Source organism: Lygodium microphyllum, chromosome 8, assembly GCF_053477565.2.
Source record: "Lygodium microphyllum isolate KBCC chromosome 8, Lygodium_microphyllum_v1.1.10, whole genome shotgun sequence".
Classification (NCBI taxonomy): Eukaryota; Viridiplantae; Streptophyta; class Polypodiopsida; order Schizaeales; family Lygodiaceae; genus Lygodium; species Lygodium microphyllum.
Window position 1 is genome coordinate 45,214,709 of NC_141142.1, and position 72,089 is coordinate 45,286,797.

Here is a 72,089-nt window from a genome sequence, read left to right on the forward strand (position 1 = left end):
CAGTGCTTGACTCATCAATTACTAATAGTGTTAGCTTCCGTCAAGTAAGGGTGAACAACACAATCAGCATGAAGTCGAGATGATACCTGGTTGATTCTTGTTATATCATCCTCTTCAGATATTTGGAATGCTATCTAAAAACAAACAAGGCTAGTGCTCAATTGCTAGTAGCGCACCTAAGGCAAAACCCACAATTATACTACTAACAATGTCGACATATCCTAGTTTCCAAAGCTTGAAAGGTTTCTTCCCTTCGCACAATGGACATGAAATCGATGACTTCATGACCCCCATATTCTTGTCTTCTGATCATATTGATCATGAAGGAGGACATTGGTTCTAGTGGAACATTAGATGATGACACTACTTCCTTGAAAGAGTCTGACCTCTATCCAAAAGCCATCATTACTCGTTGGAAGGTGATAGGAGCATTACAGAGCCCAAATGGCATCACTCTATAAGCATAGGTCCCCCATTCTATGGTGGAGGTTATTTTGGATTGGCCATCTTCTATGATTTGGACTTGGTTATATCCGATGAATCCATCCAAGAGGGAATACAGAATTGAGCTTTTGAAAGTCTACACATATTCGAAGTTTCTTGTTCTTCTTAGGTACTACCATGATGGGCGAAGCCCATTCACTGTTAGCCACAAGATAAATGAACTCGGCTTCAAGAAGTTTCAATAATTTAGCCTTCACCAAAGCAGAATAATTAGGATTCATACGCCTTTGTCTTTGCCTTACAGGTTTGGCATCAGGCTCTAGGTCAATGTGATGTTGGCATACTGTGAGATCAATCCCCTTTAGGTATTTGTACGACCAAGCAAAGACGTCTAAGTTCTCCTTTAATAGATCTCATAGGACCACTAGTTCTTATTTTGGAAGATTGAGACCCACTTTTAGATGACGTTCAGTACTGTCAGTATCCAAGAACACTACTTGTCTTTTACCTTCCACTTCGCAGATAAATGTCCCACGGATTGCCTCTAGATAGAGGTCTGACTCTTTCAAGGGAGTAGCGTCCTCGTCTGATGTTCCACTAGAACCAGTGTCCTCCTTCTGAACAGATGACTCATTTGTCTGTTGAGATTACTAGAAAGGTATCAGAGATTTGCTTGCTTCTGTGTGAGTGGTGATTTCTTCAGGACTGAGGGATTCATCTTCAGAGGATGCATCTAGGAATGTCACATAGCACGGACCTTCTAGAAGTCCTGGCTTTGATAGCTTTGGCTTCTGTTGACATGGGGCATCATCATCATCTTTTCTCTAGAATGAATGGTCAGGGCGACAAGAGCCACTGGTGAACTTAATTTTTATGCCTTTGATCCATTGCTTATGTAGATTTTCCATACTTTGTGGTCCATTGGTTAATCCAAATGGAATCATGGTCATTCCCTCCAACACCTCGAGATCTTTGGCCTCTGAGGTCTCTGTAGGAACATCAACAAGATCATCCACTATCAGAGGATCTTCTTCAATGGAACTTTCATAACCTGCTTCATTCTCTTCCTCATCATTTTCATCCTCTTCCTCTTGAGGCTCTATCTCTGCTTCTGTAGAGGCTCCGTAGGAGAAGAACAGATATTCTACCTCCTCTATGTCTGTTTCTGCTTCTATGGAGCCCCAAGTGGAACACCAAGGAAAAGGGAATTCTATTGCAAGAAAATCTATCTTGTAGCATCAACAAGCTTTTATTTCATTATTTTGATCATCAAAACAAAGAAAACAACAATTCTTCACGCAGCATCATAGTAGATATCTCCCACGGATTTAATAGACTCAACCATATTCTCCAACATCTTCACAAAATCCATCAATAGAACAAAGAACACAAAGGAATACACCATCTTTGAATGGAAATCAATCACATATTATTCATCTTCAATGTCTTCATAGTTCTCTCTCTCCATCTCTCACATACAATCACACTGTTTTGATAGAATTGACTATCTCTAACTCTCTCTCTCTCTCTCCATCAATAATACATTATATCCTCACTACAATGCTAAATAATCATCCTCAATAATCCTTCTTAGGTCGTGGACGCACCTCCCAAGAGGTATGTCTGATATGAAGAGGCACCAGAGCCATTACAGTGACTCTTCATAGCTCACCACTATCACTTCACTCCAGTCTTTACTTAAGTCTTCAGTAGCTACTTCTTTGACTTCTTTTAGCTCTTGTGCACTTGTATTCACCTCTTTCCAAGGCTAGAAAACTTTCCCAAGCTACACTCTCATCCAACAGAACACATACAGAGGCATACAGAAGGTCTACAGAGGCTCACAGAAGCTCAACAGAGAGTTACAGAAGGTCAACAGAAAGTATAAGAACCACATAACTCATACCAAAACCATTCCAAACCATCCAAAATCACTCAATAATATTCCAAACAATATCAAACCCTATCAATCAATACTCCATCCTTCCATACAGAGAGAAAACATAACAAAACAGAAGCTCAACAGAAGCTATCAGAACCAAATAGAATATATCAAAACATCAACAGAACTTCACATCTCTACTAATAAACATCATGAGCTTAATAAAACCATTCCAACCTATCCAAAACACTCTCAAACCACTTCCAAACCAATCAATCATTTTATAAAATCAACCATTCAACTCTCAAAAACAACAAAAATCAGCCAAAAAATAGGTCATTTCAACACTCAACATATCCCCACACTTAATAAGGAAGCGTCCTCATGACCCAGGAAAAAGGGAATACAAGTTGATTCAATAGCTCAACTTTGATCTTCAATAAATCTTCAAAAACAGTCCATCCAACCACGACCCCAACTTATAACCTGTATCTGATATAAAGAATACAACGAAAGGAAAACCCTTTATACATAAACACTTCTTATCAAACTGGAAATCACAACAAACTTGTAAAGGATATAAGAGGTTTCTTCTTTTGCATCAGCATCTTCACCTATCCAACCAGCAACACCATCACTGCAATTCTCCAAAAATGTAGCTCGCACAAAAGCAAATCGAATAGGCAACCACCATGATCTTATCACATAAATTAACCCACAATACAAACACTACACACAACACAACCATCTGAATGACTCCTCCAAAAAGAGAGATTTATCATTAAAAATCATCCACAATACATGGCAAAGGTATCAATGAAGATGATCCCTTTTGAAAGCTTGGTGATTTCGAAAACGATCCATGGACAAAGATTCATATACAAATGTCTTGGGAGGATTCTGAAAAAATTGAAGGCAACATATCCTTTCCAACAGGACAAGGTATCTGCTAGGCAAACAGAGGGCATGAAAGTACAAGACATCCAGTTGCTAGGAATCAATGCTCACATTGACATTCATGCACAACTTTGGAATAGGTTTTGAATCATTATGAGAATGCCTATGTATATACACCAGGTACCAAGTAAAATGAGCAGTTAAGCACACAGAAGGATCTGCAGACTGAGAATACTGCTGAGCAAAATGTAGATAATTCTGATAAGCCTGACTAGCACTTATCCATTCTCCTGGGATCAATGGCCAATTGATTTGAGGTCTAGTAAGGGAATCATTTGAACTCCAGCCTCTTCTTCGAAGAATCTTCTGATCAAAACCTGGATACCCACTAACCTACTGAGGAGGATTAGGAATAGAAGTGTTAGGAGACCGAAGAGGGACTAATGAAAGAGGATGAAGCGATGGATAGACAAAATCATAAAATGAAGAATGGATTAAAGATGGATTTGCTGAAAATTGAGGAGATTCGGTTAAGAAAGGCGATAAAAGATAAGCAGGAAAAATTGATAGAATGTTAGGGGATGGGGAAGGACAAGGATCAGGAGGTAGAAAAACTCGATCTTCAATAAAAGAAGAATGGGTAAATATAGGAATTTGAGGAGATCCTTGAGGTTGGAAAAGAAGGGGTAAAATGACCTTTGGGTTAGATTGAAAAAGGAAAATATAAGCATCATACCTATGAGCCATTTGTTGAGAATGAGTTAGGCATGGTAAGGATGGACCTAAAGCTGATCTATGATGATAGGCTTCAAAGAAAGAAGTATCAAATGGGGGTTGATTGGAGAGATATGCTAAAAGATCCACCCTCAGTTGGTAAATGTTCTGGGCATGAGCTGAAGCTTTGACCTGACGGTGATTCAAAATGACAGCATCAACCATAGTGTGCCATGAAAACTCAAGACACTCAGCCACCTTTGAAGAATACCCCTGGAACATCTCATCAATCCTCAACTCCAAATGTCAGACATACAAAGAAGCTTGCAATACCACATCTCCGACATACCAAGCCAGATCTTCATCATCTGGAATCAGTAAATCACCCCTCAAATACATATAGGATAGAAGCATCGTATCTGGAGTGACAGAGTCTTCAAAAACCATCCTCACTACTTCTATCAGCAAATCAGATGACCAAGCCCTACTCCATCCATCCTCTAGAATAGGTAAATCCATCGTGGAAAGTTTTATATAGAAGGCTAACTTCTGTTGTTGATAATGGACAAAAAAGGAATGATCTGGTGGAACATATTCTTGATAGTGCTCAAAAGAAGACCATAAAAAATCCATGCGAGATTGCAATCTTTCCACCTTGGCCTGAAATAAGGGACATAATGTAGCTTGTCTCTGAAGAGCTACCAAGTCTGCAGGGGATAAAAGAGAAACTGGTTGCACAGGACTCTGTGTATTAGACCAAGACTGAGCCAACTGATCTTTGAGTTGCTGGATTTGAGCATTGCTCTGGTCTAAGATAGCTGTGGTGGATTTAAACTTCTCTGCTTGGGCACCTATCACCTCCTTCATCTCTTGACTCTCCTGTAGTAACTTATCCCTCTCCTCTGTTACAGCAACCACTTGAGACCTAGCTTCTGCCAACTCAGCTTTCAACTTAGGGATTTCAGCTTTCTGAGTATCCATGAGCTTAGTCTGCTGCTCCATTTGCATACAAAGGTTAGAGAATTTCTCCTGAGCAGAGGCTAACTCAGTATTGGTCTTATTCAGTTCCTCCTTAGACTACTGAACTTCATCATAAAATGAAGAATATAATTGCTAGATACAGGCAGTCATCAAAAGTTCAATAGAACTCTGGATATCCTTGCACAGGAACGGAATAGCATCTCCTATTACCAGGTGGTGAACAGAAGGAATAGTAAGTTCTAGCATCCCGTCTCTATGGGCTCTGAAAAGATTTGGCGTCTGAAGGAATGCAGGCAAGGTGCTGCAAGACTGGGTAGGAACTGTTATTGGAACTGGAGGAAGAGGAATAGGCACTGACTGAGCCACCCTCTTGAGGTGTTTTCTTTGAATGACAAGGGGAGGAGGAGAATCATCATCCTCAATTATCACATCATCATCTTCATTATGAGGCGGAGGAGGAACTTCTGGAGGATCAATTGGAGGTAAAGGCACTTCCTTTGCTGGGGCAGCATGTAACAAGAAGACATAGAGGAAGGACCCAAATGTAACATTAGTCACATTTCCTCAAGTAGTTAGGATAAAGTGGTGATCCATCTTGGAGAGGAGGTAGGTACTCCAATCAATAGTTATGCCTTTCAAAATCATTCGTGAAGCTGTAAACAACTCCTTGGAAAGATAATGAGATGGGGATTTTGCAGGCATGAACCTGTCGTGAAGGAATTGGCATAGTTGTTTCCATAGGGGATTGGAAATCATGGAGACACCGACTCCTGACGTGGTAATGACCTTCTTTGGATCAAGAACATCTTGAGTTTGCTTCTGCAACAGCTTCAAAATATCGTCATTGGCGAATAATTGTCTGGCAGCAAGGACAGACTCCCCACGATATGGCAGACCAAGAGGCTTGCCTAGACTCTTCACTGTCAGAAGAACAATAGTGCCACGGATTGGACCAGACCTCTTACTGTAAGAGGTTAAAAACTCATCACAAATGGTAGGATCATCTGGAACCAGTGGGAAAGAAAGACTCACGAACTTGGACAAGCCCGCTTTAGTGACAACGTCCGAATCCAGTAACAAAGAATAATCATGTAAAGCCAAAGAAACATACTGGATCGGGGGATGAGTACGAGAGGGCGCCATTCAGATGGTTACACACACACACCACAAACACAGAAAAACAAAGAGAATGCCTGCAAAGCAACAGCCGAAAACCAAGGATAAGATATCAACCAATGTGGTAAAACGTGACTTGACCAACTATCCCCAAGCAAACCACAGCCTAGAAAAAATTCGACATGACCTCTACACATATGCGACTGAAAGCTTCATGCTATACAACATGCAAACACCCAAATCCCCGTATCAGGCAATAAAGAGAAAAAACTACACACGGTACCCTTAACCGTAACTCATGGACAAATCAGACTACAAAAAAAAACGGTCATCAAGACTGGACCATAACTTGACCATCAGTGTCAACTAGAGACTTGTACGCGCCCATCCCATAAAGCGAGTTCATTAAAAAGGGGAAATAAGTGCAGTGAGGGGGAATTAATTTAATGAAGGGTTCATTGGAATAAATTATTAACAATGGGTGACATTTTATTAAGTGATAAACCTTAACAAGAAAATGACGGTTCCTTCTTAAAATCTTAATTACAAATTATTAGGTTGGAGCGGTGCTTTAACGCAACTCGGACTTCGATACCAGACTGAGGTCTCTAAATGCAAATTCATTTATTAAAAATTAAGGTGATGTGGAGCGCTTTTTTGCCAGCGCGTGCTCTTGTGACGGCTGATTTATTGTTATTAAAAATATTAAGGTACCTCTGAAACGCACATAGCGCGTGCTAAGTGAACGGCGGGTTGATTTTAATTAGAAAAATGTGTGTTTGGCGCAAGCGCGCATGCCATGGTGGTGCTTAGGATTCATGTTAAAAATTAAGCATGAATTTTGGGGTAGCAGAAAAAATAAAAAATATAAAAGGAAAAATACATGGAAGTAGGTGTATGTATATGCAATGAATGTGCACGTCTCAATCCCCAAAATGTAGGTCAGCAATCCAAAAAGAAAAACCACGGTCTGAAAATAATTGGACACACGACATAGCAAGATTAGTGTATATGAGTTTGTTTGGATGATTGATGGCTTATATGTTGTTCTTTTCCTTTCTTTTTTTGTTAAATGTTGTGTATTGTTGATTGTGTATTTTGGTTTTTATGTGTTTTTGTTTGTTGTAATGTTTTACTTTCATGTTGTTGTTGATCTTTGTGGCAAAATTTTGACAATGAAACACATATAAAAATGTTGAAGATTTTTAGCATCAATCCACCACCTGTGACCAAGGTATCTGGATTTTTTCAGATTTTTCAGCTTGTGTTTGGAATTAAAGAGGATTTTTCATGAATTTAGGCATTTAATGAAGCATTTTTACCATAAAATAATAATAGAATAAATTGACACAGAATTTTCAACTTAGAAAACATTCCAAAAATAAGTAAAGAAGTTGATGAAATTTTTAGGAATTTTTTTGCAATTAAATTGGTATTTTTACCAATTTTAATGAATTTTTTCTCATTTTGTATGTATTTTTAAAAGAATTTTTACTTTTAGAATTTACTGAAACTTTTTTCTAAGATTTTCAGTTTGGAAAAATATTTCAATTGACTGCAAAAATATTGGGAATTTTTTAAATATTTTTCTGTAATTTTTTGAATTTTAATTGTTTTTAAATGAATTTTTGAATTTTTAAATGTATTTTTTAAGGTTTTTCGGGTTTGAAAATTAAAAATTCGGGAATATATACCCGGGAATGGATTGCATGTCAACTGCATGTGAACAGTTGGCTGGTGCACACCACCGTACGGACAAGCGAACGCGCGTCCCCGCGCGTGAACAGCCGCTAACGGACTCCCGCACGAACAACGCACATACGACTTCGCGCGCACACACCTCGTGTGTGACAGGGAGCTGAGAAGGGTTTCTGCAGGTTTCTTTGGGTTTCTACGGGTTTCGTCTTGTTGCGGTTTGGAGGTCTTCGGCGGGTACGGGGCGTAAGAGGGACTGGGGGGAACAGGGGCCTGTGGGGGGTTGTGGGGTGGGTGGTAACTAGGGTGTGAAGGGGGGCTTATGGGGGGCTGGGACGTGGGATGGGATTGGTGCGAATTGGGGCTTGTGGGGGGGGTGGTGGGTGGGAGGTGAATTGGTGGGAATCAGGGGGGGGGGGGGGGGGGGCATGGGGGCGGAGGCGGGCGTGAAGGAGGCCCAGGAGGGCTGGGGAGGAAGGCAACAGGAGCGCCAGTGAGGCGGGAGAGGGCGTGAAGGAGCGCCAGCCAGGCGGGGGAGGGCGTGAAGGAGCACCAGCGGCGGGCTGGGGAGGCAGGCAACACTGCGACCAAGGAGCAGGCATTGGAGCAGCTGACGGAGCAGCGGGCGGGGGGTAACGTGCTAGGTGGCAGCGACTGGCGGCAGCGTTCGGGGTGGGGGGCCCTGGCGGGAGGAGATGAGGGAGGGAGGTGAAGAGGAGGAGGAGGGAGGAGATGAGAAGGAGGGAGGAGATGAGGAGGAAGGGAGAGGGAGGGAGAAGGGGACGCAGGGGGGGAATGGGGGGAAAGGGTGGTTGGGGGGGAGGGTGTCGGGGAGAGAGAAAGGGGGTGGGGGGGATAGGGGAGGGTGCCCATGGGGGGAGGGAGATAATAAATAGTTTTTTTCTTAATAATAATAAATAAAAATGGTTTCGTTTGGGAAAATAAGAAAGAAATTAAATAAAAGAAACGCGTGCCCCGTCCCGCGCGCGTGCGCGGGACGAGGTAAAAAAATTTGCCGTGACGGGATCGGACTGGCGTCGGGACGTCGATACAGGGCACACGGACGCGACCGGGGCGTGTGAAGATGCGTAAAATCGAAAACAGGCACGTTCAGGCGCGGGACGAGTCGCGTGAAACACGTATAAACAAGGAAAAATTAATATCTCACAATCCGGGCATCGAAGTGAAATGCCGTAAAAACAAAAATTGTGCAAGACGGCAGGGGGAAAACAGGAGAAATGTGCAATGGGGGTTCTGGGGGGTGAAAGGGCGTTCACATGCAAAAAACGCAAAAAACGGGTCCAAAAACGCAAACGAAAATTAATATCGGAAGATCCATGCATCGGAACGAAGTGCAGGAGGAAGAAAAAATGTGCAGAAAGACGGGCCCGACAATCCTATCATGTTAAAACATGGTTCCGACTGAGATAAGACACGTTCACATCGGAAAAACCCAAAAAACAGACCCGAAAATGGAATCGAAAATTAATATTGGACGAACCGCTGCCTGGAATGACATGCAGTAAAAAGGAAAAATGTCCGCAGGAAGGGGTGGCACAGGGTTGTCATGTTAGAATGCAGTTCCGGCGGAAGTAGGAGGGGTTCACATGCGAAAAACACAAAAAATACACCCGAAATCACATTTAAGACTAATAATTAAAAATCCAGAAGTCGAAAGAGGGTGGAGGAAAAAGAAAAAAGGTGGGGGAAGGCGCGAGGGACAAGATTGTGAAATCAAATTGGAATTTCAATGCAAACAGGGTAGGTTCACATGGAAAAATATAAAAAAGATGGATGAAAAAATCTCGAGAAATCACAAAAATTAATATTGTACAAACCGTGCATCAAAATGACATGGAGTAAAAAGAAAAAATGTCAAGGGGAAGTGGTTGTCAGGGATATAATGTCAGATCACGGTTCTGAAGCAAGCAAAGCACGGTCACATGGAAAACCGACTAATGTGTGCAAAATGCTTCAAAAATTAATAACTCGAGAATCGTGCACCGGAACAGGGGTGGGTAAAAAGAAAAATTGGACAGTTCAAAGGGATGAATAGGGCTATAAGGTTGGATGTGGATGTCGGTGAACGTAGGGTACGGGCACATTGCAGGACATCAAAATCAAGAAATGAAGGAAAACTGCAAGGGAACAGCCCCGAGGGTGGGTGAAAAGGGAATGGGTGGGTGGGGAAGGGACCTCATCAAGGTAAAAGAAAATCATGGCATAGAGGCATTAGCAGGTTGAGGCATATGCAGAGGGGTATGCAATGTAGACGCGTAGGGACGCGTCCCCACACTTAAGACCTTAATGGACAGGGTTAACCGAGCAACAGGGACCTAGGACCACTCAAAAGACCATCCACGAATGTCCCCACACTTAAAACATGAACACCACTAACAAAATAAGGTGTAGGGTTAGAAAAACTTGGCCCATATTGTTGAGAATCAAGGTTGATTGTCGATGGCACGTCCACTGTCGTTGTCAGCTGACTGCAAGAGGTACCAAGGCATCTTCATAGCACACGTCCTTCGTGGCAGGGACCACGCAGCAGCACCCGGGGAGATAGCTGGTTGAAGGAATCGCAGGAAATTCATCGATGGCGAGGGATATTACACTCAACTCACAATCACTCAAATGGAATGAAAGAACTCTCACTCACCCATTACTACTATCACTCGAGAAATAATGATTGAAACCCATATCTCACACCCGGTTTAGGAAAGCGATAAGGGAATGGTGCAGAGGGAGTACGCCAGGGTACACAGTTGATGGTGCATTAGTGCGTCCAACCCGTCTGGCATAGGTGCAAGGAGGAAGGCAAGGGAGTCTTACAGTACAGTGTACAGAACAGGGTGACGTGTCCTGTGATGACGGTAGAGACCCACCCCATGGATGCATAAGGAAACGAGAACGTACTTGACTCCAAGTGTCGTAACATCCCTCAATCTCACCTCTCAATAAGTGATTGAGGAAACACCAGTCACACTCATCCCACCCTCTGTCTCATGCTCTGTTGATAGATACAGAGGGCATCCCATTCTTGAAACCCATTGATGTAATCCTCTCGGTCACTTGTGCAAAGGTTGTATGCCTTGTGCGCATTTGATGGTGCAACTCTGCATCCTGCCTTGTGCCGGCATACGGTGCAAGAAGGAAGGCCAGGGAGCCTTATGGTGCAGTGCACAAAAACAAATCGTGCTTTGTGCATAGAGAGGCCTATCCCGTGCGTGCAACACTTCATTCGCACTTCTCACCTCTCATTTGATTTGAAAGGAAAAAAACTGGTCTCTCGCCCCACCCTCTGTCTCGCTCTCTGTTGATAATTACAAAGGGCAACCCATACGCACTTCCCCATCCGGTTAGGATGAAAGCTTGCGTCACTCAATTGTTTGTCGATGAAGATCGCGTCGTCAGTTGTTGAAGAGGTGTACCCAGGGAGGTAGCCATTAGATCGAGCGTTGTGTTAGATAGGAACATGGCGTCTGCTATACTGTCAAACGCTCTGCAGAAAGGCACAGGACACAACGTACCAAGGGAGACAGCTTCGGAACTGGTTCTTGGGGATGTCAATTGATAAATCCACTTTCTGGACTGCTGGGTGTTGCCACCTTTTCCATAGCCAACTTCCCGCCCAAGGGTGTTAAACACCTTTTCTTGGAACGAGGCCTGCTATGACAGGGAATTTCTTCCTTTTCTCCCATAGTAGTTTTGTTTTTCTGGTTTTATTTTTTGTTTTCTCTTTTTTTTAAAAAAAATTCCCCTATTCTCGAGGGCGTCTCTACCTTTTCTCGAAGAATAGGTCAGCATGACAGGGACCGAAGTCCTTTTCTCCCATGACCGATATGTATATATATATATATATTTTTCCAAAATTTAAGCAAGAGAATGGTCGAAATACCATTTTTCAGAACCCACCTCACCATTGTCGCTGGTGGAAAATAGAGAAGAAGAGATTAGGGCTGGAAAGTGGGGTTGAGGAGACAGAGGGTTGCGTCCACCTCATCAGGAGTGGCTGAAGAATGGCTATCAGAAGTAGCATCATAAGAGTGACAGTGCCACGCCAACGGGGAAAAGGATCAGGTGACCGTGATTGTCAAGATCCCCAAGGACTGAAGTACTTCTTCAAGTGATATACATTGATCAGGAAGGGATCATCAGAGGCATCAAGGGTCTGCACTTGGACAGAGCCATTAGGGTTGATAGCAAGTACCTTTATGGGCCCATCCACTGCTGTTGAAGCTTGCCAGGAAACTTGCCAAATCGTGAATCATAGGCTACGACCAAATCACCTTCTTTGAACTCCTTGTGCTTGATGAAGCTGTCATGGTAAGCCTTACGTCGAGCTTGCGTGGCTTCCATGCACTGTAGAGCCATCCTGTGAGTTTTTTCCAAACATTCTAGGTGAAGAAGACGGCGTTGCAGTGAATCATCATCCCCCAAACGCTCTTTGATAGCCACTCGCAAAGAGGGCAATTCCAATTCAACAAGGAAAACAGCTTCTGTACCATACACCAGCTAAAAGGGTGTCTGTCCAATTCCTGCTTTATGGGAGGTTATGTACGCCCCGAGGGCCTCTATAAGTCGATCATCCCAATCACAACAACATGCAGCAATTGTTCTTGTCAGAATCGAGTAGAGGATGCGATTCGTGACTTCGACTTGGCCATTGGCTCTAGGGGTAATAAGGAGTGGACTTGCGATGGCGGATCTTATACAAGTCTGTCAACTCTTTCATGACTTTATTAATGAAATGAGTACCTCTGTCACTTACCAGCTCTAGGGGACTGGCAAAATGGGTGATGATATTCTCGTACATGAACAGGGCCATGCTGTTACCATCGTCGCGCTTTAGAGCTTTAGCTTCACACCACTTTGTGACATAATCCGTACATACCAGGATGTATCTGTTATGTTTCCTTCTGGTGGGAGGATTGATTGGGCCAACAAAGTCGATGCCCCACTTCTCAAACGGCTTCAAAGGAAGGATAGGTTGCAATGGCATGGCACTTGTTTTGGTGGGTTTCCCCATTCGCTGACAAGGATCACATCGCTTGTAGTAATCATAGGCATCCTTGTGGAGGGTCAGCCACCAGTAATCTACTAACAGAGCTTTCTTGGTTGTGGCTTCTCCTGCAAAGTGGCCTCCACACGGCTCGTCATGTCAAGCCTTCATAACAATCTAGATCTCATCTCCTGCAACACATCTTTTGAGCACTTCATCTTTGCCTTTCTTGTATAATGCACCACCTAGTAGGGTGTAAGGGGCTGATTCTAACATAAGCTTCTTCCTTTCCTGACTAGAAATGCCAGGAGGATACTGTTGGGTTGCCAGCAGATTGGCAATGTCGGCATACCAAGGGGTTACAGTTTCTACCAGGAATAGGGAAGCATCAGGGAGGTCTGGATCATCCTACTCTCCTCGTATGCAGTCTGTGGGATACGCGACAGATAATCAGCCAGAACATGGGAACGACCAGGTTTGGTAATTACCTCAAAGTCAAACTCCTGGAATAAGAGCAACCATCTCATCAGTCGTCCTTTCACGTCTGCTTTGTTCATCAGGAAGAACAGGGCCTCATGATCCACATAAAATTTAAAGTGGGTAGACAGTAGATAGTGGCGAAACTTCTCTAGGGCAAACACCATTGCCAAGCACTCCAACTCTGTCACTATATAGTTTTGTTCCCTATTAGTGAATTTTTGGCTTGCATAATAGATCGGTTGATCTAATTTGGAGGGGCCCTTTTGACATAGGACAACACCTAGCCCTTCAACTGATGCATCAGTGTGTACATGAAACTCCTTCGTCCAATCAGGAGGCTGCAGAATGGGTGCCTCAATCAGACATTGCTTTAGAGTATTGAAGGCTGTGTCACATTCTTCCGTCCAAATAAACTCTGCATCTTTCCTCAGAAGCTTGTGCAAGGAGGTTGCCTTTATTGCAAAATGAGCTATGAACCTTCTGTGGTAACCCACATGGCCTAGGAATCCCCTCAACTATTTGAGGTTGGTGGGTGCTGTCAAAGCTGCAATCTTTTCGATCTTTGCAGGGTCTATTGATATCCCTTGTGCAGAGACAATGTGGCCCAACAGAACTTCAGAAGAGACCCTAAAGATGCATTTGTCGGGGTTGAGGGAAATCCCATACTCCCAGCATTAGTCAAAGAATTCTTCCAAATGTCCCTAGTGTTCACGGATCAAACTATAGACAAAGAAGTCATCCAAATATACCTCAATAAAGTCATGCAGATGATTTTGGAATGCAGCCATCATGACTCGTTGGAAGGTAGCAGGGGCATTGCAGAGCCCAAACGGCATCACTCGGTAAGCGTAGGTCCCTCATTCTGTGGTGGTAAAGGTTTTTTTGGATTGGTCTTCTTCTGCTATCTGCACTTGGTTATATCCACTGAATCCATCTAGAAGGGAATAAAGCTCATGTCCTGTCACTGTGTCCAACAGTTGGTCTGTGAAAGGGATAGGAAAGTGATCCTTCTTCGTCTTGGAATTCAACTTGCGAAAATTCACACATATACGAAGCTTGTTATTCTTCTTGGGTACAACCACGATGGGTGGGACCCATTCACTATTTGCCACTGGATAGATGAACTCGGCTTCCAGAAGCTTCAACAGCTCTACTTTCACCAATGTGGAATAATTTTGGCTCATTCGCCTCTGTCGTTGCCGTACTGACTTGGCATCAGGCTCCAAGTCAATATGATGCTAAGATATTGTGGGATCAATCCCCTTTAGGTCTTTGTAGGACCAAGCAAACATGTCCAGATTCTCTTTCAACAAGTTGTACAAGGTTGACAACTCCTCTTCTGGTAGGCTGTTACCCACCTTCAAGTGGTGTTCAGTGCCATCTGCATCCACAAAAGTTAACTGCCTTTCACCTTCTACTTCACGGATGAAGGTCCCACGGACTGCTTCTGGGTACAGATCCGACTCCTTCAAGGGGGTGGTGTCCTCTTCTGATGTCCCACTAAAACCAACTTCTTCTTTTACTGGAGACTTAGGTTGCTCCTTGAGATGTTGAAATGGGATTAGAGCCGTTTCGGGTTTGATTTCAAGATTAGTTACCTCTTCGCTTGAAGACTCATCTTCTGATGACGAGTCCAGGAACATCACATAACATGGACCCTCTGATGCCTGTTGGAATTGTGAGACTGGTGCTTGTTGGCACAGTGCATCATCATCATCTTTTCTTGGCAAAGGTGGGTGAGGGCAGCATGAGCCACTGATGAAAGACAGCTTGGTCTTCTTTAACCATTTCTTATAAAGATTTTGCATGTGAGAAGATCCATTTACTAGACCAAATGGTACCATCACCATTCTGTCCCACATCATGAGTTTGTCTGCTTCTGATGCTTCTGGAACTTCTTCTTCATATATATCCTCTTCAGGTGGGATAGACTCTTCCATCTCGCTTTCATAACCTTCTTCTTCAATATCATCTTTGTCCTCTCCGGTCTCTGTCTCTGTCTTTGTAGGAGCTCTATAAGAGAAGAACAAGTTCTCTGTTTCATCTTCTACCTCTGTCTTTTGCTCTGCTCTGGCCATGTAATAGGGAGAGCAGTACATCCATGCTTCTATCTCACTGTCAGAAGTGATTTCAAAAATTGTTCCTGGTTCAGACAAGAAGTATTCTCCCATTGATAATGGCTTTACATCTTTTGGGAGTTGGCTTATAGTATCCACTGTTAAGGAATGTGCCACTGTTTTCTTGGGAAGGATCTATTTGACAGCATCTTCGTCTGCTGATGTTCCATCTGTAGTCTCATTAGGGCAGTCAGAAGATAATTCCAAGGAGGTGGATCCTTGTCCTTTTTTAGCACCATATAGCTTCAGCACCACTTTATTGGGTGCTCTACCCAAGGTCAAGGTTCCTTTGAACCAATCCGTCCTTGCTCTGGCTTCAAAAAGCCATGGTCTGCCCAGTAACAGAGGGTAGGATGTACCATAAGAGTTTGGCTTCACCACCAGATAGATTAGCCAATAATCGTTTCCAGCCACTGTAGTCTTCACATATGGGAGAATACCCAAAGGCTTGATTCTACTCTGATTCGCCAGTCTGATGAGCCATTGGGTTGGTTGCACCCCTTGTAGGCCGAGATCTTTCATTGTCACATCCATCATAATGTTCACTGATGAACCACCATCAATCAGTGCATTTGCAATGAAGCAGCCTTCTATCCACACGCCACTCTCTGGGGTACCCGGTTCTAGGAAGGCATTAGCCACATCCACTTCTTTTACAAGCTCTGGAGCTTTGTTGGACTTTTTTGCTGTTGAGGGAGCAATCCTTAAGCCACATCTTCTTGTCAATATACTTTTGAACCTTTTTTGGCAACTGGGAGACAGCATCAATAATTGTCGGAATGTGAGGTTTGGTTTAAAGGTATCTAGATCTCTGACCAGATCGCATTCCTTAATAGGATCCACTGGCTTCTCTAACCGGTGAGGGAATGGGGCAACACCCATTTTCATTTCCCTTGTTTCTTCCAACAGGGGCATCGTGGGAACTTCTTCTGCCACTTGTGGCACTTCCTCCTTTTCTTTCTCTTGGACCTCTGGTCCTGTCTTTGGAACTGTCTCTGTGACTCTTTGTGGCACTGTGGTGCTCTGTACGGCACTGTCAGGCTCTGTTCTGTTCTGTTCTTCTGGTGGAAGATTGAACTTCACTATTCTGGCGGGAGGATTGTTTTCTTTCTGGATAGGTGATTCCTTCTTCTTTGCACCGTGATGGCAGCAACTTCCAATTCCACTAAATTGGAGGTAGGCTCTTGGGCCTTGGCTGGACTATTAGTAGCACTGTTTTTCACTGGGACTGGGCTTGGACAGTCATTTGCAGTGTGGCCTTCGCCTTTGCATCGACTGCATAAGGGCTTGTAATCCACTGACCTTCTGGGATTTGGACATAGGGGTGAGTGGTCATTTCCTATTCTCTCGACTATCATGTTGTTGACAAATATCGCATCTCTTAACATACGCAAACGCATCCTGGAAGATGGCAGGCCACCAATAACCTGCTCTTAAAGCTTTTTGTGCTGTAAGCCGTCCTACAAAATGGCCACCGCAAGGAGAATCATGGCACTCTTCCAAAATGAATGGCACCTCGTCAAGCATCACACATCGCCGATAGATGTCATCAACCCCTTGCCGATATAATGTACCTGTGATCAAGGCAAACTTTAACGCTTGCTGCTTAATTTTCCTTCTCTCGGCTTTAGATAATTCGGATCCCACCTCTCCCGTCGATAAATAATGCGTTATTGCAGTGTATCAGAAGGGAATAGATGCCGTATCTATTTTAAATAACAACTCCATGTCACTACCTTCAGCCACAAATTCTTTCGGCTCCCCAAAGTCCACAAGACATTCCACGATGCCTTGCAACCTTTGGTGGCTTACTACGGATTTCATAATCAAATTCCTGCAAAGTGATCAACCACTTTGCTAGACGATCAGGCGGCTGTAGCTTATTCATCAATAATCGAAGTCCCTTCGCCTTCGTATAAAGCACGACTTTCTCGTAGAGAATATAATGCCTAAATTTCTTAGTCCCAAAGACCATCGCTAGACACAACTTCTCCATGTAAGTATAATTGATTTCAGATACCCCCAGCTTCCAACTAGCAAACGCAATCGGGTGGTACCACTTCTCTTCCCAAATTTGGGCTAAACAGCAGCTGATACTATACATGGTGGCTGCTGAGAATATATAGAACACCTCACCTCTTTTAGGTGCTTTTAAAACGGGCACTCTTGCTAGCTCCTGTTTCACATCGTCGAATGCTACCTTACAAGGGTCACCCCATTCAAACAAACAGTTAAAAGATAATAAATTTATAAGCGGCAACGTTCTTTCTGCCAAGGCGTTTATAAATCTACGATAATAACCAACCGAAGACAGAAAGCTATGAACTTCCTTCGGAGTGCGTGGTGGACCCATGGCAACTATAACTTTGACCTTCTCGGGGTCTGTCGCAATTCCTACCAAACTGACCACATGACCCAGCAATAGCCCATAAGGTACTCCAAAAACACACTTCCGTGGGTTTAGAGCGATACAAAATTGTCTACAACGCTCAAAAAATTTTCTTAAAATGGTCAATTGCCTTCCTCTCACGGTGGTAGCCCCTAAGTCATCAATAAACACCTTCAACTCTTCAGGGGATATGTCACCGAATGTCTTATCTGCTGTTCGTTGCCACGAACTAGGCGCATTGCATAAACCAAAGGCCATCACATGGTACGCAAAAGTACCAAATACAGTAATAAAAGTTGGTTTCAACTTGTCCTCTTCTGCAATTGCCATCTAGTTATATCCTGTAAAGTAATCCATGAACGAATATATTTTCCTACCCACTAATTGATCCAAAATCTGGTCAATAAATAGCAACGGGTAGTAGTCCTTCATTGTCTGCTTATTCAGCTCCCTAAAGTCTACACATAATCGAATTTGATTATTCTTCTTCTTTCTGATCACAACTGGCAAACACCATTCCGTGTGTTGCACAGGAAAAATCAAACCTGCTTTCCGAAGCTTCTGTAACTCTTCAAACAGCCCGTTCCTCAGTTCAAAAGGCATACGCCTTACTTTCTACCGTATAGGACGACTACCCTCTTTCAACGGAATTGTATGAATAGCAAGACTAGAAGGAATGCCTCTCAACTCATCATAACTCCAGGCAAAGATATCACGGAATTCCTGGATCAGGGCCACATAGTCCTCCCTTTCTATTGTGTTGAGCATAAAACCTAATTTAATTGGCCGCGAATCATCAGGCGTACCAAGGTCTAGCTCGATAACATCTGCATCTCTTATACGATCTGATAGATGTCTTCCGTGATGGATCCCTCTTTGGACTCATCACTCGATGATGTCTCACTGGCAGATAAATCTTCTAATGTCTCCAATCTTCTAATATTAGTCGACCGGCCAGTACATCTACTTGGCAGTCCGCTTGCAAGATCCAAGGTCATCCAAGTAATACTTGGTAACTTGGCCGGCCTGCAAAACGAATCACTCTAAAGTCCAACAAGCATTCTACATTTGCAACATTAACATGGACCTTAGTAATGTAGCCTTCCGACTGTCTCAAACTATCATCTCCAATTCTGAGGATTGTGGAGGTATCTTTCTGGATTGCAAGACCCAACCTTTCCATCAGTTCAGAACTCATAATGTTAACAGATGATCTCGTGTCGACAATGGCATAATCTACTAATATCCCATCGACATAGGCTGCAACCCTTGGGCAATGCTTCTCAGCATGCTCAAACCAGTCATCACCAACTTACGCAATACCCAAAGGTTCTACGATATACCCGGTACGTAGGATCTTTCTAAATTCCTTGCGTACTCCTGGGGAAAGCTTAATAAGCTGTAAGAGGTTCACGTCCGGCTTGACTTCGCAAAGAGAGCTCGCCAAATCAAATTCATGATAGTTCGATAGAGCTCGCTTTTCACGCCAAACCATCCGCTCTTTAGGTCGCTGAACCGGCTTTATTGCCTCTTTTTTAACTTTCACCTTCTTCTTTGGTGGTTCCTTATCGGCTTTACTTTTCACGGGCTTCAAAGGTCCCCCTTCCATGGCAGGATCCAAAACTTGTGTTCCTTTGTCGCCTTGTTTAGGGTTTCCCTCGACAGGCTTATCCTTGTCGGCTTCTCTACCCTTTTGACCTCTTGTAAGAAAAGCTCGTAGATTGGAGGTTTCAGCATCATTAATGCATACAGCCTCAATCAAACTAACCCCACTACCACTAGGTAGCTCCTCCACTGTAGTCTTTGGTCGTTGGAGTATCTGTTTAGGCCCATCTTCTCGCTGGGAATCATTTCCTTGCGCACGATGATTAAGAGGCCCTGGTTGCCGACTTCCTCGCTGGAGGGAACTGATCTTACTCCAGCAAGTAGCTGCTAAATGGCCAGATTTTCCACAAATGTCGCACTTAACATTTGGGCAATTTCTTGGATAGTGCTGCCCACCACACCATTTGCAACTAAACCTCGAAGGTGCACCCTCCTTTGGGTATCTACTTCCTATCAAATTTTGTTGTTTTTTAAGGAAGTTGACATCAACGGCTATTTGCCGATATTGCTCGGTGATCATGTCGGTATAATGCTTCATCATGTCCTTAACCTCGCCAAGAACATTGGAAGCGCTCAACTCATAGCCTTGGTCATTACCATGTCGTTCCATCGGTCTAACAATTTGATTAGGCACTGGTTGTTGAGCCACAGGCATGGTATTAGAATTAACCGCCTGGCCTCCACCATTTGGAGCCATTCGACTGCCCGTAGGCATTGACATGCTAGGGGGAGCTGGTAATAAAGGGACATTCTGCATCATGTTCCCTCTCCCATTAGGGTTAGCTATCGATATCCCTTGGCCATTACTGCCATTGGCCATCGCTAAACCCATATTCAAATTACCTCGAGAAGCATAGGCTGCTTGTAGTCGGGATTCCACCTCTTGTGCTCGTGTAATGGCAGTATCTATATCCCCCAAGGGGACACTACTCAACTGCAATTGGATATTCCAAACCATGTAGGAAATATTGCAATTGGGCAGCTGCAGGGATGGGAATAGAGGTGTCCAACTTACGGAAAACCTCTTTTATTTTCTTCGCATAAGCACAAATATCCTCATGTGGTTCTTGGCGGGTCACGTTGAGTACACGCAACCAATATTGCCCACCTCTTTCAGGGGCAAACTCCCTTTGAAAAGCTCCATAAAATGAATCAATATTCAATATGGTTCCGGCTTCTAAACCATGATACCATATGGCAGCTCTTCCTTTGAGAGTCATGTTGAAGAACATCATTAAATGTCAATCTTCTTGAATGCAACAGTTAAACATAAGCTTTTGAAACTCCCTAATATGACGTTCCACATCTTCCTCAACTAACCCATTAAAAATGGGTAGCGGGTAACCTAGAGCCGAAAAATCCATCGTTCCTGCTGGAATTGCAATAGGTTGCGCCATGACGAGGATTGGATTTGCACTAGGAATAGGGAACGGTGGGGTTACACCTCCCGCACTTGATATAGACTGACTTATGGAAGACAGGGAAGCACTAGAGCTTCCACCTTCTCCTAACTTACTGCTTGTGGCCCCAAGACCATTAGATCCACTCCCTCTTAAGGGTTCAACACCACTACCCTTAGGGGAATATCTCCTAAAAATTTCAGCACGTCGCCTAGCTCTTTCGTCTCTCTCTTGCTTTTGGATTTCTGCTAGACGATGCTTATCGTTAAATAACGGATCAATCTCAGTATCCTTTGGCATAAACTACTAGTTGGTCCCTAGACAACCAGGATTCGAGGACCGCCACTTTTAAGCGGCTCCCGGCAGACGCACCACTGATGGAACCTAAAACGGGCCGGCACTGGCTCGTGCACTAGCCGGACCTCTATCTCACGCGCTCAACAACCCCATGGCCTCGTGGCCAGGAGTGTTGATGACACATACATTGCCTTCCTAAATGCCTTGCATTTGTATTACGTCGTTTGTAGTCCACTCTTCTCTCACCCACTACTTCTCAGAGGGAGTTCCTTACACATTGCCTAACGGCATGAAGCACAGACATAGGGGGTCCTCCAACGGCTGAGTGCCGCCACCCCTCTGTGACTCTCCTACACCTTGGGGATTGGCCCCTCGATGCGTCGCTTAACATATAAACATGTCGCACAAAATCCACTCAAGGTACCATTTAATCATATACAGGAATGTACCATTGTCCTTACTTCTCTTTCCCCTAGACCCCACAACTAGCCTATGGCTTAGGGTGTCCTGTCTCTCACTCAACGTGGGTCAAGGTCCTAATGAAAGCAATTGTTGTGCATCCAGGATTTCTGATACCTTTAAATATTTCCATGATTTATGCATATTGTGGATGCTAAGTACTCAAACAGTTATGAAATCAATATTGTGCACATGTGCAAAACATCCTTTCAATGATTTTCAACTACCGTTCTTATGCGGCATTGCACGAGCCTAGCACCAAGGAAACCCTCGTGCTACTAGGCTCTTATTTTATAATTATTCACTGACCCTTATGGCATGCAAACAAAAACAACAATCTTTTCATCATTTGACTCCGCATTTAGACACATTTTAACCACTGTACCCTCCCCTCGATCAAATGTTGCATTGTTGTATAGATTTATGAGGCATTTTGTCATCATTTTATGTGTAAAAAGTGGGAAAAACACACTAGAACAAGAAAGTGTAGTTGAATTGAGGCAAATCCTCATGCTTCAGCCCCGCCAAACATTCACAAACATTGTTCTTAATTTTCATTAATTTTTCGCATCCAAAATGCATTTTTCCCTTATTTTTAGTGATTTTCCTCTATTTTCCTTGTATTTTCCCTTATTTTTTGCATTATTTAATTATTTAAAATTCAAAATAGGTTATGGGCTGTGGCCCTTAGTTCTTTCTTGCAGCAAAAATGAAAATTTAGTTGGTGTTCCTATTCAATTTTCCATTTTTATGCCCAAAAACATCATTTTCCCTTGATTTTCCATATTTTACGTGTTTTAGTGTATTATTTTGAGCCACAAGATGCATATTTTTCTGATTTTTGGATTAAGATTAACAAGTACTCATGGAAAACAGCAACATAAACAATTTTTAGCCCACATGAACAACATTTTATCAATCAAAAGCCATGAAATCTCAAATTTCATTTGAAAAAATTGAATTACCGCTTATTTGCGTGTTTCGAGTTTCATGTCCATGGCTGCAAATCTGAAAATCAGTAGCACTTCATGTTCAGCATGATCACAAATCACCACTTCCAGCCCGGGAAGCAATCCGATCCATGCCGGACAAGCCTCCACCATTCTTTCTTATTCCTTCTTCTTCTCACATGAACTCCCTCTTAGAGGAGAGAGAAATACTGATTTTCTCTCTCCCTCTACAGGGTGCCATTTGCTGCATAAACCAGAGCGATGCGGAGCGCGGAAGGAGTGCAACACCCTGCTGTGCTTGGATTCATAGCTTACATTGAAGCTCTCATCTTGATTTGGGGGGGGGGGGGGGGAAGCGCCATTTTTTTCGGCGGCCTGATCAGCCGCCGCTCCCCCTCCATCACAATTTTTTTAGAAGGGGGGTGCCCCTTCACAAAGGCACCCCCTCATTTCTCAATTCTTGGGCACCCTCCCAATTCTTGACCGGCCGTTTGGCCTTTTCATTGCCTCTTGCGTATACGGTGTCCAAATCGCAGTTTGAAAATTTTTGTGAGCCTGTCTCGGCATCCCGCACTGACTGATAGCTCCATTGACCACCACAGGTGCATGGAAAATTTACTAAAAATCTGCAAGTGTTTCCCACGCGTCCTTAGAGCACTTTGACACTTAAAATCGTCCTAGGTCGAGCCGTCGCCTTTGACATTGGATATTTTTCCCTTGATATTCATAATTTTTAGCTATTTTAAAGCAACTCTCAGCACCAAAATTCCGCTCTCAGTCCTAGAGAAAATGAGGGCACTTAAGTTGTATGCTAAGATGAAGAAGTGTGCATTCTTCAAGCGTTAGATTGAATATCTGGGATTCATCGTATCAGCGGAAGGAATCTCAGTGGACCCAACCAAGGTGAGAGATGTGCTAGAATGGCCAATACCAACAACTGTCAAGGAAATACACAGTTTTCTTGGATAAACAAGATGATATAGGGTCTTCATAAAAAATTATGCTTTGATTGTAGCACCTCTGACAGACTCACTGAACTAGCAAACATCCATTGCATGGTCAACTCCCGAACAAACCATCTTCGATAGATTAAAGCAAAGTTTGGTATCAGCACCTATCCTAAAACTTCTAGACCTCAGTAAGGAGTTTGAGGTAGTAACTGATGCTAGTGCACTTGCCTTTGGATGTGTGCTCATGCAGGAAGATCACCCGATAGCCTACTCTTCAAGGAAACTGAAGAGTCATGAGAAGAATTATGCTACCCATTATCTAGAATTTTTAGTTGTCATCCATGCCCTAAAGCTTTGGAAACACTACCTGCTGGGTAACAAGTTTGCAGTAGTGATGACTGATCATAAAAATCTCAAGTGGATCTTTACCTAGAACGAGCTTTACGTGAGGCAACGTCGGTGGATTGAAGTGCTGGAGGAGTATGATTTTGAAATCAAGTATCGACCGGGAAAGGAGAATGCAGTTGCCGATGCACTCAGTCGCTTGCAAGGCATTCCTTAATTCACTAATCTTGCAAAATCCATCAACAGCTAGGTCTCTAGCAACAATGGTGTCCATGCCAAACAACCCAATACTTGAGCTAGCTAAAGAAGAAGCATGCCATGATCCAACCTATCAAAAGATACTAAGGGAAATCCGTATCAAGGACCAAGACCAAAAGCTACATGCTAAGTATCATGAATTCTCTATCAATAGTGGACTTGTCTACTATAGAACGAGGTTGTGTATACTGGCAAGCCAGTCACTTAAGCAGAAGATATTGTGGGAAGCTCATGATTCCCCTTTCTCAGGACATCCTAGCTATGCCAAGACTCTCAATGCAGTTAGAAAGAGCTACTGTTGGGAGAGTCTTAAAGGTGACGTTCTCAAATATGTCACCGAGTGTTTGTCTTGTCAACGTATCAAAGCCGAACATGTCAAGATGCTAGGGAAGTTGCAACCACTTGACATTCCCCAAATAAAATGGGAATTCATCAGTATGGACTTTGTTGTTGGCCTACCCCAAGTTCAAGGGGGATACCACTCCCTCATGGTTGTGATTGACATGCTTACTAAGGTTGCACACCTTATTCCAGTAAAGACAAACTATAAAGCCTCAGACATTGCAAGGTTGTTTATCAAGGAGCTATTCAAGATACATGGGCTACCCCAGAAGAATCATTAGTGATCGTGATTCTCTCTTCACATCACACTTCTAGAGAGCTATCTCTGAAGCCATTGGGACTCAACTCTGTTTTGGCACCACCTACCATCCCCAAACGGATGGCCAAACAGAGTGAGTCAATCAAGTCATCGAGGATATGCTTAGGGCACACTACTGTCATGAGCCAAAAAGGTGGATTCAATACTTGCCTTTGGTTGAATTTGCCTATAATGCTTCTTATCAACAAAGCATTCAGATGACCCCTTTTCAAGCATTGTATGGTCATGACTATCAAAGTCCCCTAAACTTCTCTGATCCAACCTTGAGGGTTGAAGCTTCAAGGAAGATGTTGGAAGAGATGGATGACCAAATAAAGTCAATAAGACAGGACATCCAAGCCGCCAAGGATAGGCAGAAGGCATACGCGGATTTGAAGCATCAAGATAGAATCTTCGAGGAAGGAGATATGAGCTTCATTCGCGTATGTCCAAAGAAGAGTTATCTATCCTTAGGAAATTGCAAAAAGCTAGGTCCCATGTAAATGTCGTTCCATTGATTCCTGGCTACACTTGCTCGTGCTCCACGGGCTACCAGGGAGACGGCTACGCTGATGGAAAGCGATGCACATGTGCTTGATTTGAAATTCAGTACCGTTACGTTTGATCTAGGTGCTGGTCAATGAATTATTCTGTTGTATCATACTTCTTATGTTCTATGAGATTAATGACATTGCTCATCTTGTTTTGTGTCTCAAGATATCGACGAGTGCCGATCTGGTGGCAATGACTGCATAGAGGGACTGACGAGGTGTGAAAACACAGCCGGCAATTATACCTACCACTACAAGTTTTGATGGCATGTCGGCGATGGGAGGCGGCAGGAATCTGGCTGCGGCTTTTCTCCAAAACTAAAGACAGTGCTTGCCAGCATTGGAGGTGATTCAATAGACATATTGAATTTCCTATGTTTTATGAGGAATTATTAAACTATCATGATGATGAATATTGATCTAGATATGCAATTGAATAGCATCGCTCGTGTTGATCCTAACCATCATTGCAGTTGTCTGGTTGAATATCATTCTAAATAGAAGGCGGAGAAAGAAATATTTCCTGCAGAATGGTGTTTTTGAGCTGCAAAAGTACATAGCTGCAGGGACAGGAAGGGAGGCAACAAGGTTCTTCTCATTGGAAGAAGTGAAAGAGGCGACGCAAAACTTCCTAGAGCAGAGGAAGTTGGGCGCGGGGGGGTTTCGGGATGGTGTACAAGGGAAAGATGAAGACCAGGAAGCTGGTGGTGGTGAAGAAGGCAAGGCTGCAGCTTACCAACAAGTAGTTCCTTAATGAGATGGCAATTCTGACACAGATCAATCACAGGCACATTGTGAGGCTACTGGGCTTTTGCCTAGAGATGGCCTCGCCTCTGCTGGTGTACGAATTCGTGTCCAATGGCGACTTGGGGCAGCACCTAGATCAGCAACAATGGGCCTCAGATGGTCTAGGTACTTCAGCAGCTTCTCCCGACAGGGCCACCCGACTACGCATCGTTGTCCAAGTAGTCGACGCCCTCGCATACCTCCACACGGCGGCATCTCCGCCCATCCTTCACCAAGACGTGAAGCCGGCCAACATCCTGCTCGATGACAACATGGACGCCAAGGCGGACTTCGGCGTGTCGAGGCTGGTGCTTGATGGGGACGTGCACGTGTCCATGGCCGTGCAAGGCATCATCGGCTACCTAGATCCGGAGTATTTCCAGACGCTCCAACTGACGGACCGGAGCGACGTGTACAGCTTCGGGGTGGTGCTGGTGGAGCTCATTACGGGCCTCAAGGCCGTGGACAGCCGGTCGAGGGACCCCGACTCCGCCAACCTGGCGTTGCTCTTCGTGCGCAAGATGCGGACGGCCGGATGGAGGATATCGCCGACACCAGGCTAGATGCTGACATGGCGAACATGCGGCGGCAGCGAGCGTCTATAGCTGGCATGGCGAAGCTCGCATGGCGCTGCCTGGCCATCAAAGGCGTAGACCACCCCTCCATGAGCGAGGTCCTGGAAGCCTTACACCACAACCTCAGGAGCCTCCAGACCATGAGTGCGGGTAAGCTGGATCATGAATCGAAAGACGAGCATCTTCTGTTGCTTGGGGCGAAAGAAGAATGCACAATGGATATGGACATCTTGATGATTGCCCAGGATGCCACATCGAGCTCGTTACCGGAAAGCCTCGACGCTTCCTTTATAGTGCGCCATCCCGCAACGGCTCGTTGAGGGATAGCTTACAGAGCGGCAATGAGTGATGGCCTAAATTTGACGACTGGTATTTCATGTCTTAGGCAATTTTCCCAAAATTTTGTATATGTAAACAGTCAAATGACATGATATGTTTAAGATGCCATTTTGGAAAAGCTAATATTATGTATAATATATTTAGGTTTCTAAACGATTACATACCTTTAATACAAACAAATAAAAGGTATTTCAATAAACTTAGCTGCCATATGAAATTTAGGCCCCGAGTTCTTTTGTTCATGTATCACAATTTACTTGAAGGTCCATAGTTTTATAGCCCTTTTCTAGGACACTCTTCACCATAAGAATGTTTAAAAACTTTAGATGTCCCCAACAATCAAACATGTGTATGTTCCATGTCAAAATTGATACCCCAACAATTTTAAAGTATTGAGGTATAAAATCATTGTAAAATGATGCAAACTCTGCACATGTTGCTCTACATGTAGGGTGCATGAGTCCCATAGAGGATTCATGTAAAGGATTCATATCAAGAATGTCATTATTTTCCATGTCAAAATTGACACCCCTATGTTTGTCAAGTACCAAAGTGTAGAATCATTGTAAAATGATGCGAATTTTGCAAGTAAGTATCTACATGGAGGCATTCATCATTTGACAACAAACAGACATCCTACCTAGCCAAAGCTTCTTTCCTTTTCCTTGTTAATAATGTTAGTTTATGTGAGTATCAACATGAATCCTCAAATGAGCTAGGCCAAAGTTAATAATCCTAACTTCATGCTCACCATTAGGAAGTATACAATTAATTAATATTCTAATGAAATATTCTATAGCTACACTGAAGGTGTAACAAAGGTTGATGTTGTAGAGCAATGAGTACAGTTGTCCATTTAGCTTGCTCTATTTTGACAATTTATATAATTCTCATGGATCATGTGCTTGTACACCTCCAATCTTTCTCAACCTATTATACAATACCTAAGAGTGAAAATAGATTTAACACACTTGCAAACCTTTTGTGTAATATATCGTCTTAGGAGAAATATTTGAAATATTCTCACTTTTTTGAGTCAGTCTTTCAAAAATATGATACAAAAATAACTAAATTTTTTGAATAGTACCATATTTGTCATCTTGAAAAGTACATAGATTTTGAAAGAAAAATAAAACGGGGACCATAATAGAAGTACACAAATTTTATGAGTCCTGTAAATCTTATTATTCACTAAGACTCCATATACACATGTTGATGAGAATTCAAAATATTTACTAAGTTTATACTAATTTGAAAAATGATAGATATTTCAACAAGAATAGGTTTTTAAAAAATGGTTATATTTCATTGTTGTAAGGCATTCACTCTTCTTCATCTTTCTCTTGTGTTGCACCATCATTATCACTACCTATTGTCCATTCACCTTTTGAACTAGATGATGCATCTTATTCTCTAGTATCAATAAGAGCATTGCTTTCATCTAAATGTAAGCCTTGCTTTTTCAAGTTTTCGGCTCTAATTCTAGTACATCTTGTTTCCCTAGGCTCATTGATGAGCATAATCATCATCATCATCATCTTTTTGAAAACCAAAAACTTTCTCTTTTAAGAATCCGAATGGTTGATTTCTTAACATGTCTACCACATCATGTTTTAATATAATTATGCATCCACTTGAATTTTTCTCACTTTCTTTTTATTGTAGGTTTTCTTTTAGATCTCATGGTGAGTGTGCATTTACTTGCAAGTATATCTCAAGAACTTAAGTCCCCTTGAAGGCGGTTAACCACTCCTTACTGAAAGCGAATTGCTTTTCATATAGATGCACTCTACCACCTTCCTTTTTCCTCTATTAGAAATGTATGTCGAAAGCTAAGGTCACTTAACTTGTGCAAGGATTTTACCTTTTCCTTCTTTGACCCATATACAAAAATCTTGAAGTCATATGTTTCTCTTAGGTGTATGACAACTTGCTTTGGTGTATAAACATTGTATATGATACATATCTTTTCAGACAAGCTATGATGCCAAGAGGCGTATTCCATAGTGGATTCCGTGAGGTTTTGTAGTGGATTTCATAAAATTATATTTATTTGTCGGGGCTTGTACACAAGGTGGATTCCTTGTGTGACAAGTTGATGGGGACGACTGTCCTTTTTGGGTGTCATGTTAATTTAATGTGCAAGTGGGTGATTCCATAGTGGGTGTTTTCGCAAAATACATATTTAAATTAATGGATGTTTATGAGTTCAGAGTGTGCACTCGTATTAAATTAAGGTTAGGACAGAGTTCCAACCTATTTATTTACTTTGTAGCTGAAGACTGCTGGGTATTCACTTTTATCAGTTTAATTTTATTATTTTCTAACAATTGTGAATGCTTTAGTTGATGTGTAGAGCAGGCAGTGGTGGTGCTGGGAAGCACTGGGGTGATAGCATGTATTCAAGTTATTTAGAAAAAAATATCATTTTTGATAGACGCGCATCTTAGGTGTGGCACCAATATTTATTTTGATGCGCTTATTTATTGAACCTCTTGACATATATTTATTACTTTTTATGCACATGGGTGCATGATTTAAATATTGAATATTGGTCATTGTATTTGGACACAACCCGACTCTTCTTAGGGCACTCGAATGCTTTATTCTTTATTTGGACAAAAGCAAACACAAAAGCTAAAGCATGCTAATTGTAAATTTGGGATATTTTTGAGCTTGGAGATGAATAAAATATTAAATACATGTTTTGTGGAGCACTCACGCAAGGCATGGGGGAGATTGTATCCAATTGGTCTTTTTGTTTCATGTCGTGCAAGTCACCATTATCATCAATATTTTGTTAATCTCTTGGCTTGTGCACAACAGGGTCTTTGCTTTCATATTAAGCTCGCCATGGTATGGATTTCCCTTGACCATGGAGAAGATTTATAATAGTATGGAGGCTCTAGTTATGTGGGCATTGAACCTCTTTTATGAGGTTCTCTTTATAGAGACCAGTATTGGAGCATCTTGTGGGAAAAAATGGTATTTGGACACATCTTGAGATTGTGGCCCAAGTGTCATGTACATGATTCCCCCTTTTTTTTGTCATAATTATTCTTTCAAGATTTGATAGATCATTACCTTGAGAAATGCTTTTTGATTTGCTCTTCTTAAGTGTATATTTGTTTCACTTGATTTCATAAAGTCAATTGCATGTTCTTGGGGATGATTCATGAGTCTAGTCCTTGCTATGATCAATAGCTTGGGGCTCAAATGTAATTTGATGTTATGTGGCCTTCCAAATGCTACATATGGTCGAGAACCATTGAATGATCTTCTTGGAGGTTTAAGAAACTCTTACTTAGACCATGTTGGACATTGGTGAGCTATCATATATAGGGAGTTGTTTTCTTATCCCATACTTCATACTTGACAAGTCTTCTTTGTGTTGTCTTTGAGGCACATCTAATCTATGTGTGAGACTTGAACATTCATGGTTATAGCATCTTATTGGTTTCTTTGTACCATTGTAATTGCTCCTTACTATAACATTTATGTAGAATATCAAGAGGGGGTGCTAGAAACATATATTCTACACTATAAAGTGTATTGAGGTTTCTCTCATGCGGGTCCTCATTTATATTGTTTATGTAGCTTTACATTTTCTTGTTACCAATTAAGTGCATGATCGTGTGATATTGTAAGTAGACACAATTTTCTCAAGAGGAGCAAGCTAAGAGTTGCTAACCACTAGGAAAAATAGTGAAGCAACTCTGAGAAAACCCAAAAGAGCATGAACAAATACCTTTCCAGAAAATTTTTATTTGGCCCATTGTGGAACCTCCTTCTTAGAGGGTATTTGCCTAGCATGAAAAATAGGAAAACCAATAGCCAAATATTGAAATGCTCAAGATTGACTATGCTGTTGATTCATTTCTTGGATTGTCTGTTTCATTGATTTCTTTGGGCTTTGAATAGGATATATTTGTTATTAACTAAAATCCTAAATTGACCTATCAATTCTTAAAATAAATTTAAATTTTGGACTGCAAGAAATCAACAAGGTACCTTTATAGCTAATTATTTTGTGGTACTCCTTTGATGTCAAAGGAAATGGACTAAAGAACATATGCCTTGAGAAACTAGCCCATTTGCATCATGGCCTTGATCTTTAATCACATTTTTCATTACAATATCTTGGTATTTTTAACCTCAAATAATATTGATCATAGGTGAGATAGGCAATGTGTCCTTAAATTCTAACCTGATTTGAGATAATTAGAGTAAGTGCAATAAACTTACATATGTGAGAAAGAAAAGGTCTAACCTTACCAACATTGAGTGCCATGCCTTTCCATAAGTTTAATATGTTTCTTTGGAGGCTAGTAATGTTGAAGTTTTTCCTATAACTAGACTTAGTATGTTGATGCTTATTTTAGGACATTGCCCCTATGAGAAAGAGGATCCTATTCAACTTTGTTTGCAATGCACATGCATTAGAAACATGTGGAAGAAGAATGAAAAAATGGCACACTATAATTGGTCTCTAATTTCCATAAGTATGGAGCCCTCTTTGATGGTGACAAAGGATGGCAATTCTAGTCCATGTCTCTATTCATGATCCCATACCCAAAACCCATCCCATGTCACTACGCTGTGAGCACTAAATAGTAGAGTGTGATGGTAGTAAAGTCCCTAAATAGTATTGTATAATCATGTGCTAATGCTACCTAGAGTGATTAAGTGCCTAATGTGGCCTAAATTGTTGAGTGTGGCTATTGTGATGAGGAAAACTAAGTTCTCGATGTGGTTAGAGGGTGCCTTCATGATCAAGGGTAAGACTGTGGACATGGTCAAGTGAATTTAAATAAAGTGCATGATTGTGCAACTACATGACTATGTGATTGAGTATGTGCATCTGGAAGAGTACGCATGAATGTTTGCCTAATTAAACATGTGGCCAAACTGCTCCAAGTAGTTAGGAGATACTTCGAGTAATCGAGTGCTCCAAGGTTGCTAAACAATCACGTGGCCTATCTACATAGAGTTGAGTGGACTAAGGTGTTTAAGTGGTTGGGTGAAAAAGACAATGTGTGGCTTGCATGATGAAGAGGGAAAATGCAATGTGGTTCACGGGTACTAACCCATGTAGTGAATGCTCATGCATAGCCATGGTTGATGCAAATATATGCTCATATAATATTGATAGCTTGTAGACATGTTGCAAGGGGAGACTCATGCATATACTTATGATATAGGGGAGATACCATGTGCACCTCAACAACCTATAGCCAAATGAGACAAATTCTACCCCAAGCAATGGGAAACAACATGCCACTCATCAATAAGCTAGTCACTCATGCACAAGTAAAAGATTAACTTCTTCAACTACTCTTACTAATGCTCAATCCCCTAGGATAATCTCTAGAGTATGTGGTGTATTTTAGTGGTTCACTGCCAATACTTTGATCACTACTTTGCTACTTGACCATGGACCATTTGCAAGAATCAAATAGATGGTATGGGAGCGATCATTGCAATGACAAATTGAACCAAAGTAATTACAAAAGCATAGGACTAGCAAACAATGTAAATGAGGATGACTTGATCACACCCAAAATTATTAGCCTTAACATAAGCCTTAACCTAGCCTATAATTTTTTTTAAATTACAAAAAGTATAATTAATTAATTAAAAATTGAATGAATATAAATAGAGACAATAATGTATTCTAAATAGATGGGTACAATTGCTTCTTAGCAAAAGCATATAAATAGCTTCATGTGATAATAGTCTCCCAAATAATAATAATTTCATGTTACACTCTAGTGATGAATATTAAAATCATTACATCTCCATACTTTGTCTAGTTATCTACTCACCAAAAGTATAAAACAAATTAATTGTCTACTATCCTCAGCACAATATGATCATTGTCACACATACAAAAAATCAAAATCATACTACAAATAGGCCAATATTAATGAGAAACCACATAATAACTAAATATATCTTATTTTTATAGCAATAATACATAATATATATGCCTATCTGGCTCTCTATATTCTTTACCTTATATTAGAACTAGATATAATATATACTAGGCTTAGACTACATTAAAGATTAGTGTTAGGGATAGGCTTGTAGTAAGGTAGAGCTTATGCTTAAGATTAGGCTTAGATTAGACTAGTGGTATAGGCGAGGTACATGCATAGGCTACTCTTATAGTATATAAAGTAGTATAGGCTACAAATTGGCCATAGGTATGTCTAAGGTACACAAGGACTAGGCATAGGGTACACATATGGCAAGTTGGGCAGTAACTAGGCATACCATAAGCCAAGTATATGCTTATACATAGTCTAAGAATATTCTAGGAAGAGGTTAAGGCTATCCTATGTTTATGAATAATCTAGGCATAGTCTAGACATAGGGCAAGCGTATACTACGAGACAATACCTAGCATAACCCTATCATATTCTATGCTTACCTTATGCCTAGAAAATGCCTCATATAAGCTATACTTAGTGTATTCCAATGCATAGCGTAGAATGTGCTTACTTTATGTCAACTAGCCTAGCATATGCTTATCTTATGCCTAATGTATAAGCCAACCTAGGTATAAGCTATGGATACGTCACATACACTAGTGAGTACATCTATAAGTGTGGAATCGAAAGCTCAGCTCATAAGTGAGTATTACACAAACCTAAATTTCTAGTCAAAGAATATTTATTTACCAGTTATACCTAGCAAAATCATGAGTTTAAGTTAACTTGAAAGACTATCCATAATTTCCTAGTTAGAGGATAGTATTTGCTAGTTATGACTAGTGAAAACTAAAATTTTCTAGTTATGTTGATATTCTTACTAGATATGCAATAAGTTGCTAGATAATATTGCTAGATAAGGCTCAATTTTCTAGATACTATCTATGAAAATGGCTTTACTACTTAAAAGAGACTCGTAATGGCAAAATGATCTAGTTATAACTAGAAAATTCTACATTCTTACTAGTTTTGTTGCTATTTTTCCCAGTTATAGTGTGAACTTTCTATATAGGAAGTGGTTTAGAGTTCCTTGTGAGCACCAGCAAGAAATGACTTAAAGGATCGAAACTCAAAGCCCAATCTATGGCTAATGTATGATGAAACTCAATGTGAGACAACCTACGAGCTTGCCCTATGGGTGCTCACAATAGAAGAGCTGGAGATGATCAACAGAAAGATTTAGTCAATTCGTATGCCTATAAGATATGGAGCATCTTGTCGAAACATGTTCACTCTAGATGGCAAGAGCTTGTCTAGTTTAAAAACACATGATTGGCACAATTTTGTGAAGGTAAATCTATCTAGATCTTTGTAAGTATTTATTTTCTTTCATGTTTTGTTGATCGGATTGATCATGTATGCATCATGTTCTACCCCTTGTTATTGATGGATGTACTACAAGAGGAGTCAGAGATGTAATATATCGTCTTGGATCATTTACAAGGTATTTATCACTCGTTAATTTTTAGTATAAAATTTCATTTGATATCATCTTCATTCTAAAACCTCTCTAATATCTTATTTCTTTCACTAATAGATGGATTACATCTAAAGATATTTCCAAAGGGACAATTCCACAAAAGAAGCGTGAATTTATAGAGCTTCTTTGTTTAATGGAAAAGGAACTTCCAACCTCCTTTTTTGATATCTGGGTTCATCTTCTAATCCATCTAGTGGATAATATAGAGCTCATTGGTGTTGTGAGCACTCGATGGATGTTTCGGGCCAAGAGATTTATGGGAGTGTTGAAAGGTTATGTACGTCAAAAAGCAAGACTAGAGGGTTCTATGGCGGAGGGATGGATGCTTGAAGAATGCATGTATTATGTTTGCGAATACCTTGAGAAAATCAATTTGAAGCTCCACGCGGGTTTATGGACAACATATTCTGATAAAAGCTATTGATGACTTGCGTCTAACAGAAAATTCTTGCATTGTTGCCTCTTTTAAGAAATTATCACGTGCAAGTTCAAGAGACAATATTCTTGTCGGTAGTGAACTTGATTACGTGGGAACCATAGTCGGCATTTATGAAGTATTGTATCACATATTCAAGCAAGTAAATGAAATCTCTCTTCATGCAACAATGACATGTAGATTTCTTGAAGCTATACATAATTCTAAAGTTTTGATTTGTGTATTTTGACAGGTGGTTTTGAAGGTGGATTGGTTTCGTGCCAAGTATAAAGGCAATAATGCCATAATGAAAAGAGAACCATCCGGATTTTGGTCTGTCAACTCCTCAAAGTTATTGCATGCAACAAAAGAGCCTTAAAATTTGCCAACTCACGTTGAACAAGCATTCTTTTACAAGAATATAGATGTTCATCCATGGTAGCAAGTTGTGCATGTCCAACCTAGAGGTCGACACTTGTTTGATAGTGTTGACCCTAAGGAAGCAGATTAGAATGAATTGATTACATCCTCAAACCTAGACACATCGACGTCAAAGAGGTGTAGAATTCTTGTTTTTGATCATGATGACATTGTAGATGATGAGAACAACAACGATCTAGACTCTCACACTATAGACACCAAAGAGGAAGAAATAATGGATGTTGAGCCTATGGAGGAAATGAGTGTCAACACAAATTTAATGATCGAGGAGTTTGAAGAAGTCAACCAGGATAATGAAGATGAAATTTTATTGACGGTTAATCTTAGAGATGAGGATGAGGACTATTAGTATTATGTGTCAACTCATGGATCTCAACCTATGTTCGGTAAGATTTAATCTCAAAATAATTCACTGTGAAGTCATGATTTTTATTCTTTTGAAATTTTACTACAAGGGTGGGTGGTGGGGAGTCTTGTGGTGATAGCCTCATATGGCTAGTGTCAGGGTTCGATTCCCCTCAGACACGTTTTTCTTTCTCTAGCTGTGTACAAGGTAATCTTAGCTTCAAGTTCACTAAAAGAAAGTTCAATTAGGGTTCGATTACCCTCCTCTACTAAGGCTTCTCTCTCGCGTTTCAACCCCAATATCAGCATCTCAACTTTTAGTACCCGGAATCAAGCATTGTTTCTTGGATCAACTTGGCATGGCAGTAGACCATCGAAGCCAACAATCTTCTATCATTTCTTGAAAGTAGTTCCAATAGCACCCTCAATGAGTACTCATAGTACCCTTAGCCGCAGTACCCCCCATGCTACCCATTTTCCGCTTCAGTCCTACTCTCTCTCTCTCTCTCTCTATGACACTATGCTCACCCTAGCTTTAATGATGTATGTGGTAGTAGTATGGGCCCCATGCATGTTAGCCGCCTCATGGATGCAGATTGAGAGACCAGAGATATGTATGATCTCACGCTTGTTCCATAGCAAACCATTAGTATCGTTGTTCTACCTAACATTGGTATTAGAGCTATCAAGTCGTAACTTTTTGGTCTCATAGGTCATTTTGGCCTTTTGACGATGTAAATATAGCAATTCATTTTGTTTCATTTCTCTCTCTCTACCTACCATGCATTGTCGCCTTGATGACTCATGAGTTTGTACATTTGCTTGAGCAACCATTTTCAACTCCATCCTGTCCCAAACTCCGTCTCCAATGTGTTGATGACATATTTCTTGTCATCCTCAAGCTGATCCCTGAATTGCAAAATAAAGTCAATTAGTAATTTAAATAAAAAATGCAATTCATATTCTTTATAATAAATAATACTTACTCCCATGGTACATGAACTCACTATAGATAAGACATGCATAGGTCTCTCATTCGATGTTTGAAGGTGATGCTGGCTCTAACTTGAAGGATACCCCCGTCAGGTGTGATGTTGCATGTGACACCCAAAGTGCCATTGCACATGCACATCGGTATTGGTGAGGGCACTGGTGGTGTCTCACCAATCAATCGGGTTGGTGGTGTGCTACTCTGCCACCACTGATGCCTACGTGCAATACAAACATATGATACATTAAGATGTGAGTTCTTAAAAACTACTTGATATTTAATCTATCATCGCCATAAAAGATATACCTATGGGACTGACGAGCACTAGCCTGTGAAGCAAGTGTCACTTGAGTAGGAGGAGGTACATCAGGAGTAAGCTGCTAACTCTTGTGATGTGATGTACCTGGGAGTGGAATCCTAAGCAAACAAAGACATCAAAATTATATATATATTAAGAACTCTATATGTAGAAAAAGGATGACTATTTTATCAATCGAGAAGCTTACCGATGCACTGTAGTGTGTGCATGAGAAAACTTCTCCACTCCTGCATGTGGCTGGGAGGATGTACCCTCTCCAAGACGTATGGGCATACTAAATCTCCAAAGAATCTTGATGGCGTTGTCTAAACCGGCATCATCCATCTCCACATAATCTACCATGTCCTTTGACAATGTGTCTCCAAAAAGTCAAGTGCCTCATAGCAAAGTCTTGATGATCGCCAACTTCACTTTATGGGTGTGGTCACTTATCATATCTATATATTTAAAAAATATATATGTTAGACTAGAGATACATTGTTAGAGGAGAGCTCAATATATCTAATTAGAAACATTGACCAAATAACTCCAAGCAAGATGTGTCCACATCTCCAAGCTACTTTCAGCAAACGTAAAGCTTTGCACTTTGATTGAGTTTTCCATAACAATTCCATTGCTTGCGACATGAAGGTAGAGATGGCCACTTTAGTCTAGGATATCAATGGAAAATAAAACTGTATGTAGGCCATAATAGTGGATTGGACAATGGTAAATGCAACCAATCAGTTGGGAGTGGAAAACAAACTGCAAAGAATAAAGATTTTATTCACATCATAGCAACAATCTATGGGTTACCCACTACATGTTTTAGCAAAGGAAGTCTTCTTAGTGGTGGAGTAGTGTCTCTTGGATATTCTATCAATGCTACTGGAGTTCCTATCGTTATCAATCTCATCACATGTCTTGCCTTGAAGGAAAAAAGGATTGGCATTGTTGCAATATGTAATGATGGGAAAGGCTCTTCATGCTAGAAAATGTGATTTTTGGAATGAATATCAAAAGGAAACTCATGGTGCTAAGAGCATTTCCAAAGGAAAATGAATTTCAAAAGGAAAATTTATTTTATATAGAGGCCAGTATGATTGCATTGTTAAGACTAGGCCACATGAGGTGTTCTAGAGCTAATGTGAGGATTTCCACAATACTGCGGGTCACTCATTGGGCTGAGGGAGTAGGAATCCCAAGGCAATAACAAAATGTGAAAGAGAGAGAGAGAATTGTGGATGCTGGCCTCCTTGTCTGGATAGTTGGAAAAAGAAGGAGCTCTCTTATCAAATGATCACTCATGTAGCTCCCAGCTTGTTGAGAATGAAGTTCCTTGTCGAATGATCTCCTGCGAAACTGATCCCTTGTCGAATGATCTCACGTAGTTAATATGAATTTGTAGCATCGCTTAAGCGACACAAAGCAGCATGTAAACATCGTTCTTTGCGTCGCTTTCAAAATTCGCTTAAGCAATGCCGATGTTTGTCATTGCTTATGTGATGCCAAGTCTTTTTCAAAAAATTCAATGTTGTTTATACGAAGACATAGTCGCCTACGCAATGGACCCATCATCGTATATGCGACACTTGAATATTTTAACCCCCTCTCATAGCCCCCCAATGGCTAGTAGGGGTAGATATCTTTTTGTCAACAAATACTGAATGGCAGCCTATGGAGAGCTTAATTGGAACCTTCCATGAAATTCATAAGGCGTTTGTAGACATTATCTATGTTAATGAGATCGTGGGTTCTTTTAGTGAGAGAAGGATTTCTATGTATTATGCACAGTATGTGGTTCCCTCTAGAGAAGGTACATATGGAACATATTGAGGATTCGATTTTGCAAAGTCTTTCATCTCTAAATTGGGAAATTTTTAATAAGGCAACGATAATTGCGATCCTATAAAAATACCTATTTTTGATTTATCATGGACTACAAATACGACATGAGAGTCGACAACACTGTGATGTGTATATTTTTGCACCATATTAGCATTCAATGATATGGAGCGAGCAGGCATTCTTCATGTGGTCCGCTTCATCTATTCATATTGTATTATGCATCCTTTGATGTCTCAACCAAAAGAATTTGCAAGCTCCCAAGATGTGGTCACACCAAAGAGTAAAAGAAGAATATTGTCTTTAGGGTGGTCAAGGGGTTCCAGTTGTCTTGCCTTTTATCCTGAAATTCCAACTACTTCTTCTCCTCGCTCAGCAGCAAGTATGAGAATGCCTAAAAAGCCTCTAGTCAAAGGTAAGTCACCATTGAGCATTTCTGAATTGTCTTAGTCATAGAGGTTTCTCCCTTAGAAAGCCTCCTAGCCTTTCTTCTTCTCAGAATGGTGCGGAGTTATCTTACTATGGAAGTGCAAATGATATTTTTTACCCTGATTGTGATATTGACCATGTCTTGAGTTCTTGCAAATTTTTTTTTGTGGAGGAGTCTATTGAGTTTGAAAGTCTTGCATTTCCTGTGGTTTAAAAGGATGCAAAGGAATATGTTCATATACCTATTGGGAGCTCACCTTCAGAGAAGGCCCTGTTCACAAGGAAGTGTGCATCTCATTCTCTTGACAGGTTTTGTGCACAAGATTTGTTTTGTTCTGCTCATTCTAGGAAATGCAGGCTTACATCAAAACCAGTTGTATTCATTGTGTATACTCTTGTTAAATATATTGTCAAATCTGATGAACAACAATTGGAGGAACTATAATGTTCTAACTTTTGTCTTTTGGATGAGGTGGCAAATGAGAAGGATGTAGAGGAATGTTTGGATCCCTAGTAAGAAGCATATATTGCTAACAAACTAGATTTTTTCCAATTCAAAGCTGAGACCATAATTGAAGAAAACCATGTAAATGTAGATATTGTATGTGACTCCTCTTCTTTCTATATTGTTCCTTCTCTTCTGACTTTTCCTATTAATAAGGACAAGGAATACATACGGCTATTACACACCCAAAGGTTCTTCAATCTTAGGGAGGATTATTGTTGAGTGATCATTACAAAGGCTTCTGATGCTACAAATGGAATTATTAATGTAAAAAATGAATCGAAAGAAGAGTTAATTAAATTGGACATTGAAATTACAGATGACAAGTTTATTGATGCATATGATGCCCTTTCTATTTGTTTCAACAAGGAAAAGAATGTTGAGAAAGAGTTGGGGATTACTCATGAGCAGTTCAACCACCTTCATCACCCATTTGGATTTTCCAATTTGGAAGAGAGAAGTCGAAGTACGTTAAAGAATTGGAAGATACCAATGAGGCGCAATCATCAATTAATATACGGAATCCGACTAAGCTAGAGAATGATGAAAATCAATTGGTACTACTATCTCCAATTTTGTAAGATACATTAGCATGTTTGATTTCAATTTTCATTTGACATTCATCGTTTTTGTAGTTAGAGATTGAAGATTTTGATAACTTCTTGGGACTAGGGGAAGGGTTTAGAGTTGATATTAGTTCATTCAAAGATGTTGCACTCAGCCATTACTTGGCAAGGATTGATCCCCATGTTTTCTTAATATTCCATAACATCCTCTCAAAGGAAGAAACATAGCCTACACTATGTATCAAGGCACTTACAAGGCTACTTGGTTTCTCTGGCTTACAATATAATGTGCACAAGGTGATGTTTTTAGAGAAGACAACAACAATTATGATTTTTGGTTATGGTCTTGGTTTCTTTACTTCTAGAGCAAGATACTTTCTAGCCTTCTCATCTTATGCTTTGGCAGCAAATCGAATTGATATAAAATCAATAGTTGGCTACAAGAAAAGAAAATTTCTACATTATAGAGGAAAGATCCCTAAGGAGGAGGAAGATATAGAGGGTCTTAAGAGCTAGCTTTGTACTTTTCTATCTTGAAAAATACTATGAATTATCAAGTTTCAATTTGATCTTTAGTATTCATTCTTTGAAGCTGTCATTGAAAAAACCAATTGAATGGCTCCTTAAGAGCATTTCTTTTTGTTGTAGTGGCATGGAGTAACATCAATGCAACATTGTTTTATCACAAGATGTTACCCATTCCACATTTGGGGAAAATTAGACATGTGCCAGGGGAAGGATTGATCATTGGGTTCTATTATGCCCCCCCAAAAAAGTACATATATTTTTTAAAATCATTAAAAAAGAATTCAAAGTCAAAATCCCATGCCACCTTTTCCCTAATACGAGCTTGTATATACTTGATAGTGAGATTTTTCCATGCCTAGGCTACTATAAGTTGCTAGGGGGACCTTGCTCCTCCACAAAGTAAATGACCGCGTTGTGCATACATGGAGAAAATGGCCCGATCAGGACTGCGCTTGTTTTAGGCAGCGACCATGTTTTTTCGCAATGTTGAGCCAAATCGTCATCAATGTTGGGGCTTGATGTGCCACCGAGCTACGCCTGAAGTTGGGGAAGATTCTCTTAGAAGATATCATGATGAATGTTGGCCTGTAGTGTGAGATCCATAGGCTCCAAGATGCCTAGGTAGTGCCTGGCAATGGAGGCCATAGGACATAACTTGAGAAATTTTATAATGCTGAGTTGTAGATAGGGCAATGTCAAGTTCTGAGATGATACAGAGAAGCATTAGTAGTGGGGGAACACTTCTCTAGAAGGAATCTTGGTAAGATTAGGCTAGTAGAGAAAGTTATGAGAGCTTCGAGCAGGCAGGGTAGTGCTGGCTATGGCTGCCAGTACAAGGCCAAGTGGAGAAGGAGTGGGAGATGAGGTCATGGACTTGTCTTGAGCTGGAATGAGCTCAAGCTAAGATAGATGAGAGTAGAATGAAGGTGGACATGTAGTGGCATGCCTAACTGCACTCTGATACCATGTTAAAATATATGGGATCTAGGTCATGGTAGATGCGGACGCTATGGAGGTTGAAAGAGGAAAATAAAACTCATGAAGACATTGATCCTGACAAGGAAAAATTTTTACACAAGTGAATTAGGTACCAAGATTGAGACTTGGACTTCCAAACACAATCTTGTGTATTGATAGTGACATGACACTTTACTAGAAAGAAAAGAGTACTATCATTGCATTAAAAAAAGAGTGCAAGTACAATGCTTTATAGGATTTGACTGGTGGTACTTCCTCCTATTGTGCATATGGGATTCTGGTCCTGAGCCCTCACTGCCCCTCACAAAGGGACTAAAGTAGGTGTGATTGCAAATATTTCAACAGTTATGGTTTAGTGGAGATATTATTTTAAGACTTGATTTACCCATTTCATTTGACCATCCATCTATGGGTGATTGGCTGTGGAAAACTTAACTTGGACTCCAAGGAGGTTGCAAAGGTTATTATGAAAACTAGATATGAATTGGGGACCGCGATCGCTCATAATGTCATCTAGGAGTCCATGTTATCTAAAAATGTATTTGAGGAAGTGTCTAGTGGTAGCGATGGTCTTGGTGGTAGAGATGAAATGTCCCATTTTTGTGAACCTATCTACCACAACAAGAATAGATTCATATTTATCTGATTTGGGAAGATCTGTTATTACAAAATCCATGGACTGAGAAGCCTAGGGTTGTGCTAGAATGGGCAAGGGTTGCAGGAGGCCATGTGGTTTGTGATAAGGTACCTTAGCCCTGTTGCAAGTATCACATGATTTTATATATCCCTTAACTTCTTTCCACATCTAGGGCTATAAAAAATCTCTTGAAATAAGCTCTAAGGTTTTACTAACTCCAAAGTTTCATGGCATTTTTGGAGTACTTGGAGTCTCCACTTTCCTTGAGGGATTAAAGTAGATCCTTGTAGTATAACAATCCATTACTATCATGAAACTCACAAACTTCATTTATTTTTTCCTCTTGATTTTTTCTCTTGACATTGTTGATTAAATCATCATGCGACAGGGCTTCTTGGATTAACTAGATCAATCTAAGGTCATCTTGGTGACAACTGGAGATGGCTGCTAGCTCGAGGTGCTTTGGCTTGACTAGTATTGCTTGTTGTTGATCAAAAGCTTCTTCTCCCTTTTTAGGTGCTAGATAGGATCTTCTTGATAAAGCATATGATTGGCATTGTTGGTGTCCTAGATAACAGGTGATGACAAAGTCAAACCTAGATAAGAAGTTACTCTAGCGGGATTGTCTTCAATCGAGAATGTGGGTTGTTATAAAGTATTCTAGATTTTTGTGATATATATAGATGATCAATTTATGGGCTACACCCTCTATATGATGATGCCAAGTATTAAAGGCATCTACAATGGCAAGAAGTCCTTTGTTATGGATCTCATAGTTTATCTCTGGAGGGAAAAACTTCCTTGAGTGGAATGCCACTAAATGCATATGACCATCATCTCCATGCTCGAACAAGATGGCTCCGAAGGCATAATATAATGCATTGGTCTCCAAGAAAAATGGCTTGGTAGAATCTTCCTACCTTTCTCCTTCTCTTTAATACATATCGTTATATAGAAAAACAAAAAAAGAAAAGAAGAAAACACAAAAACAATGCAAGAAGAGGCAATGTACCTACCTCAAAGGGCCGAAGATGAATTATTTTGTGCCTCCTCTTTGCGGCTTCCCTTATTTCTCCCTTGTGTAGTTTTCCATCTTCTTTGCAAATGGCGGTGGCGGTGACAGTGGTGATCAGTTCTCCTTCTCTCTATCTCCCTCTCCCTAATCCTCTCAAAGTTGTGAGTTCTCTCACTCTCTCTTTTGCTCTCTCTTAAAAATGTTTTTGGCGAATGACACACTCAAAATTTTGACACTTTTTTTCTTAGAATGGCATCACTAAATGTATCTCTATATTCATAGCTATTAGCATTGCAAATGAAAATTTACCACACTAATAGCGATGTTTTAGTGACACTAATAGCAAGGCCACTATTTTGCATCGCAAATTGCCGCTACTATCACCCATTCCCTTGTAGTGTCCATGATCTCTCCTATGGCTTCACCTTCTTCAACTCCTCTTCCACCTTAAATTCATATTGATCAATAGGCTAACCTGTAGAAATTGCAAGTCTAATATTCTACTGTAAGGATCTTCCCTCCCCCTTTTTAAACCAAATTAAAAGGAAAATTTTTATGTTGCCCCCCTGTCAGCACCGCGGGAGCTGGTGAACTCATAGTCGACGAGGGTGAGGGAGGAGACATCTATGAGTTGACATAGAGCCAGAGGTGATAGCAACAATGATGAAGACTAATGATGAAAATACAAACCAACCATAGACGATAACGATGATGGAGAACACGTGTGCCACCTCCAATCCCCCCCCAAACTATCTCTCTTTCTCCTCCAAGAGTCATAGATTGCATTGTGGGAGGGCCATTTTGGCCGCGTGGGTGAAGACAAAGGGAGGGGGCACTGTGTCTATACTCCCCATAATACCCTTCTTTCCCCCTGCTATAAATCTGCCCCCCCCCTTAAGCAAGGACGATAAGTCTCTTCTTTTTCCCCCCCAACTATTACAATCTTTCCCTTATAAATCCCCCCCCTTGTTGCCAACTTGTGAAGGAGAGGGAGAGGTAGTGAAGGAGTGAAAGAGAGAGAGGGAGAGCGAAGGGGAACTTAGAGTAAGAGAAAAAGAGAGAGAGAGAGAGAAGAGGCCCAAGTACAATTCCTTACTTGGACGAAGCCTCAAGCACCCTCTCTCCCCATCGCCACTTCCTAAGATCTCTCCATCGGCACTCTCTAATTGACAAAAAGATTGTGAAAGTCAAGGCAAGGCATAGGGAGCTCCGGCACAAAGTAGTACTTCGAGAGGAGTGAAGGAAATATTCCAAGCTTTGTAATGGCCCCAAAGTGTAAACTCTTGCAAGTTACCAGAAAGGTCGTGACTATGGAAGGAGGATTGGGCAAAGATGTCACCATCAACACGAACGGGTTATCGAGCATAAACGCTAATTCAACACTGCAAAACCAAGTACCGCTACCGTGTCTAGTACTTCGAAGAACCAAACATTGAAGCATGGAGATCATTAGGAATAAGTCATACTTCACATCATGTGACTTGCATGACTCGAAAGGTAGTTGAAAAGGCTTAATAACCATGATTTACCACGAATAGATTAAGCGTCTACGGGTTGTTGCAGTATTAAGCTAAGTATTAGGTTCCAACTTTTGCATCAAGTGCATCATAGATTTTCAATGTACATAAATACTCAGTGTAGGTCAATTGCATCCTGTAGACCATTAGAGTGAATTAACTCACATTTACAATGAACTCATGTACACTCACACTTAAATACTTAGGTCATGCTTTATGATTTGCATAAATGCATTAGAAGGAATTTTCATGAATGGAAATCCCGCATCATATCATCAACTCAGGAAAGACTTGCGTCTAGATCTGCATGGCATCATGGACAATTTTGGTTGCACGACATAATAGGGATTCATCTTAAAAGATAGATTGCTAAACTAAATTGCAAGAGGCAATTTGGTAAATAAAATCCTATATGATAAATAAGGCTAGGGTTTAATTGGACTCAACTAGGATTTAATTGTAAATAGGCCAAATTGTTATTACAACCATATTTTGACTTAGAGTCAAGTAAACATGCTCTTTGGTCTCTATCCCAATAACCAGACCGATGAGTCCAAAACACTCTTGGAGATATCATTTTCAAAATATGATACATCTCGAAGCTAACACAAGAAAACTCAAATGCCATATCCACAAGGGGAATGACCATTTACTATGTTACATTCAATGCTCGCAACTATTTAAGGATTGTAAATGGGCTTAGTTTACTACTCTTGACTTGTAAGAGGAATGAACAAAAGTTTCTACTATCTTGAGGGAAGGAAACCCTAGGGAAAACTTAGAGCCTCGATAAAATTCTAAGGTGGGAAAATGGTTAACAACTGACCAACTGAAATCCTAGTTTGAATCATCTAAGACCTGGACTTTAAGATAATAACCAAAGGTTAGCAACTTAGGGAAGCTAACATCTGAAAACTATCAGATATAAATCCAATAGTGTAATTGCTCACTCTTATTACATAGGAGTGAGGTCAAGAAGAGGTAATCTCTATCCCTCAGAAGATAATGAAAATTGATGCCAAAGTAAGAAAGATCCAAGAAGGGCAACGCCAAGTGTTCAAAAATGGGAACTCCACCTTAGCAGATGTCCTGATGAGTAGTCACCTTTATTGTTGTTTGTGCTTGTAAATCTAGATTCAATGTCTGTGAAAGGATTGTATGACCCAAGCTCACAAAAGGAAATTTGAATAATGAATCAAGTTGAATTCATGGAGAGCATGCCAAGCTACCCCCAACTAGGGCCGCCAACCCTAGCCAAGGGGATTCCAAATAATCGTGACGGGAAAGTGGATTGAACCTGCCATGAGAGGCCTCTCCGTGGGTTAGTTGGAACGCAAAAGGACGCTTGGATGCTAGGGGGCTCTAGCTGTAAATTCCTTGCCTCCGAGTCCTATTCAAATGATCTACGTGACTTGAGATAGATTCTCGAGGCCCTGTTACTAGTGCAAGGGCAGAAACTTGGAGGAAATAAGATGCATCCTCAAAGATTATGGAAACGTCCTTTTTGGACAAGTTTTGTATCTCAGTTAAAATGCTAATATAAAGTTGCTTCCATGAAACCCATTTGAAATGTTTCATGTCAGTGTCGTAAGTTACGTGAATGAACCCTATTTCCAAAAATGCTTAATTAAGGAAGCTGATTTTAATGTGGTAGGACCTAATTAGATAACTAAAGAATGCCTATTGAGGGAAGTGGGTGCGCAAAACTCCCGATGGGTCTGTGCTACGGAAGGGTGGTCACACAGAGGACTGGGAGGCTTCTCACAAGGTTTTATAATCATATGAGATTAAGGTAATATTAGGTTAGAACCCGATTCATGCCATTTTAGGGGACCGAAATGGGACTATACCCTACAGGTAGAGAGGTTGAGCGGCGGATCCCTCTCATTTCCTGTTCTCTTTGAGCCAAGTGTGGCATGGGTCTGCTTTGACCAGCTAAAGACCAAGCCACTTTTAACCAGGTTATCAAGCCAATTCCTAGGAGTTGTTGCATTGAATAGATGATATTGATAACTAATTTCTATGATTTATCCTAGTCTTCCTCAATATTTACGATACTCGTTTGTAGTAGTCCAACTAATATAATATCAAAAACTCAATAAACTTGCATATTCTTGCACTTCATCTATATCTCTGTATTTGGGCACTAAAATACTAACCCTAGAATTTTTATCCCTTCACGAATAAATTTCAAAGCATAAATTCAATAGTTCTATCTAATTCCTTTTATTATCAAATCAACTAACATATCCTCAAATCCGTAAACTCTAATTTTCTTTTAAAATACATTTTTCTTGTCCAATATTGATATAACTTAATACCTCATCAACACTTTTAATTTGCATAAAGTTAGATATATCATATTTTATGTTAATAATATTCAAAGTAATAGTATCGAATAAATTTTCCTTTTTCTCTAACCCGAATAACATTTCATAAAACATATAAAACTATATTCTCAAATTTTCTATAGGATATCCTAATTTTTATTGAATTAAAAATATGATTTTTATCAAAAAATAATATAATGTTTATCTAAAATAATTATTTTTTATTTTTAATACATAATAAATATATTAAAAAATACTTCTAATAGTAGTACTTCATTAAAAAATTATCACATCTCATAATGGTATAACCAAATATTTTATAGAAATTTATGTACACTATTTTAAAGTCATTTTAAGCATTTTTAACTATTTTTTATTTTTAAAATATAAAATTAGACCTACATAAATTCTAAAAACTATCTAGAGTATAAATTAGGGTTTAAAAACATTTTATAAAAAGTCCAAACCAAATAAATATTTATGCAGAATTACTTTTTTCTATTAAACGAGTTAAGGCACTTACGTAAAGTACGAGAATCGTAATTGCGTCTTTGGAAGCTATGTCCTTTGCAATCCAAGCCAAGGGAAGTCTATTCAGTTATTCCCAAAGGTGAGCTCATCATTTTCCCTCTCTTGAGAGATCCATTGGCCAATTGCATTGTTACCATGGGGATAGCCACTTGTAACTCTTTTAAGAATTAATCTTGATTAATTTCAAGCTTAAGAACTTAGTCTCCATGGTTTTATATTGACGACTAAGAGAGGGGAGGAGAGTAATGCAATATCTCCATCATCTGTCCACGGAATCAGGAGTGAAGTAGAGCGATTGGAAGGCAACACAGAATTCTCCTACCCTATCACTTCAGAAGAATGGGGTACATTGTAGCTCCAAAACTTGAAGTGAGAGGAGAAGTCATGGCAATGGCTATAGGAGAGGCAGTGGCTTTAATTCTCTCCTCTTGCCCTCTCCAACTACAATTTCCTTGAAAATCCTCTTGATTGGATGGCTTTGAAAGCCTCTTAACTCTCTTTCCTTCTCCAATTGATGGTGCCCTTAGGATGATGGTGCCCTCTTCTTCCACCTATTTCTCTTCAATGTCCCACAAACCCCCCCTTCCTCTTATCCAATTGGTCCCCTTTGGACTTCCTCTCCCCTTCTTAATCCTCCTCCAACAGCAAGCATAGCCTTTCCCCTTTTCCCTCTCTTCATCTTCCATTAGGATGGCGCCCTCTTTCTTCATCACGACCTCCTCCCTTCCACATGATATCATGCAACGTTTTTTCCTTTCAATTATGGTTTTTTTTTAAATCTCATTTCCTAACCATTAGAACCATAACACATAAAAGAACACCCCCCTATCAACTAGCATCCTCTCTTGCATAACTTTTTTGTTAAGCTAAAATGTTAGCTACTTTTCCACCTTCCCTATACGACTCCCTTCTCTTGCATTTTTGCCTATGAGGTTGGACTTTTATCCGCCATTATCAAATCCCTCCTTTGCTCATGTTGGCAGCGTTGATGAGATTACATCTCAAAAAACACCATCTCCATTGTTATTGGCATTGGAAAGCTGGGCATATAGCCGCCCTTATTGTCATCACTAACAAGTGCTTTGGATGTTGACTCAAGAAGTAACCATGTTGGTATCTTGTCACATTAACTCAAATACTCATGGTCCACTAATGGTTATATCCTTGTCATTAACTCCACTCACTCGAATATGTCTAATATACTTGGCATTGTAGAGTAGTGACTCTCCTTGTCCACAATAGCATTGCCTTTGTTCTTTGACTTGTCCCTCCCCTCCTTTAATCTTTAAAGTGATCATCTTGGAGATACAACTCTCTCCCTACCATATCCCAAAGTCTATACTATGTATGATGCGGTGAAAATTTTGCCAATTCTACTCCTATCTATGATCATCATCAATGACCAAGACCACTTGTTCAATCTGTGCTCATGTCTTTTGCTTTTGCCAAGTCGTACTCGACTATACACTCCACCATTTCTAACCTTTCAAAAACAACTCATTTGGATTTGTCAATATATTCTTTATGGAAAGAAATGTGAAATTATCATCCAAGCAAAAATTATAATCCCTTCTGATTAGATAGAACTATCGAATTCTACCTGATATTTTTCTAAGTCCACCCTTTAGCACAAAACTCCTTCGAACCAGGATTTTCCACTTGCCGAACTGTAGAGACACGTCCTCCAAAGAAGAAATCTTGACCACATTTGCATTAAATTGATGTGAAAAATTGGTAACAATGTGCCAATTGTGTACAATTTTGCTTTTTTTCTTTTGCAATGTTAGGCATTGTTTCTTGGTGTTGTCATTTCTCCCCCACTTAATGGGGAAGTCTCCTCACAAGCACATCTACATCACGAACATCCAGCATCACGAACAGAACTACCACGAGCACTGCGACGCCACCTCAAAAGAGAAATATAATCTCCCTCTCTTAATTGTGAAGCGTCCTCGCGAGCACAGCTACAAGAACTGCTAAACCACATAAACAAAACTAGTTGACATTGAAAAGATAGGAAAATATTTATTGGTGCCAGATGATAAATCCAGCAAAGCAAATATTCAATTAAGTTGTATAAAAACTTCTGCATACTAACATTCCCCTATCTCACTCTCCCCCATTAAGTGCATAACATAGCTTCATCTAATGCATAGAATATACCAACTAGGAAGCTTTCTAGAGCCACTAAACAACAATAATCCCTCTAGGCAAGAAAATGCCACACTACTATCCTACTAGGAATATTTCTTCCGAAATAGCCTCACGGATAAGGTCCATGCCTAACAGAGAACCCAAACAAAGCAAGCTAACATTACGACACCAAATAGGACTCCTATGGTTTAGTTGCTAACCCTCCATGTTCTACTAGAACAACCAATCAATGGTCCCTAACTTTCAATTGTCTAGAGTTTTATTTATTTGGGGTGTTGTTTTTAAGAAAAATAGTAGTGGCTTTCCTCAATGCCAAAAGAGTATATACATTGATTCTCCTTCCCAAAAGTTCCCACCTCAAAGAGATGCAAGGCATTGAATGTAGGGCACCCATTAAGGAAATCCCTACAGCCTACCAAGACCTCAGAGGCAATGGTTATCTTCTTTTGTTTTTTTTTTCTTTGCTTTAACCTTGTAGTCTCATGGTTTTTTTTTATAAAAAAATCTTTCTTTATTTTCTTTCGAAGAATAAATATATAGACTCTTTCGAATAATTATTATTTGGATTGGATTTTAAGTGGTTTTTAAAAAAAATAAAATAAAGGAGCAATTAGAAGGCTAAGAATGCGTCACTTAATTGAACGGTCAAACATGTCAGCTCAACAACTTCGCTCAAGGAATCTAATCTAGCACATAATACTAGTCACTTTGGTTAGGCAAATGATAAGCAAAGATACTCATTAGTTCAACATCTCTCATCCATGCTACTCCTAGTCAAAATTTCGTGGAGAGAACCTTGTTATTCAGGTACACCCACATTGTTTAAAAAAATGACTAAAAAATAGGTAAAAACTCTATTGGATTCCCAATCAGACTTTCATACAATGAAATTCACTATGTCATGCACACACATCACCCTCTTTCAATCACTCCCTGGTGCTAAAGTCCCATCCCATGTGGGTGGACTCTCATATAGACTTAATTGTTTATATATTTCTTTCAGTGTATTTGTGTTTGAAACTAGTAGGTGGATCAATTGGGCCCACAAAATCAATTCCCCACTTTTCAAAAAGCGCTAATGCCAATATAGGTGTCAAAGGTGTAGCAAAAATCTTGGTAGGACGACCAGTCCTTTGACTGACATCACATTTTCAACAATAATAATAAGCATCTTTAAATAGAGTAGGCCACCAATAACTAGCTAATAGAAAATTTTTTGTTATCAATTCACTGGTAAAATGGTCACCACACAGCTCATCATGCAATGCCTTAAGAACCATAGGGACTTCATCTTCCCTTACACATTGTCGATAGATACCCTCATGTGGAAAGAATTTATAATGGTAACCTCCTAATAATCCATAGGAGCATGTTTGCATTAAAATTTGTCACTTTCGTCATTTATCAACACCAGGTGGATAATGAGCGGTACTAAGAAAATTTGCAGTATCAACATACCATGGAAACTGCGTCTCCACAATAAAAAGTAATGCATTTGGTAAATCATCCTCCATACCTTCTTCCTTATCAGATGTAAGTAATCGTGAAAGATGATCTGCTAGAACATGAGCTCTACTAGGACGAGTAACAATTTGAAAATCAAACTCTTGAAATAACAACATCCAACGAATTACACATCTCAAAAGTTTTACTTTATTAAGCGAATACTTTAACGCATCACGATCCACATAAATGGTAAATTTTTTCCCTAATAAATAATGACAAAATTTTTCCACTACAAATACCATTGATAAGCATTCTTTCTCAGTGGTACTATAATTTTTTATGCATCACTTGAATTACCGCTTGCATAATAAATTGGATGGTCCACTTTATTATCATCATCTTGGCATAAAACAGCTCCTGTAGCATACATAAATGCATCAACATGAATATGGAATTCTTTTGTCCAATCTGGGGGTGCCAATATTGGTCCTTCAATTAACTTTTGCTTAAGAAATTCAAATGCTTTCTGACAAGCAGCAACCCAATTAAAAGGAGCACCCTTTCGTAGCGAGTTTGTCAAAGGTGAGGCCACTTTTACGAAATCAGAAATGAACCATTGATAATAATTTAGATGCCCCAAAAATCCATGCAATTGCTTAAGGTTTGTTGGAGGTGGAAGAGCAGAACTCTTAGAAATTTTAGTGGGATCCATAGCAATGCCTTCTTTAGAAATGATATGCCCCAACAACATTCCTTTTGACACTCCAAAAACACATTTTTCAGGGTTGAAGGAGATACCTACTTCGTCACTGCATTCAAATACTTGCACCAATTGATCATGTATTTCTTTTGTCGTCCCATAGACACAAAAATCGTCTAGAAAAACTTCCATCCATTGTCAAAGAAAATCTTGATAGGCCAAAATCATAACTCTTTGAAATGTTGCAGGTGCATTACACAAACCAAAAGGCATTACTTTCTAAGCAAATGTACCCCATTTAGTAGTAAAAGTAGTTTTGGATTGATTGTCAAGATGAATCAACACTTGATTGTAGCCATTAAACCCATTCATGAAAGAATATAGCTCATGGCTTGCAACTTTACCAAGTACCTGATCTGTAAATGGCAAAGAAAAATGATCTTTACGTGTTTTGCTATTCAACTTTCTATAATCAACACAAATGCGAATCTTCTTACTGTTCTTCTTGGATACTACCACAATAGGAGAAACCCATTCACTATATGCAACATGATAAATAAACTCGGCATCAAGAAGCTTAGTAATCTTAGTTTTGACCAGTTTTGCATCCACAGGATTTTTTCACCATTGGAATTGACATACGGGTTTTGCACCTGGTTCTAGATCAATATAATGCTAACAAAGTTCAGCTTTAATACCTTTAAGGTCAATATAAGACCAAGAAAATTTCCCAACCTATGCTCGTAATACCTCCTCAAACCTTTCACGATCTTGGGATTCCAATTGAGCTCCGAGATTCAAATATTTCCCTTTTGCCATTTGTATTTTAACTACTTTCACTTCAGGCTCTTCAAGAAACAAAGAGGCTATTCTCCAAGGATTGATTGTAGGTACAGCCCCAGATATCCCCATTGATATATTTTCAAGTAAATTATTCTTAGCACTCGATTCTCGTTCTTCTTCCCTCGCATTCATAGAATGTACCAAGGGTATAGCCATATAAGGAATAATAGCAAGATCATTCTAAATACCCTCAGTCTTTTCTATTATATGGACATCCAATAGATTTGGAAATAGCTTACTAGTATGACTTCCTTTTCCTTTATGCAAGCCATGCAAATAGGCTTCGAATTTATATTATACTTTGTCATGAACATGGTATTTATAGAACCTATCATCTGAAAAATTTGCTCTTGATCACATGGATATTGATCATGTAACTTACGACGATATTGACATAAGATTTTATTGTTCTTTTCTAAACATTCTTGATCATCTAGACTCCAAGACCATTGGTTACCCTGAAGCTTAAGAATTAATGAATGTAGATTCTCATTTTTCTCACCTTGAATTCAACAACTCACATAATGTATGACTTATTTGAGTTCTACAAAATCCCTAGGTCTTGCAAGTTCAAACCGTCTAAGTTGTGGTTCCTTTCCATCCCCATAGATAGTAAAATCCATCACCTTTTCTTTGGGATGATGTAATATAACTTCTAGCATATTTTACATATTACTCTTAGCGGATTTAGATTGGACTTGTTGGTAACCAACTAGTGATCCCTTAGAACATCGATACATCTTTTGCGTACTTCCATTGAAGCACTTAAGGGGATGATACAACCAAGGAGCACTAGTAGGGTTTTTCCCTCGAGTTTCTCGTTCAAAAAGTTTAGACTTATCTTTTTTCAAAAATCAATTAGTCTTTTCATATTCGTCCCAATAGTTCTTATCTATATATAAAGCTTGTTCCATCTGTAACTCCCCACTACTAAATTTTGATCTCTGCTCCTCTAAATAAAAATCTAGAAGTGAAATTTCATCTAGATATCACCTTTCTCTAAATTGAAATTTTGCCTTTTTTTTACTCATTAATTTTCTTCATTGCTTCATTTACAACAGTCATTGTTGCCTCAAGTTCTACTTTCAAAGCCTCATTTTATTATCTAATGATCCTATCATAATTACCATGATGCTCACTAGATGTTTGTACAAACCTATGCAAGCCCGAAGCTAAGTCATCCTCATCATCTTGTGATGTTGGTCTTTGTAATGGTTTGCACCTATTCCTACTCCTTTCTCTTTCCTTTCTTTCTAATTGGTGACAATAAGTTCTTTTAGCTATGATTGGCAACTGTGCAAATCCAAAGGGTAGAGCATTTCCCTCATAAGGGGAAACGGTAAAAACTCAACTCTCAGGCATGCCATTATTATTCTCAGTAATGTCAAATTCGTCCATATTCTCACACTTCGTCTCTATCTCTATATCTGGACACTAAAATACTAACCCTAGAATTTTTATCCCTTCGGGAATAAATTTCAAAGCATAAATCCAAGAGTTCTATCTAATTCCTTTTATTATCAAATCAACTAACATTACTCTAACCCATAAACTCTAATTTTCTGGCTGGTACATGATCTTCATTAAGGACTATGCCTTAATCCCAACACTCCTCACAAATTTGTTGAAAAAGCAAGTTGCCATAGTGTGGACACCCACTGAACAATCAAGTTTTGATCAACTCAAGCATAGCTTAGTGTTAGCACCGATTCTGAAACTCCTTGACTTGAGCAAGGAATTGGAAGTTGTCATGGATGCTAGCTCACTTGCATTAGGCTATGTACTAATGCCAGAAGATCATCCTATAGCTTATTCCTTGAGGAAGCTAAAAACCCATGAAAGGAATTATGCTACCCATGACATGGAGCTACTAGCAGTTATTCATGCTCTCAAACTTTGGCGACACTATTTGCTTGGTTACAATTTCTCTTTGTTCACAAACCACAAGAGCCTTAAATGGATCTTCACCCTAACTGACCTTAATATGAGGCAACATCGTTGGATTGAGGTTCTCCAAGAATATGACTTTGAGATCAGGTATCAACTTGGCAAAGAGAGTGTAGTAACCGATGGCTCAAGTCGCAAAGTGACATGATTTTTGATGCCGAGAAGTACTTAAAAATAGCCAAGAATTACGAATATCAGGGAAAAAATAGGCTTCCTCAAAGGCAGCGGTGGCAATCAGTACGATTTTAAGCGGCACGTCCCTAAAGTGCTAGTGTTTATTTTCATGGAAATCAAACAATGGCAAATGGCCGAGCAAGAGTTTTCCTAGATGCGAAATGACATCAAGAATCCAACGCAAGTCTCGGATCTCCATTCCGAGGTCGTTTGATCCCCCATTTAATCCCCACAAGGTTCGCGGTTGTGAAGCAGCTATTGGATCTAGAAGCCGAGGAGACCGTGACGGGGCCCAACTTTGTAGATTTTGACGTCACCGAACCACCTAGATTTCAACGTCATGGAACCACCCATCCAGATGGATCTCGATTTCGATGTCGTTTGCCCCCCTCAAAATTGAAAAATCCATTTGTCAAAAGTGTAAAAGAAAAAGGCATGAACTAGATAGTTTGATTAAGAGATTAAAAGCTCTTAACAAAGAGCTTAACAACCCAAGAAGCTATGAAATGAAATGTTGGGGGAGGGGGGGGGGCAGGTGTCAATTTTTTGTGCCCCAAAATTCCCCCCCATTCATCATCATTTTCTGATCGATGAAAGCAGGAGGAATCCTCTTGGGCCTGAGATGCTTCTATCCTGTGCCCTTCATCGCCAAAAACGGATCAAGGAATGACGCACTGAGCAAAGAGATAAAAAACTAGTCTTTCTCTCTCTTCCCTCTCTCCCTTGCTGCAGAGAGGCAATTCATGTGCAAGAAATTAAGAAGAAGAGAGGCTGAAGGATACTTGTCCGACTCTGTGATCAGATTGCTTCAAGATGAAGAGGAGGCTGAGGAAAGAGGTTCAGCACTGAAGAATGGTTGTTGTTCATTCTGTGGGCTGCCCAAAATAATTATTAAAAAACCCGCAACACACAAGACACGTGGTATGCTCCAATTTTATGAAGAAATTTGTTTGTTTTTGTTGTTTCATGGTCCAAATATTGTTCATATGCGATAAATTTTTGTTTGAATCTTGTTTGCATCATGTTTGAGGGCTTTAAATACAAAAATGTAGAACCCGTAATGATTTAGAGCCATTATTAATTCTTTAAAACCCGTAAAATGTCATTTTTAATGGAAATTAGTGGTTTTTTTCATTTTGAGTTGGAAAAAAGGAATGGAAATGGGATAACATCAGAGAAAATGTAAAGTTTCAGTAAAAATAATAAGTCAACACAAATAAATCAGAAAATACCTACTTTTTATGAATAATAAATAGGAAAAAATAGTGAAAAATGAAGAAAATTGGGATTTTTGCACTAAAAAAATATGGAAAAATAAGATTTATGTGTGTGAATACTTGGAAAGGTTAAAGCATGAGGTTAAGCCTTAGTTTGGCCTTATGTTTTGTGTTATAGTACGTTTTTATTGTTTTTTACATACAAAAATGATACAAAACAACCATTTACACCTATGCACCGCAGTAACACCTAAACGGTGAGGGAGGGGATGAAGTTTGTGCATCGATCTAATTGCTGAAAAGATACAAATTCTGATTTCCCTCTTTGTGCATAGCATTTAGGGATCGTTCCATAATTAAATATAGGCGACTAGTAGCACGGAAGTTCCGGTGCTAGTCCGTAAAGCAATGAAGCATGTAACACTTGGTTAAAATTCATAAAAGGGCTCTTTTCTGCACCTCACATGGCTAGTTTTTAAATCATAAAATGGTTGTGCACAATCCTCATACACCTTTCATCAAGCATGCCACGTGGTATCTCCTGGAATGCATTACAATTGATTAATAAACTTTGACCAATGCTGAGAGGACAGAAAACCTAAGTTATCGGTTAGACGGGTGCTTCCGTTGGGGAAAGTTTTGTGAGTCAAATCAAAATCTCCTGGGACGTTGAATTATGAAAGAGTGGAGTTTGTGCGAATGTTATATGTATTAGCGACACATTGAGAGGGGCCAATCCCTGAGGTGTAGAAGAGTCGCTCTGGAGCCACATCAATCAATTGAGAGGTGCTTCCCTCTGTGTGTATTACGAGGCATTATGACTATATGTTATGGGATCTCCCTCTGAGGAGAAGGGAAGGTGAATGTTGGACTACATATTGGATACAAACACAAAATCATCATAAGCATTTAGTGCAAAGCAATTTTTAGATGCTCTTGGCTCGCGAGGCTGTGTGGTGGGGTTGTTTATAGTATGCATGAGATCTGGCTAGTACCATAGCCAATGCTAGTGCATTTTAGGTCCCATCAGTGATGCATCTACTGGGAGCTGCTAACAAGTGGTGGTTCTCAAATCTAGGGTTTTTAGGGACCAAATAGTTGGTTTATGTCATCTAACAAGGACCATGAAGCCGAAATACAAAAAGTAGAACGTACTGAGAGGGCTAGATGGCAATTGGAGATTGTAAGACGCTATTCTCCTCAAAGGAGGAGCCCCTTACACATAAGTGGTAATGGTTCTAGTAACCTAGGTGTTACGAGTAGCTCTTTGAGTGCAAGTGGAAGTCTTGGTACTTCCCTATTTCCAGTTAATCAACCCACAACAAGTGGGGGTGTAGTGTTGCCTACACAAACTCCTGTTGTCAATCTGGTTGTAGCCACGGCACAACCTATCGCAATTCCAATAGGTACACCAGATTTACCAGAATTAGGAGCACCGTTGTCCATTTTCCATGGGTTAGCAGAAGAAGATGGAGAGCTTCACATTAAGGAGTTCCAAATGCTCATATTCAAGTATCGAATCCAAGACGAAGGACAGCTAATGATGTTCTTCAACATGACGTTAAAGGGAAGAGCGGCAGTGTGGTATCATGGTCTAGAAGCCCGAACCATAACTAGCAGTGCCTAATTCTTTGCAGCTTTCTATAGAGAGTTTGCCCCTGAGAAGGGTGAGCAATATTGGTTGCGTGTTTTGAATGTAATATGCCAAGAGCCAAATGAGAATGTTCAGGCATATGCCAAGAAACTAAAGCAAGTTCTTTGCAAACTTAACACTTATATTCCCATTCCAGCGGGGCTGCAGAGTTGCAATGTTTCCTACATGGATTGGATTTTAATATCCAAGTGCAGCTGACTAGTGTTGCTTTGACCGATATCGACACTACCATTACCCAAGTAGAAGGAGTAGAGTCGCTCTTGCAAATGGCTTATTCAGCAAGGATAAATTGGAATGGTAATAATTTGATCTTGACCAATGGGGACCCCATGTTAAATACGAGTGGTAGAGGGAATATTATGTCGAATCTACCTATGTTACTAGCTCCTCCTAGCATGACTATGCTTATGGCTAGTCAAGCAGCCTCACTAAATAGTGGTGGAAACCAAACAATGAATCATAATGTTGTCCACATTGGTCAGCCGCCACTAATTCCTAATCAAGTGGTTAGGCCCATGGGGCAACAGACTGATGATCGCGGCTATGAGTTGAGTGCTTCTAATGTCCTTGGTGAAGTTAAACATGATGAAGCACTACATCGATATGATCTCTAAACAGTATCAACAAATAGCTGTGGATGTCAATTTTCTTAAGAAGCAATAGATTTTGATATGAATTCGACACCCTGAAGAGGGTTGCCCCTCAATATTCAGCTGTAAGTGGTGTGGGGGCCAACATATTCCTAGGAATTGCCCGAATGTCAAATCTGATATTTGCAGGAAGTCTCGCCACTTAGCTGCTACCTGTTGGAGTAAGATCAGTTCTCTCCAACAAGGGAGTAAACAACCAGGTCCAGTTAACCATCGCGCACAAGGGACTAATCTCCAACAAGACGATGGACCAAGGCAAATACTGCAAAGAGGAAAGGCTGTCATAGAGGAGTTACCTCATGGTAGTGGAGTCAGCGTTATTGAGGCTGTACATGTCAATGATGCTGAGACTTCTAATCTACAAGCCGTAACAAGAGGTCAAAAGATTAAAGAGGGTGACAAAGGAATTGTAAAACATGTCAAGGGAAGCCCTAAGCAAGACACTAGGGAAAAGCGAGTCCTGAATCTTGATAAGGAAGGTGGACCATTAAGACCTGTTGGGGTAGTAAAGTCGATCCCGAGAAGGATAAAGGATTGCCAAGAAAGAAGGTAAAGGCTAAAAAAGAGGCAACAAAGCCGATGGAAAGACCAAGGGAGAGAATGGTTTGGCGCTGTCGAAGGGTTTTCAAAAGCAAAGTCGTGACCACAGAGAGGACCTTGACTAATTTCAGGATAGAAGATCAATCATACGAATAAGCAAGATGAGAGGATTTGTGAGCAGCAATAGATCTGCCAATCGAACCGCTTTACAAATAACTGGAGTTCTACGAGCCAAAGATTCCAGTATTTAGAATAGCACCAAGAAAGTTGCTATTTGCAGCTTGGTTGAACATAAAATCTCCTACTATGTTAAGTGCAGCAACTACATCAGCCAGTGAGGGAGACAATTCTCATCCAAAAGACTTCCTTCTACAACAAATCAATCGGGATCAAGGTGAATGTGTTTGTACAGTGAAATCGATCCTTAATGGAAGGCACACTGAAGCATTTCTCTCTCAGAATGGAGAATTGTAGAGAATCTCTAATGGCACAGAGGAAAGGAAAATATCTGAGAATGTGTGCATATATCTCTGTGTCTGTGTGTCACCAAGAGAGACACTGTGGTGGTGGTGGTTCCCATTGAATCCAACACAAGATCTCAGCAGAGGCTTTTCAATATGCAAGAGTTCCTTTCTACCAATGGCGAGCCTCCAGCTTCCTATATGGAAGGCACTACCTCTCTGGTTTACGACAAACTGCCTCTTGTGTTCTCCCACCTTGATAGCGATGAATTAGAGAAAGCATTTTCTGTTTTCTCAGGGGAAATGCTTAATGATGGAATCAGGAGAATTGTCCAGCAATATCCCAAAGCTAAAGTCAAACTGTTCAATCTCCCAAATACATAGTCTTTGATAAAAAGTCAATGCCGATTGTTGCCTGGTAAGTGTTGTCGAATTTATCATACATGAATTTGGTAATGATGCTGGTTTTCCCTGACGGACTGATTCCTAAGGAAGACGAGCTTATACTTAGCGAGAGGGGACACTATTCATCCTCCCGGCTTTCGATCCTCTTCTCCCTTATTTTTTTTCCGTTGATTGCTTTTTTTCTTCAGGCGGCCTACAATAACCTCCTCCTTTTTCCCCAAAAAAGCACCTAAAGCACCTCCCAAGTTTTCAGCTCACATTCTAACTCGCAAAGGAAATAAAGTTCGTCAATTGCCCTATTCAAGTTCTCAAATAGATAGCACCAAAGTCATTGCCGGAACCCTTCTTTGCTTTCACCTGACTCAGTTTCCTCAAATATTTCCATCAGCATGCTTGTTGCTACACTAAATTCCAAAGTTCTCTCATTCGACGTTCTCTTTCCATCTGCATTTTGATTGGCATTCTCAAGAAAAGACTGCATAGTCTCTTGTTGAGGTGACTGTTCTCTTGCCTTGAAAGTCATTGTGGACATCTTACTGGAGCTGGGATCCACAGACAACTCTGAAGTATCTATTTGATTAGAGATGTTTTCTATCACCTCATCAGGTGATTCATCATTTTCTTCATGTGAATGCATTAGACTGTTGATATCTTCTGCAATAGAGGATGATTCACAAACATTTACCTCTGCACTGTGCTCTATAAATTCACTTTTGGTTGGGTCAGGTTTATTGCAACTGTGACAATATCTGGGTCCTGGAATCCACAAGGGGTGTTGATATCACATATCTGGTTATAATCCAAGAATGATTTTCTGGTTTCCTCACATTTCAATCCATTCAACTCCTTTGTAGAGCTCTATTTTCCTCCTCCTAAAAGTATTGTAGAATCTTCACTACCAACAAGCCTGATGTCAAAGGAATTCTCCACATGCTTTTTTTGTTGAACTCCAGGCAAAACAATTTTTTGTGATATCTTCATCCTCCAAGTTTCCCCATTTGAACTTTGGAGTATCTATTAAATTAGCACCAAGATTATATTCTGCGGCCTCTATCACACCCTCTCAAGCAATGGCATGAGGTCGTCCATGCTCAACCTTCCCTTTGTGCATCCAAATGCAATGCTTGCCCTATGATCAATGCTATCGCTTTGTTCAACTATCATGTCTCAGCCATGGCTTTATCCTTCTGTGTTAGAATGCCACATGCTTGAAGCCCAACCACATATGTCTGTTGGTCTGGGATGACACCTTCCTCTTACATCCATCTGTAAAACTGAAGAGCCTTCTCCCCCTGGTCTAGCTCTACATAAGTGGAGAGCATTGTAGTCCACGAGACAACATCCGGACTTGATAAGCCTTCAAACACAATCTCTACTTTCACAATGCTTCCACACTTGCTGTACATAGAGATCATGGTATTCTCAATAAATATGTCTAGATGAATATTTCTGCAAGCATCAGCATGTGGTAGGTTTCCATACTTGACATACATGCCGACTAGAGCATTATAGATAAGTTCCTCTTGCTCCAATCCCCTCTCCACTATACTGCCCATGCAGAACAAAAGTGCAAACAGAATGACTAAGTATGTACAAAGTAACAAATGTCACACATACAACTTTTTGGTGGATTCTACACCTCGAATGTGCAGTAGTACGACAGCGTGAGAAGGGAACTTTGGCTAATTATCACGACTTTGATCTAGCAAGTTCCCTTTGCGAAGTCAAACCAGACGTGAATCTCCTGCAATTGATTAAACTTTCTCCAGGAGTACACAAGGAATTCAAGAAAATCCTGCATATAGGGTATATAGTAGAATCTTTAGAGTGGGAGAAGATTGGTTTAATCATGCTGAAAAGCATTTCCCTAGCGTTCCAGCATATGTGCATGGAATATTAGTGGATCACGCTATCGTGGACACTGGATCCTCTGTCAATATCATAAGTTCAGACTTGATGGAGAGGTTAGGTCTAGAGATCCTAAAGGATGGCTCCACACTTCTTAGAATGGCTGATGATAGCCTAAGACAACCGGAAGGTTTCATTACTAAGGTCCATGTTATAGTTGTGAGCGTGGAATGCTATCTGGACTTTAGGGTAATAAGGTTTGCAGGACGTCCTAGCTATCAAGTTTTGCTAGGCAGCCCATGGATTCTATGGACAGACTGTCAAGTCGATATACCAGCTGGTTGAGTGATTCTAGGATGAGGTGCCCATCGTGTAAGAGTGGATGCTTACCCTGAGTCTCCTCATAGTGAGAGAGCTCCACTATCCTCCACTGAACTAGAAATAGTGAGACATCATCGAGCGATGGATCTAAGGAAGGGTCCACTACAGAGGATATTTATCACATAACCTTGATGGATCTATGTAGTCCATCCTTGGTTATGACACATTCATTGTGCCACTTCTTATTTTTTTAACGCGTTTACACTTGGTGAAAATGTATATATGTGTTGTGGTACTTTCATATTAGCCTTTTTATCATGTTACAAAATTAGTTCTTTTATGTGAAAGAAGAAGACATTGTAACGTGTCCACTAGTATCATCCAGGACATGTCTTAGCAGTCCATCGGAAAGGATGTCTAGAAAACTCCGCCCGGCACTCCCATGGAATGTTACCGGTTTTGCGATCTAGGTCTTCCCACGCCTGCCACGTAGCGGAAGTATCCTCGCCATTCCCACTTAGGATCGACCGGAATTAGGGTTTTCATGATTGGTCATTAGCTACAACAACTAGTGTCAGACCCGAGCGAACTACTTTACGCAGAAACGCCAGGTCCGAAGCGGATTCACGCTGCACTTGGTTCAAGGAGAATGGGAAACGAGAGGGATGCAAGGCTCAACCTCTCTGCCATAAGGCATAGTTCCCTCCGTTCCCCTAAAACAGCGTAAATCGGGTAAGACGTAACTCTAGGTCATCGCTCTCGTTAGTCGTTTTGATGATGATGATCATCCCGCTGTTCTTCGAGATTTTTGAGAAAAGTTCTCGGCTAACCGAGACCACCCAACCGTAGGATGGATCCATGGCCCATTCTCCGCACTTTCCTCGGTTTGGTTTTAGTTATGTAATTATCTAACACATTAATTTGACATATAACAATCAGCTTCTTTAATTAATCCTGTTAAGCACTGGTTCCTTCACGTAACCTTATCACGTGACATAGAAAAACAATATCAAGCAAGCTATTTTTTTAACATTTCATCATTTTATCTTTGAAATACAAGGAGTTCCGCCCGTAGGCTTGTCCATAATCCGCCCGAAGGCTATCCAGTAATCCCCAGGGATCACTATTCCAAGCTTCCGCCCGTAAACTAGTATGCAGGCCTCGAGATCCAATCCCGAGTCACGTTAGCCTCTTGTGCAGGACCCGGAAGGCGAGGGATTTACGGCCAGAGCCCCCCTTAGCACCCAAGCGTCCTCCTACTCCAAGTAGATCTCAACGGAGAAACCTCTCGCGGCGGGTTTGGTCCATGTTCCCGGCACGGTGAACAACCCCATTGGTTAGGGTTAGGCAGGTAGTCTGGGGTAACTGAAACTGCCTCTTCCTTCAGGCCTTTAACCTGAAGTATAGGTACTTATTTAATTTGTAATTCATAATTCAATCAGAGCCCTAAAATCTCTAGCAAGCACATACATTTCCATTAATCAACCGTGTTGTTTGGCAAATTGCTAAGGAAGTGTTCTTTCCTTTTGAGTGTATCAGCACTCGTTCCCAAGGTGTCTTGTAAATTGGCAAGATCCTTTACATTCTGGTGTGGGGAGGACCTTTTTAACCCAACTTGGTAATCCCTAAAGTTCCTTAGATATGCTAGTTTCCGGTTTACAACATTCCTTATTTAGAAGGATATCCAAAAATACATCCTTTTGCAAGATAACTTGCATATGGATTTTCCATCCTTGTTGAGGTTTAAAAAAAAAAACCCTTTCTCCTTGTGAATCAATCACAGACTAAATGATTTCGTACTTGCTGCGCAAGTCCTGCGATGGAATAATCTGTTTTAGATCCTTTAAGCTGACGTATGTCGGGCCTAGGGTTTCTTTTTAAGGATCTCGGGGACAGCCTTAGTTCTTTATCTTTACGAAATTTTTTGACCCTACAATAAGGAAAGTAGTCAAGTGTTTAGGGTATGAATATTTCTATGTTTAGATTGGTTTGGATATCTTTTGGAAGGTAATATTAATCGTCTTGTCACAGTTTAGCTATCCTTGTGACAATTTACTTTTCAGTCAATATAGTTCAATTTAAACTTCCTTTTTCCTTGCAGATGAACTCATGCCAAATAACAAACATTTCCCTTGCTAAGATGTGCAATTAGCAATGATAACTTCCTAGTAATTTGAGCAACGAAAGAAACCTTTCATGAATTTAACCATTTACAATGATTCGTTGCGGAAGGAATAAGACTAATGGTGCACGATATAATTTCTATACCTTTAGGATTTAACTAAAATATACTACTATAGTAAATGGATAATCTTGCTCGTAATTTATAATGCTTGATGCAATTCGAAGGAAACTAAGTTCTATACATTATCATTCATTCAAATAAGCTAACTCCTTCATTACAAATAACTCAGACAAATATATCCTATCCCTAACAATTTCTCCTTGCATGATTGACTTAAAACCGAATTAAAGTCAAGAAGAAAAACCTGGTTTTGGGGTGAGATATCCACATGGATACCGGGAGATGACCCTCCCGCGGCTACGCCTTGGACTTTCTTAGGAGGTATCGCAATTGTAGTTTTTCGAACGTGGAAGCAGCTCTACAACTCCTCCTAGGAATTCCACCGTCGCTTCATTGCACCGCTTGTCGATAGTAGTTTTTGGAAGGCTCCCTCCTCGGAAGTCAGGGAAATTCGAAAGGGTATTTCAGAGTTTTCAACGATTAAGACCCATTGAAGCCATGGGGAAGGCTTAATGGTCTTTTAATGACTCGCTCAAACAAGGAACGAAAAAGGATGGAAGAGACCCAAGGTGCGGGAGAGAACTCTAAGGGAATATAGTAACCATAAAGGTTATCAGTAAAGATGAAGGACCCCTAGGTCAACTTGGAGGAAAGGGTTCTCAATACGCCACAAGGGGAGGGGCTAGGGAAGGTTTAAAAACGGAGGAAAGAGGGGTGGTTCCAAAGAAAAGGGATAGGGGTTTAAGGGATTAACACGGGGGGTATGGTTTTAAGATGTCCAAGGAAAGGGTTTAAGGGTTAATACCCGGGGGGTGTGGTTCCAAGGAAAAGGGGGGCTTGAGGATTTATAAAATATGAAAAAAAAAGGCTTAAGGAAAGGGGCTATGTGACTTTTAAAAGCAAGGGGGGGGGGGGATGGTGGTTTTGAGGCCAAGGGAATGGGGGCTAAGGGGATTTTAAAACCGGGGGGGGGGGGTCTCGAAGCTAGGGGAAAGGGCTTTAGCATGGGGGTGAAAGAGGGCTAAGATGGCCCTTTAGAAGCTTCCCCCCTAGGAAGCTTCTAAAGCTTGCACGTGGGAGGAGGTAATATGGTCGTTCGTCAATGGTGGTCTGGCGAGCGCCAGCCAGCACGATGACTCCACTTCTCTCCCTCTCATGACAATGGCAGATTCTCCCTCCTACACGGCAATGGCAGTGTCTCCTTCATGCTCTCACAGTAGTGCCTTCTCCCCTCGTCCTCACGTATCTCCTTCCTCTCGATGGCAACGCCTCCCCCTATTTAAATAGGGACGGGAGGGGGATCCTCCCTCTCCTCGTGTCGGTGTGCATGGAGAGGGCCCTGAGCAAGCTCCAGCGAAGGAGCTTGCTGGCCCCCCCCCCTCGATCACTTAATGGCCTGGCGTCACGGATCAGATCGTGCGCCGCCATGAAATTTCCCTATTAATATATTACAGTATCACCCGGTCGTCTACTACTCAAAAGAGGTACATTATAGTAGCAACTGATTATTTTAGAAAATGGTCAGAAGCATGGGCGACGAGGCAAGACAACACAAAAGAGATTGCCAGTTTCCTACTTGAGCAAATCATCTGCTGATTTGGTCCGCCAAAGGAATAGTATCGGACCATGGAACTCATGTTTTAAATAAAGTGATTAAAATCCGGACTGAAGCTTGGCAAATTAAGCATAACAAGATGACCCCCTATAATCCACAAGCAAATGGACAAGTTGAAAGTACCAATAAGCACCTTGTGGGTATCCTATCCAAGATAGTCTCCGAAAAGAAGCGAGACTAGGATAGAAATTTATATGTGGCGGTTTGGGTGTATAACACAACGCTTAAACGAGCCAATGGCCACACCCCACTGGTCCTTAGAAATTGAGTTGCCGACCATTAGATTCGCAATCAATCATTCTCTGGGTGATGAAGATGCCCTACTTGAGCGGTTTACGACTATAGCCCACTTGGACGAGCTCAAATTGTGGAGTTTGTTTCACCAGGAGGTAGCTAAACGTCGGATGAAATATGCTTTTAAAAAGGGAAAGTTAGTTTTATATTACGATGCACGTAGTATGCTATTTCGAGGAAAGTTGGAACCTCGATGGGATGGCCCTTACAAGATAGTTCGGATACATAAAAATAAGTCCACAGTTCTATTAGCTGATCTACAAGGGGTGGAATTTAAGAATAACGTTAATCTTAATAAGATTAAACCTTATTATTTCTAAGTATGCTAACACAGATAAATGCATTGCAGGTTTATGCTGGGGCTGATTTGAGACTTGTAGGAGAGCTTAAATTGGTTGATGGGGCGGTTAATCCCTTATTTGGAGCACCCATATCTTGAGTAAAGATATCATCTCAGGGGAGGCTTATTTGGTGGAGCAAGGGATATAAAGTGATTGAGAAACAAGATGGTACTTTTGTGTGGGAGATTAAAGTTTTCTTCCACACTGCTTACAAATCTTGACAAGCATCCATGTTGAGTTTAATGAAGAAGGTGTAATGAAACTATCAGTCCATCCTCTAAATATGTTAAACTTTGACTATCATAATTATGAATTGGGGAGTTCTTGATGGTTGGCTATGTAAACCCATTATGGATGTATATATTATACTTTGATGGAATGTCCAGGGGCCCTAATAGAAAAGGAAGTGTTGGAGTAGTTATCCGAGATCCCCGACGTAGAGTTACAATGAAATTAGTTGCTTATCTTGGGGTAGGATTTACTAACAGCATAAAGCTCTGATTATGGGATTGAATATTGCTAAGAAAGGTGGTATTAGGCAGTTGTTAATAAAAGGGGATTCCCATCTAATCTTAAATCAACTCAATGGGACATATACAGTCCGAAAATCTCTCCTTCATATGTATCATCGAACTGCTATAACCCTACTTGATGAATTTGAGAGCATATCTCTTCAGCTGATTCCACATTATTGGAACGAGTTTGCGGATTCCTTAGCTAATTTTGTTTATGAAGAGGATCTCTTTTTCAATTGTGGTCCTAGTCCAGTTGTTGCTATTGATGATGAGACAGGACCTGCTCGCTTGTGGGGAATGTTATTAGACCACGCATTATATGGCAGGCGATGGTTGATATGGGTGATGCAAAGAGTAGCTGAGACCCATCTACCACTATTATCTTGGACCCATAGGTTGATCAGAAGACATGTTATGCGTACGCCTCTTGCTATATATGTAGAAGGTATGGGCCATAACTTGATGCATTTAGCTTAGGGCTACGAGCCCTATTTTTCTACTTGGAATGGAGTGTATTTGCGTATATCTACCTTCTTCCAAGGAGGGATCTCTATGACTTGTTGTGTCTGATTCCGTTAGGCTAAGAGGGCCAATAGCTTTAAGTAGTTAATGTCTGATTTCTTTAGGCCAAGAGGGCCCTATCTCTGTTTGGTGCACGTACATTTAATGCTTTATTGTTTTAGTGATTGTACCATACAAGTTGACGAAGTCGCTAGAGCTTCGCTGCAAAGAAGCTTCTTGTGGCCATTCCAGATGGTTTCATCCCCTTTTTGAGTTTTTCCCTTAAGCAATTAATGATATATGTGTGGGTGAGGGTTGCTTTCTTTTGTTGTTGGGGACCGACAATCAAGGCATGAAGTCCCAGGTTTAGGTTCGGTATGTATGGGGAGGCCTAAGTAGTCCTTGCCTCCTACAAGACATTGTTATGCATTGAAAGACCCGTTTTAGAAGGCAGTTCTAGTGACCCTGTTCTCCCAGCCCGCTAGGCGGCCGTTCTAGGAGTTCCTGGTTGTGAGGCAGTTAGGGAAGCCTATTAAAATACTGATGGAAATAGACAAAACCCTAAAGATTTGAAAGACAATATATGAATATATGGAGGTGTGTAAAAAGGGGTTTTAACCCCTATAAAAATAGAAAAGGAAAGAAAGAAAAATCCTTGAGCTGTTGTTTATCACCTAGCGAAGGCCTGGTAGGTTCCTGGGGATAAGACAAGATCGAGGGCTGATGCCTTATCTTCCTAGGGGTGGCATCTAGCAGAAAAATAAGAAAAATAAAGGAAGGTTGGAGTGAAAATAAAAGTGAGCATTAGAAAAGGATTTAGTGTTTCCTTGCGAGGGCTTGATAGGTTCTTGGGTACTGAGACAAGACCTGAGGCCGATGCCCTGTTCTCCTTGGGCCATTACACTCAGCTCCCTCTTTTTTACACGCCTGAGTATGGAAAAATAAAAGCCTAAAAGAAGAAATATGCTAAAAGAAAGTATTTATTGATCATGCTATAGAAGTTCTCGCCTAGTAGGAGCTCTTGGTTGAGTTGTCCTTAGTCAGGAAGGTAGGTCAGACCCCCACTTAGGATGACCTCTTTGATCATTCTTTTTAGTTTGGTCGTGTTGGACCAATCGGTTTGTTAGGGGGTAGGGTATGAGCTGTGATGTGTTGTGTTGTGTATTTTTTGTATAAGCTTGATGCTCCTTTTTGTTGTTTATGTGTAGATCTGTTCGTGGGATTCGACACCGTGGTCGCCAATGATAGATGATTTTTTATACCAAGAAATACTTAAAAATAGCCAAGAATTACGAATATAAGGGAAAAAATAGACTTCGTTGAAGGCGGCGGTGGCAATCAGAACGATTTTAAGCAACAAGTCCCTAGAGTGCTAGTGCTTATTTTCATGAAAATCAAACGGTGGCAGATGGCCAAGTTGGAGTTTTCCTAGATGCAAAATGACGTCAGGAATCCAACGCAAGTCTCGGATCTCCATTCCGAGGTCGTTTGATCCCCCATTTAATCCCTGCAAGGTTCAAGGTTGTGAAGCAACTAGTGGATCTGGAAGCTAGGAAGAGCGTGACGGGGCCCAACTTTGTAGATTTCGATGTCACGGAACCACTCGTCATCCAAACGGATCTTGATTTCGATGTTGTTTGCCCCCTCAAAATTGAAAAATCCATTTGTCGGAAGTGTGAAAGCAAAAGGCATGAACTAGATAATTTGATTAAGAGATTAAAAGCTCTTAACAAAGAGCTTAACAACCCAAGAAGCCAGAAAATGAAACGTTGGGGGGGAGGGGGGGACGTTAGTTTTTTGCGCCCCAAATTTTCCCCCATTCATCATCTTTTTCTGATCGGTGGAAGCAGGAGGAATCCTCTTGGGCCTGAGATGCTTCTATCATTCGCCTTTCATCACCAAAAATGGATCAAAGAATGATGCACTGAACAAATAGATAAAAAACCAGTATTTCTCTCTCCTCCCTCTCTCTCCTGCATAGAGGCAATTCATGTGCAAGAAATAAAAAAGAAGAGGGTCTGAAGGATGCTTGTCCGGCTGTGATCTAATTGCTTCAAGATGAAGAGGAGGCTAAGGAAAGAGGTTTAGCAATGAAGAATGGTTGCTGGTCGGTCTGTGGGCTGCTCGGAATACTTATTAAAAAACCCGCAACACGCAAGACATGCGGTATGCTCCAATGTTATGAAGAAATTTACTTGTTTTTGTTGTTTCATGGTCCAAATGTTGTTCATATGTGATGAATTTTTGTTTGAATCTTGTTTACATCATGTTTGAGGGTTGTAGCTACAAAAATGCAAAACCCGTAATTATTTAGAGCTGTTATTAATTCTTTAAAACCCGTAAAATGTCATTTTTAATGGAAATTAGTGGTTTTTTCAATTTTGAGTTGAAAAAAAGGAATGGAAATGGGATTAAATCAAAGAAAATACTAATTTTCAGTAAAAATAATAAGACAACACAAATAAATAAAAAAATACCTATTTTTCATGAATAATAAATAAGAAAAAATAGTGAAAAATGAAGAAAATTGGGATTTTCACACTAAAAAAAATGAAAAAATAAGATTTATGTGCATGAATGTTTGGCAAGATTAAAGCATGAGGTTAAGCCTCAATTTGACCTCGTCCATTGTGTTATAGTACGTGTTTATTATTATTTAGATACAAAAATGATACAAAACAACCATTTATACCTATGCACTGTAGCAACACCTAAAGGGTGAGGGGGGGATGAAATTTGTGTGACGATCTAATTACTAAAAAGATAAAAATTCTGATTTCCCTCTTTGTGCATAGCATTTAGGGATCATTTCATAATTAAATATAGGTAACTAGTAGCACGGAAGTTCCGGCGCTAGTCCCTAAAGCAACGAAGCACGTAACGCTTAGTTAAAATTCATGAAAGGGCTATTTTCTACACCTCACATGGCTAGTTTTTTAATCATAAAATGGTTGTACACAATCGTCATACACCTTGCATCAAGCATGTCACATGGTATCTCTTGGAATGCATTACAATTGATTGATAAACTTTGACCAACGCTGAGAGGATAGGAAACCTAAGTCGTCGATTAGACGGGTGCTTCCGTTCAGGAAAGTTTTGTGAGGCAAATCAAAATCTTGTGGAACGCTGAATTATGAAAGAGTGGAATTTGTGCAAATGTTATATGTGTTAGCGATGCATCGAGGGGCCAATACCCGAGGAGTAGGAGAGTCGCAGTGGAGCCGCGGCAATCAGCCGAGAGGTGCTTCCCTATCTGTGTATTACAAGGCATTATGCCTATATGTTATGGGATCTCCCTGTGAGGAGAAGGGAAGGTGAACGTTGGACTATATATTGGATATAAATACAAAATCATCATAAGCATTTAGTATAAAGTGAGTTTTAGACTCTCCTGGCCCGCGAGGCCGTGTATAACGTGTCCACTAGTATCATCCAGGACACGTCTTAGCAGTCCATCGGAAAGGATGTCTAGAAAGCTTCGCCCGGCACTCCCATGGAATGTTATGGGATTTGCGATCTAGGTCTTCCCGCGTCTGCCATGTAGCGAAAGTATCCTGGCCGTTCCCACTTAGGATCAATCGGAATTAGGGTTATCCTGATTGGTCATTATCTAACAGCAACTAGCGTCGGACCCAAGTAGACTACTTTACGCAGAAACGCCAGATTCGAAGCGGATTTACGCTGCACTTCGTTCAAGGAGAATGGGAAACGAGAGGGATGCAAAGCTCAACCTCTCTGTCATAAGGCATAGTCCCATTCCGTTCCCCTAAAACAGCGTAAATCGGTTAAGACATAACTCTAGGTCATCGCTTTCGTTATTCATTTTCTTTGATGATCATTCCGCTATTCTTCGAGATTTTGAGAAAAGTTCCCAGCTAACTAGGACCACCCAACCATAGGATGGACCTATGGCCCATCCTCCGCACTTTCCTTGGTTTGTTTTAGTTATGTAATTATCTAACACATTAATTTGACATGTAACAATTAGCTTCTTTAATTAATCCGTTAAGCACTAGTTCCTTCATGGAATCTTATCATGTGACATAGAAAAACAATATCAAACAAGTTCTTTATTAACATATCATCATTTTTATCTTTGAAATACAAGGAGTTCCGCTTGTAGGCTTGTCCATATTCCGCCCGAAGGCTATCCAGTAATCCACGGGGATCACTAATCCAAGCTTTTGCCCGTAGACTAGTATGCCGGCCTCGAGATCCAATCCCGAGTCACGTTATCCTCTTGTGCAGGCGAGGGATTTATGGCCAAAGCCCCCTTGGCACCCAAGCGTCCTCCTGCTCCAAGTAGAGCTCAACGGAGAGACCTCTCACGGCGGGTTCGGTCCACATTCCTGGCACGGTCCACAACCCCCTTGGTTAGGGTCAGGCAGCCAGTCGGGTAACTGAAACTGCCTCTCCCTTCATGCCTTTAACTGAAGTATAGATATTCGTTTGATTTGTAATTCATAAATCAAACAGTGCTCTAAAATCTCTAACAAGCA

The 72,089-nt window shown here is 40.6% G+C and overlaps 3 pseudogenes; 2 read left to right on the top strand and 1 right to left on the bottom strand.

Annotated features, from left to right (window-relative positions):
- Positions 1–25,442: 25,442 nt before the first annotated feature.
- LOC148032228 (wall-associated receptor kinase 17-like) lies at positions 25,443–26,853 on the top strand (annotated as a pseudogene).
- An 8,214-nt stretch (positions 26,854–35,067) lies between these two features.
- On the top strand, positions 35,068–35,550 carry LOC148032229 (uncharacterized; annotated as a pseudogene).
- Positions 35,551–36,192: 642 nt separating this feature from the next.
- LOC148032230 (uncharacterized) lies at positions 36,193–37,291 on the bottom strand (annotated as a pseudogene).
- Between the last annotated feature and the right edge of the window lie 34,798 nt (positions 37,292–72,089).